Genomic DNA, 72089 nt, shown 5'->3' with positions numbered 1-72089 from the left:
TGATCAGGATGAAGAGTGATTGAATACCAAGAACAGACGAACAATTTGCACTCTGATGGGATAATAATTAACAACGCTTGTCAGCATCGACGAAGAAGCAATCTTTGAAAGAAATCCGCCTGGTACGGAGAAAACCGGCCTGATCACTGAAACAGCAACGTCGATCTGGATACCAAAATAAATGGTAACGCAGGGATAACTATGGCCTGAACACCACTCATCCGCTCGGGATTATTATTCCTTTCTTTTTTTCTTTTCTTGAACCCCGAAATTTTCTCTTGCTTCGCTTTTTTTCATTTTCTTGAACCCCGAAATTTTCTTTCTTTGTGATAACTCCGCTGGCAATCGTCGGAAATAACACCAATCACCACTCTGATGGCGACATATCAAAGGGTGCATCTTCAACCAGACACTGACTGATGACCGGGAAGAAACTCGATGTTTACTGGACATCGAACGATGATGTTTTACAGGACACCAAAGAAAACTCGACCCAACATTAAACAATGACTGGGAGAAAACTCGATGTTTACAGGCATCGGACAATGATGTTTACAGGCATCAAACAATGATGTTGACAGGACATCAAACAATGATGTTGACAGGACATCGAACTATGATGTTTACAGGCATCAAACAATGATGTTTACAGGACATCTAACAATGATGTTTACAGGCATCTAACAATGATGTTTACAGGCATCAAACAATGATGTTTACAGGCATCAAACAATGATGTTTACAGGCATCACACAATGATGTTTACAGGCATCAAACAATGATGTTTACAGGCATCACACAATGATGTTTACAGGCATCAAACAATGATGTTGACAGGACATCGAACTATGATGTTTACAGGCATCAAACAATGATGTTTACAGGCATCAAACAATGATGTTTACAGGCATCAAACAATGATGTTTACAGGCATCACACAATGATGTTTACAGGCATCAAACAATGATGTTTACAGGCATCACACAATGATGTTTACAGGCATCACACAATGATCGACCAGACATTAAACAATGACTGGGAAACAACTTGACGTTGACTGGACATCGAACGATGATGTTTTACAGGACATCAAAGAAAACTCAACCAGACACTGACTGATGACTGGGAAATACTGCTGCTCACAATGCTGAACTCCTCGGAGTATCGTCTTCACTATCCGGCAAAACCAAATCCCAAGCGGTAACCACGACTTGAATCGCGCTGATCGCGTAACGTCCTTTGATGTTATTTCCATCTCTGTCCGACGGAAACATTTCCTCCAATATCGCACTACTGGGGAACATTGCTGATCTGACGTCATGATGCTAAACTCCACAGAGTAAAATCTTCGCTTTCTGGCACAACCACCTCTCAAACGGTAACCACGGCTTGAGACTAGCTCTATGCTTGCAACAATGATGCATGATCTTTTTCTGCGTAATGCTCCATAATTATGGAAATGCTACGCGATTTATTATTTTTTCTATGCAATATGCTATGCTTATTTACATGATGAATGTATAAAAAGGCATCCCCCTCAAGGGACTCTGCTGAGGAGCACGAGACACTCTGCTGAGGAACTCGTCATTGCTCCAACTCCACCCTGCTGGGGAATAACACTGCGGCTGGGAAAAGGCAACCCTTGCTGGGAAGACACCTCCTTTGCACCCAATCCGCTCGAGGAAATTGCTGGGGATAAGCACCAACACTCTGTGGGGATACAACAGTCTTCGACTTGCTGAGGATATCAATCCCGAACCTGCTTTGGGGAAACCTCACAGATACCTGACGACTTCACTGGGGAAATGCTCACAGATACTCCGCTGGGAAGCAGCCACCTCCAGGATTGTCTACTGGGGAAGCATCAATCTATCACCTGCTGGGGATAACCATCCCGACCCTGCTAGGGAAACGAATACTACTCCGCTGGGGACAACCCATGCAATCCATAGGTAGAATCAACTCAGCTGAGGATGCAAAAGTTCGTCCGCTACGGGAACTTGTCCAATCCACTGGTAGGATGAACACTGCTGGAGATATATTTCATTGAAACCCGCTCCACTCGGGGAATAGCAACCTTCTGGCCTGGCTGCTGAGGAAACACCGTTTTAAACCCGCCGGGGATAACCATCCTGACTCGGCTGGGAACCACAGACCTTGAATCTGCTGGAAGGTTTGGTCCTCTAATTCTGCTTGGGGACCTAGCCGGGAAATGAGAAAAGTTGGTACAAAACACCCGTCGACTCGTCGAACCATGGTATCCAACTCCCAATCTCGTATCAGCTTTCCACCTTTGAGAACTCCCAGACTCGTCTGGACCTTTTCTGCTCCATCATCTTGTATTCCCAATCGCTCCGCGCTCGACGGAAACGTACTCCTGGGATTTACACAGACTTTTCAATTTTCCGACTTTGAAGAGTCTTCTTGATTAATTCCAAAGGTCGTCGTACGCCTCGACGTCGTCTCTTCGTCATCCCTTCACATTCATTCGTCCCAGATCAGACTCTATGGGGAATTTCTACAGACTTTCTAATCTTCCGATTTTGAAGAGTCTTCTTGATATCATCAAGGATCATCGTACGTCTCAACGTCTTCTCTGTCATCCCTTCATACATTCGTCCCTGAGCGAACTCTCTGGGGATTTACTTTTGACAACAGCTTCCACATCACAACCTGCAAGTGAGTGAAGAATATCTAACAGTTCCTGCAAAACAGATCGTTAGATAAAACCATGCCCCAGGCGTGTCAAGATTTCAACACTTGGGTCACTCAACCTTCCAAATAAGATTTCAAGCTTTCAATCTTATAAACATGCATTGGAAGGGACCTGTATGTCTTAAAATGCAAGATTCTTTATCAAAAATATCTGGATGTTTTTGCAATCAAAGCGGTAATGAAAAACAAAAACAAAACTATTTGACTGAATATGCATTTTATTGATTGAAAAGTGTGGCTCAAATGAGCAATACAAAAGGAAGCAATTCCTGAAAAGAGGTAATTGCGCACAAAAGGAAAAATCTATCCTAATGGCAAATGTGAAACCCGTGATCTCATCGAGTTCCAACTCGGTTACACCCCATATGTCCTCAGACTCTCCGTGCTTTCTGCCTTCTGAACAAGACGTTTCTGATTGATCCCCACCGGGTATTATCCATGATGCTTTAACCAAAGCGCAAACGATCATGCGGGACGCAGTTGTTCGTTTCAATCCCTCTTTTGCCTGGACCGCCCTTCCGGGTTTTCAGTCCACCGGGATACCCATTTTTGCCCAAGTCGCCTTTTCAGGTTTTCGACTTGTCGGGTGTACATTTTTCATTTTTATCCCTAATTTTTGCCCGAACCTTTCTTTCTGTTTTTGGTTCGCCGGGATGCCCATTTTTGCCTGGACTATTTTGTTCTTTTCGTCCAGCGGGTCTCTTTATACGAAGTATTTTTTAACTGCGTCCGCATTCACAGGGGATGGAAAATCCTCGCCATCCATGGTCGTTAGCAACAAGGCTCCACCAGAGAAAACCTTCTTGACCACGAACGGACCTTCATAATTCGGTGTCCATTTGCCCCTACGATCGTTCTGAGGAGGAAGGATCCTTTTCAGCACCATATCACCTACGTGATATACCCGAGGTCGCACCTTTCTGTCAAAAGCACGCTTCATCCTTTGCTGGTACAACTGCCCATGACAGATGGCTGCTAGCCTCTTTTCTTCGATCAGGCTCAATTCTTCGTACCGGGTCCTTACCCATTCAGCCTCTTGCACCTTTACGTCCATCAGGACTCTCAAAGAGGGAATTGGAACCTCAACAGGTAATACAGCCTCCATTCCCTACACCAACGAGAAAGGAGTTGCCCCAGTAGATGTGCGCACCGAGGTTCGATACCCGGGATACAAAACTTCGTACTCAATCACCATCGCGGGTGCACTCAACTGTCATCTAGGCAACAAAAGCTTATCCACCTTAACCTCCCCATCAGACATCAGAATCCGTTCGGATTCAGGGTCAGGCCCCTCCTCCGGGATCGGTTACTCTCAATCTTTCGATCAGAGCACCTCGAGATGTCCTCATCAGGGAATTCAAACTTCCTCGGTTGATAATCCTCAATGGGTTGCGGAGCGATGTAATCAGACAATACACTCCCCTTGATTGTTTTCTGAGAGGTATATCGAATATCGTATTCAAACAAAATCATTGACCCCTTCGCAACCCGTCCGGTCATTGCTGGCTTTTCAGATATGTACTTGATCAGATCCATCTTGGAAATCCATAAAGTGGTATGAACCAGCATAAACTGTCTCAGTCGGCGAGCAGCCTATGCCAAAGTACATCAAGTTTTCCCGAGCAGTGAATGTATTGTTTCACAATCGGTAAACTTTTTGCTAAGGTAAATTGCATGCTCTTTTCGACAAGACTCGTCATGCTGACCCACTTCACCTCGTAGACCCCTCGAAGGCCGTCAAAATACAGATTAACAATTGTTCCTTCCACAGGAGACATCGGAATCAGAGGTTCCTGCAACTTATCCTTTTATTTTTTCAATGCCCCTTGGCAATCATTATTCCACCTGACCGTTTGATCTTTTTTTTCAACATCTTGAATATAGGTTCGCACGTGGCTGTTAGATAAGATGCGAACCATGACAGGTAGTTCCATCTACCTAGGAAACCACGAACCTCTTTCTTTACTTTTTCTCGGTTCAGGCATTTTTTTTTTTTTTAAGCAGGATGAACCTCGATTCCTCCCTTACAATGAACCCCAACAGCTTACCGGATCGCACTCTGATAGTGCACTTATTCGAATTCAACCTCAGTTTGAATTATCTCAACCAGTCAACCGACTTGCCCCGGTCAGCCAGATGCCCCTCTCCTGTTTGGGACTTTGCTATCATGTCATAGCATAGCATTCAATTTCATGATGAATCATATCATGAAACAAAGTCACCATGGCTCTCTGATACAGGCACTGGCGTTCTGCTTCTTTAGAGGACAGTCTCCTTTCCATGGTAGCTTGTGCACAACGACATTGGTATCCGACCCTGGCATATCCTGACATGACCAGGCGAAGGTATCCACCTGCTCTTTCAACAGGGCTACCATTCTGCTCTCGACTCGCCTCTGAAGAGGCCTCATTTTCCTATTTCCTTCCTGACCTCGGCGGTGCTGGGAATAACAATCTCAACTCGCTCCTCAAGCGGCTGAATCACCTTCTCCTCTTGTTTCAACAACCTGGCTAATTCCAGCAGATCACAATCTTCTTCGTCTTCTTCTTCAACAAGATAGATTAGATTGTCGAAGTCATATGAGGTGTAACCAAATTGTTATCAACGAGATCCGGAGAATTATTTTTTTTGCATTCGGAACGAGACAAATCAAAAAAAGGAGAAAAAATGAAAACAAACATTGCCATTTTTATTTGTTTTTAAACTGCAAAAATAAATGAAAAACAGGGAACACCGTTTTTTGACTGAAAAACATCCATTTATTAATGATGCAGAAAATGCAAATTTAAACATGAGGTGGCCCTTACAATGAACCAATACGTGTCGGGCAACACATATGGCTTTCATGCAGATAAACTGAAAACAAGAAATATTACTCTTCCGGACGAGTGTCAGTGATGATCTGTTAAGCCTTCCAGCTTCCTGGTACGCACAGCTTTATCCAACCATCAAACTCGCAGTCACTGTCAGTTTCTTTACCCACTGTATAGGCGTGATCTGAATCTAGCATTCCAGCACTGACAAAGGTGAACGACGGACGACGTCCTCTGTTCTGCTCAGACGAGTCTTGACCTGGATGATAACCAATCCCAAACATATCCGCCTTTACCACAATGCCTACGATCTGTCCCCAGCCTGGGATCCCTCCATTTCTCACCACTTCCAATGCCTGCTTATAAGAAGAAATGGATGGCTTTTTCTCTTTCTCAACACCAATGGCATTGTCCACCTTGATGGTTTCAACTGCCAGACTGAGTGCTTTACACCTTGCATCGTCCATTTCTGCTTTCACCATTCTCTGGACCGATTCCCCAATTACTACACACCCCTTTGTAGCGATGGATGCACAACAATCATCAACACGAGGGAAAGCTCCATTTTTCGTCAGGCGTTTTGGGACCACAGACATTGGCATTTTTAACTGATCCCTCTCAGTCACCTCTATCCCTTTCTTGTCCTTCAACATCATTTTCGCTTTTACAGGACCATGCCTTGGCACGGGGTTAACACTATCATCTGCCATCGGTGCAAAGCTGATTGTCTTAGAATCCACCAAGTCCTGGACCACATGCTTAAAAGCTTTGCAATCCTCAACATGATGTCCGGGTGCCCCAGCATGGAACTCACACCTGACATTCTCATCATAACTGGCAGGCCTCTGATCAGGTTTCAACAGAGTCAACACCCTCGGCTGCACCAACCCAATATCCTTCAACCTTTTAAATAGAACAGCGTAAGTCACAGGCGGCTTATTGAAATGACGATCTGTCGTCCTCCTTCTCACTTGGCCCGCAACTCTCTGTGTCCTCTGTTGAGGTGGTGATTGCCGCTGTTGTGCAGATGAATCACCAACAGGAATGGTTACGGTGGCAGCATAAGGGTGGTAACGATCCTTACCGCATTCTCTTTTAGTCTGTGCACCACCTGATTCAACCTTCTTCTTGGGCTGACCACGGTCAAGGGATTTCTTCACTACAGAGCCAGAGGGATTTGTTACTTCGGATGACAGAGCCTTTCCCTGAACTTTCTCCTTGATCATCCAGCCCTCAATCCTTTCCAATCTCTCGGCCATGGCTTTCTGCCCCAAGGCCAGCCCTTGCACAACACTGAACAAATCCCTCACCATCTCTTTCAGTTCGAGGATGTCGACGTTGGGAGGATCCATCAGTTTCGGATTTGTTGCCCCTAGCAGGATATCTGAGCAAACAAGCTATGCGCACCGGTTGACACCTACAAAACAGCAAATGGGTTAATATGCATGAATGCACCGTCTGTCCATATGAGGAAGATTCTGTCCTTTGATCTTGGTTTCATCGAGACAGATACTATTTCACCAATAACATTTTGACATCCAGATGTCTCTCAACCAGATTCTCAATCAATAATATTCCCCATATGGCTAAACGTGGTTTAAGTGCCGATGAATGCAAAATGAGACTGATGAAGATGTATGCAATGCGTTGCCATCCTCCAAGTCATCTGATCATCTGTTGCTCTGAATCACAGCCCTGATTTCTGAACCGATCACAACCATCTGAGGAAACTGTAACCACAAATCTGACCCACGGGTTCCGAAATAAACGAAAGAAAGATACATCATCATCATCACCATCACCAATCTCTGAGCAAATACCCATCATCATCTGAATCGGCCCGGGGAATCCTGAAATAAACGGATCCCCACTGATAAATAACTCGGCCCGGGGAATCCTGAAATAAACGGATCCCCACTGATAAATCTCGGACAGCACTCCGGCGTCTCGGCAATAAATGGCCATAAATCCGACTTATAAATAAGACTCTGATCCACGGAACAATTAGTCACCATCAAAGTCACCATCTGAACATGCATCTGAAAGAATCACCTTCCCCTCACAGGTAAATTCTAAACAGGTCATCCTAAGGCGGATAATAGTCTCAACAATCGGGCAGAGATACTCAATGGGTTTGCCCTTTCGGGTGTGCCATTGTAGCTCTCCTGAGATCGTCTAAACCAAAGATCCGGGAAATGATCGGTCACCAGAGTCAACGGCTCAAAAAAGATAACCCAACCAAAGTGGAAAACCCCACTGGAAGAGCACTTCTCAGATGAACCTCGTCCGGCTTGTGGTATGTCACGTCGCAACATCATGCCCAACCGACATATGAGCGACACGAGACCACGCTAATCCTAGGTGTATACTCGGGCCTGGGTTTTAGCCCCACTCAGAACACCCACCCCAAAACAGAGGGAACCACCTGTACAGAGGACGGCAACAACATGATAGTATGATGCATGCAGACATTAATGCAAATATATACACTGTTAGAATAATAAATGCAATAAATCAAACATCACAAGCAACCTAAACTACCCTAGAACGCTAGGAAGGACTCGCTCAAGGGAAGATGGACCAGCACAGGTCTACATTCGTGTCCCCAACAGAGTCGCCAGCTGTCGCATCCGCGAAAAACAACCGGCGAAGCTCAAATAAAAACACAACACAGAGCCGCCACTGCGCGTTATTTATCCCAAGATAGGGAAAGGAAACGCTCAGAGAAACCTGGAAAGGAAATGGTCTCGCGACCAAAGAGAAAGGGTAAGGGAGTCGGTTACGCAAGGGGAAGGTATTAGCACCCCTCACGTCCGTCGTACTCGACGGGATCCACGTTCTAGAATAAAGAGTAGGTTGCTAAAACATCACACACACACACACAGGGGAACGCAGGTGGGGTTAAGAGAAGGGAGCTCGATAGGACATCGCGTCCTATGCCTACATATCTCATCTGGACATGAGAATCAGAGCCACTGTAGTTCGGCTTACGCACGCCAAACAACACAAAACGCACAAATAGATGGCAAACATGGAGCCTGACAACCACTCGATGGAATTACGCCAGCATCCGAACCAAAACCACTCAAAACGGCAAACGTGGAGCCCGACAGCCAATCACTGGGCTTACGTCGGCATCCGAACCAAACACGCAATCAGATAACAAGTAAACACACACAAAAAAGAAAAAGGTTGCCCGGAGTGGTCTCGCACGACCACCTGCCTACATACCTCGTCTGGAACAAGGATCAGGGCGATGTAGTTCCCCTGAAAGGGACTGAATTACTAGCCAGAAACCAGGGGAAGACACACTACTAGGGAGCTGGACTCGAGCCTAGTGTTGTCATGCATCGTTACCCTAAGTTCAGTTTTCTATCCTACTTGCATAAGCAAACTACTCCTATCCAGGAAAGAAGCAAGCATACAAGCATACAAAATAATTCAAGCATACATCAAATGAGAACAAGCATCTCAAACAGATATCCACATAGCACGCGCTATAACCAAACAAGTGGGCTCACACAATAGGTTTGACTGCCTCAGCAAGTCATCTGTACAGGCTGTGTTTGCTCTTAACCTTGCCATTACGAGGCTAAGGTGAAGCTGATGAAAGGTGAAGTGAGGATCAGACCTCACAGCTCTTATCCCTGACCAGGGAGAGCTTCTGACAAATGAGCATGGGTCCAGAATGGGGGAACCCTTCTATACTCAGAGACTCTGACACAATGTGCACTGCACAAGATCTTGGGCTTGTGATCTCAATGCTACAACCATGTAATGGGAGCAAGGAGAAGACTCAACTGAATAGTGGGGGATAGATTGCATATCCCTACCTTCCACCAATTGCCTTGATTAAGGACTTTACCTGCTTAGGCACAATATTAAACAATCACAAACATTGCCTCTTAAGGAGGACTTCAGACAGTTTGCCCGGTCAAATAACAGACCGGGTCTCCAGACTACATGAAGTTAGGAAGTTATACCTCAATGCAAGTTGCTTAAGCAAAGCAAAGCAAAAGTTCACAAGGAACTGAGCAACTAAAAGTACCTGGAAACAGTCAAACACAGTTAGTACTCAGACAGACAAAAATAAACAGCAAATATTAATCAGTCAGACTATACAAACTAATGCACAACAAAGGCAAGCTATGAGCTCAAGCCCAAACTTCACAACCTACAAAACAAAGTTATGTTAGTGTACAAACATCAAACAACATCAATTGAATTGACTTGGATCATTCTCCATAAACATTGCACCTTTTCATCCTGAAAACTCAATCAAATGTTAGAAACTAGACCACTAGGCCAAGCCTAGGGTCCAAAGGCAAGAAAAATTCCTAAACAGCAAGGGATATCCAACCAAAGTCAAATTAATGTCAAACAAGAGCCAACACAGTTAGTCCCATGTTTATATCATCCACCATATTCATTTTATGCACAAAACAATCCAAACTAGTTCAAATGGAACACCAAACATCCAAACAGAACTATTGCATTCAAATCCATATCAAAACAATTCTAAAAATCCTCAAATAAATTACACCTAAACAGGACATATCCTAGGTCTAGCATGTCAAATTTTAGCTTAATTGGACAAAGGAAACCATGTCAATGAAAATCAACAAAAACAGACACAATTACATGCTCCAAATCACAACATCAACACATGCATTCACTTCAAAAATTCATAAGTCCATGAAAACAATAAAGAAATGAGTGGGACCAAAACAGGGATGTCACAACATGTGTCTACAACTATCATACCAAATTTCATGATCATTCAATACCATATGAGCATTTCACATTAAATCTACCAACCTATGTCACACAAGCTTGCACATTTGACCAACAGAGATGAAAAATACCAATCAATTTGAAAATGCCACATAAAATTCCACAAAAATTCACATAGCATCTTAACATGTTGATGAACATCCATGCAAAATTTCATTCCATTCTAACAAGCCTAGATCATTCAGATAAATCCAGCAAGTTGACATAATGAGGTGTGACACAAATTGTCACACCTAGGTTCCAAAATTCATAACTCAAACACCAGGAATCCAAAATTCATGAAATTTACATGTAAATCACCATTAGCCAGTCCACAATCATCACAAAAATTTTCAAGCATTTCTTTGTAACCATGAGCGTTTCACAATCAAAATGGCACAATGTATCAAAATGGCACACATGTGAAACAACCCTAGGTCAAACTAAATATTCACCATGCACAACTTCAATCAATAGGTCAATAAAATTCTACAGTCAAAAAGGAAGTCAACACAAAAATCCCCATATTTTTATGATTTTTTATGAATTTTTGGTGAATTTTCTAAAGTGATTATGATTTTTTAAGAATTTTTATGAATTAATATAATTAAGTGAATTTTACAGTGGCATAGTCGTAATTAACATGAACAGTAATAATGGCGCGGTAAACAGCTTTCAAATTTCACAGCCAGCGAAAACAGATCAAACTCCACATATTTTCCAGAATTGCTTCATCATTTTCCCAGGACTCAAGAACGCGAAGAACATTAAATCTCCACCAAAACTAACAAATCAATACTCGTTGGAAAGGTCTCAGAACAAGGAATGCGAATATGTCCACGATTTCACCTAAATGTTCCTAAATTCTTCGAATCGATGGAGTTAGGGTTTGGTGTTCTATCTTCTAATCACAATAACATGAGCTACAGTTCACTATTTTACAAACCAATAGCACCAATGGATTCTACATTCAATGTTCTATCAAACGCATATAAGCAATCAAGCAATGGCGAAATTCGATTTCTAACCTTACTTCGAAGGCAGCGATGGATTCGATGACCTTTGCGCTTGTAGCGTCAAAACAGATGGAGCATGATGATGTGTGAGGTGAGTGAAGTGCTCAAGTTCCGTTGCAATCGCTCCTAGTGCATGAAAACCTCAATTCACCATTGATGCCTCCAAAATGAACAGTCACGAATGAAGCTCCTCTTGATCCAAACTTCCAAAACAGATGAAGTAGAGGATGAGTGGAGTTTGCAGCAAGAAGAATTTCGAAAATTGATCAAGAAATGAGAGAGTTCTTGTCAATTGAAGTTCTATGTGTTCTTGAGAATTTGAGAGAATGTGATGAATTTGAGATCTGATTTTGGGAATGGTGCAATTCTGTTGTGATTAGATGATGATTATGAATATATATGATTGCTTAATCACCACTTAACCATGTTTAATTAACCAAATGGAATGTGTTAGTGAAATGGTTAATTTTCAAGCAAGGGCAAAAATGTAACTTCCCATGCCAGCTCATTGCCACCTCATGGACAGCTCACACACTCTCAAAATGACATGTGTGAGCTGTTGCAATTTGTTTCACTCTCATTGGATGAGTATTTTGGAAATTCCACATGTGATGGCTTATTGTCCAATTTTCCAATTTCATTTCAAAAGCTATTTTCCAAACCATGAAGCTTTGACATGTTATGATGATTCCAACAAGTTTCAAATACCATTTATGAGGTGTTGCAAAAATCCCCACTCAAAAATTCCAATTATTTCACAAGTTGGACAATTTTGCCCCTGGTTCATTTAACTGTCCAGTTGAAATTTGACTTTTTGCATTGACCACTTTTGAAGAAATCCAATTATGCACCATGAAAGTACATGTCAAATGGAGTTTGTGCATATAAAGAACTTCCAATTTGGATGCTCCATGTGGAAATTATGGCCTCCTGATTATGGGTCATTTTTGAAATTCACTGGACCATAACTTGACAACCATACATGGGATTTTCAAGTTCTTGGACTTTTTGAAAAGGTGAGAACAAGATCTACAACTTTCATGTTGAGCAAATTTTCATTTGAAGCTTCCTTGGACACGTGGTCTTGAGGTCAAAAACTTTCCATTTTTGGAAACTTCTATTACAAGTCACTTTCTATTTTTGGCAGTTTTTGTCCTGACTTGATTTTCTTCATTTTTAAGCTTTGAAAAGTCAAATAACACTTGTTCCAACATGAATGAAGTGTATCCCACTCGTTTCCACCTCCAATTCCATCAAACCATGTACAGTTGACCACAGTTGACTTTTTCATCTGATAGATGAATCTGGCAATGCATAGATCAATCTGAGCTCCAATCTTCAACTGAAATGGCTCAAGGGTGAAACCCTAGCCTCAATAAGCTCAAAATAACCATATTATGAACCCCATAACCATCATAGACCCCATCTCCTGATCATGCCCTGATTGGCCCAATGCAACTGATTAGGGTTGACCAGTGGTCAAAACGCTAATCTCAAGGAATCTGCTTCAATCACTTGATGAAATCCAACCCTGATGATGATGATGTATCACTTCAATCAAGAGGAAGACCAATATCCTTGGAGAACCATAAAACCCTAATTCACAGCCCAATCCTCAGATGGCCAATGATCAGTCAATAAACCTTAGGCTTGCACTTTGACTTTCTCATCTTTCAACAAAGACTTGGGAAGATAGCTTGCACAATGTAACCACATGATATGCAATATGCAATGCCTAATGACCTAAAAATGTATGCAATATGTTAAGCTAGTCCCAAGAGAGGAGGGCAAATTTTGAGGTGTTACAGTCCCATGTGATGTCACATCACCTCTGTCTAAGAAGAAGCCAACCACTAGCAAGTTGGCTGCTAGTGTCCCAGAGGTACCTATTGACAATGTGTCAATTCATTTTGCCTCTAGTGTGAACAGGTGGAAGTATGTCTATCACAAGAGGTTGGCCTTGGAGAGGGAACTAGCTCAGAATGCCTTGGAGTGTAAGGAGATTGTGGACCTTATTAAAGAGACAGGACTAATGAGAACTGTGACTCAACTCCCAAAGTGCTATGAGACCTTGGTGAAGGAGTTCATTGTCAATGTGTCTGAGGAATGTGCATATGGGAAGTCCAGAGAATTCAGAAAGCTCTATGTGCGTGGCAAGTGTGTGACCTTTTCTCCCTCAGTAATCAATCTGTATTTGGGAAGAGCTGATGTAGTGCAACCAGAGCTTGAAGTGACTGACAACAGAATCTGTCAAGTCATCACTGCAAATCAAGTTCGGAAGTGGCCTCTTAAAGGGAAGCTGGTGGCCAGCCAACTCAGTGTGAAGTATGCCATGCTACACAAAGTTGGAGTTGCAAACTGGGTGCCCACAAATCACAAGTCAACTGTGTCTGTGATGCTTGGAAAGTTCATCTATGCTGTTGGAACCAAGGCAAAGTTTGACTATGGTACCTACATCTTTGATCAGACCATGAAACACGCTGGGAGTTTCAGTGTGAAGGGACCTATAGCATTTCCTTCTCTCATATGTGGCATTGTGCTGAATCAATTCCCAAACATCTTGACTGACAATGACTTTGTAAAAAGAAGAGAGAGTCCATTGGCCTTCAACTACAAACTGTTTCTGGGTAAGCATGTCCCTGACATTATCATGACATCGGGAGAAACATCCAATGTTGGCAACCAACCAGATAAAGCTGCTGTCATTGCTGTGCTCAGAGAGACTTGCAAAGAGCTGGAGGTTAGGAAGCTCGCCCTGGAAAAGCTGATTTGTCAATTGGAGATGTCTGCTGAGGATACAGATGGAGCTGCAAGGCAAAGCTCAGAGGGTGAGGAGGAGACCAATTCTGATGAGGAGGCTGAGGCATAAATCATTTTCTGTAATTCTGTCATTTGTGTGTAATTCTGTTTTTTTTCTGTGGTCTATAATTTAAAGTGTTGCTTTGGCAACATTTTTGACAAAAAGGGGGAGTAACAGGTGATACCCCAGGACAACAGATTATTGTGTTAAAACAGATATTCATGACAGATTCAAGATTCCCTCCCCTGCAGCTGATGTGTGGTGAAGTTTGTATTTAACTTCCATGTGTGTGAGTGTGCTGTCACTCTGAGTGTATTAGCTAGGTCCATTTCCTACTAGATGTGTGATTTCTGCTGCTATGAACTCTGTTTTGGGATCAAAGGGTTTTAGCCAAAAATTTGCCAAAGGGGGAGTTTGTAGGTGTTTAATTGGCTGCATTGTATGGTAAAACACTAGCTGGATTCTAATGTCTTGACTGATGTCATGACATGTTTGTGTAACTGCATTGTAGGTTAGAATATCTAACTGTACTCTGATGTCTTGACTAATGTCATGACATACTTGAGTAGCTTACTGCAGGATTAGCTAATACAGGATTTATTGAATGTCAAATTGGATGTGGTGACATTCATCCCTGTCAGCAGATACTGAGGAATAGAACAGTTGGTGTTCTGTTAAAGCTCAGTACTCATTTCCAGTCTGGTTATCAAGGAAATACCAGACCTGGCATAAGGCCTACTATCTGAATGTCAAACTGGATGTTATGACATTCATCATTGACAGCATATACTGAACAATAGACAGAGTGGTGTTCTGCTACACTTCAGTATGTTTCTCAGTCTGTTCTTCAAAAGGATAACAGAACTGTCTTAAGGCTAAATGTGTAAATGTCAAATTGGATGCTTTGACATGTATTAATGTAAGCTGCTACTGTAGAATGGACAGTTTGGTCCTGTACAGTTCAGCAAACGTGTACAGTCTGTTTTCAGGAAAAACAGACTTAGCATATGGTCCTTGATGTCAAGTTGAATGTTGTGACATTCATTCCTGACAGCATATGCTAGATTGTAGGTTGTTTAGTTTTTCTGTTTCAGCTTTTTCTCAGGCTATTCTTCAGGGATTCAACAGCTGAGAGAAAATCCAGGAAATCAACAACCAAGCTACATTTAATGAACCTAACAAATAGCCTATTTGTTAGTAACCTAGATGTGGAATTTAAGGGAACTCGCGTGACCTTAAATTTAGGAGAATACAAGTGCAAAGCCCAAGTACTGCAATATAAAAGGAAGTCGTTCCTTCATTCAGAACTGGGGATTTTGAGGCGTGAAGTTTTAGTGTGTCCATCATACTTCACTGTTGTATTTTTGTGAGTCTTGTATTAGACATATCTTGTAAACCAAGTTGTTATCTCGTAGATGATTTCTTTGGTGTAGGGTGTTCATTGAGTTGTAAGTGTTGTGTCACTCTAAGCTTTTAAGCGTGAGTGCTGTGTGAAATTCTGGCGTAGTCAGTATTCAGATGTTCTACTCCAAGTCATGACATCTGATCTAACATTGTACTTATTACAGCAAGACAGTTATTATACTCTGTACTAATGAGCACCTTTTCAGAGTGTCACGACCTCTCCTTCTATGTCATCCTAGGAAGGAGGAACACTTAGTTATGTGCACCATAACCTTCTCTTCTGTTGTTTTCCTACACAGATATCAGCACAATGTCTCAATCCTGTTTTGAACATCATCTGTTACATTGTTCCAGTTTGTTGGTCATGTACTTGTATTTCCTAAATTAAAGGTTGTAACAAGTTAAACTAATCTCCACTTATTAAGGAGCTAACAAATAGATTATTTGCCAGGTTCATTAATTGTAGCTTAGTTGTTAGTTTCCTAGATTTTAGATCAGCTGGTGGATTCCTGAGGAATAGCCTGAGAAAAATCCTGAAACAGAAAAACTAACCATCCAACAATTTAGCCTATGCTGTCAGGAGTGAATGTCACAACATTCCGTTTGACATCCAAGTCCAGAACCATATGCTAAGTCTGTTTGGTTCCTGAAAACAGACTGTGCTAAATTAGCTGTACTGTAAAAGACCAACCAGTCTTTACTTCAGTATCAGCTTACTGGACGAACTGTCAAGACACCCAGTTTGACAGTTTCACAATGATCTTTTGGCCAGGTCTGTGATGATTTTGAAATCCAGACTTCACTACATACTGAACTGAGATCCTCGGCTTATTATACAGTATGTGCAGTTGTTGATGAATGTCAAAACATTCTGCTTGACATTCCAACAGAAGGCTATGTATCAGGTCTGCTATTATCTTGCTGAACAGACTGAATTACATGCTCAGTTTGGCAGACATGATTATATCATACAGAAGGAAAATAAACACAGGAAATTGTTAACCCAGTTCAGTCCAACATGACCTACATCTGGGGGCTACCAAGCCAGGAAGAAGATCCACTATTAGTAGTATCAATTCAGAGTTAAACTCCCCCGTTTACAACTCATCACTTAATCCCTACCCAATGCAATCTATACCTAGGAACTCCTAGATAGAAACCTCCAGTTTCCATTCCTATCACTACAAATACAATGTAATGTGCAAACACCTTGAACTTGCTTCACAGCTTCATTCAAGAACATAATTACTCTTGCCTACAGGCTTTGAGTAACAAACACTCTCAGGTTTACCACTGAGAAACACATGGTAACCTTCCCACAGATTGGGAGGTTTACCTTACACACACCCCTAAAAATTCATTCTAAGAGGCTTACAAAAACTAGATTACAATCAGCTATTTATAACCTAATCACCCAACTGGATTTGGGCCTTCAGAAAGTTGCAGCAGACTTGTTCTTTGCTGTTGCAACTTCAGCAGAAAAATTCTGCTACAAACAAGGTCTTCAAGTTCCTAAACTCTCTCCATATATATCTCCATATTTTGAGCCTATATATCTTCTGATTTAGTCTTCAAGACCTCCACCTGGGAGTTAGGATATTCACCAGATATCCTTGCTGATCCCAGAACATATACTGAATTAATTAATTCAGTTTCCTACACATGTGCGATGTCACAGACCTGACGTCGTGACATCGTACATGACATGTTGGTCCAGATGTTGAATTTCTTCAACCCAACATATTAAAACAACAGAGGTGATTACATTATTTGTTTTCTAAAATTAATGCCAATCCTGAGGTATTAACAATCTCCCCCTTTGGCAAATTTTAGCTAAAACAAATAATCCTCTGTTATTATCTCCCCACCATGAACACCAATGTTGGTGTACATGAGGAAGAAGAGGGACAATACTCAGTTGTACCAGAACCCTTCCCCTCAACCGGAGAGCTTCCAGAAGAATATGTAATGTTGAGTACATAGACAATGTAACTCAGATCACAAGGCACAACTGTCTTCTTAACTCAGATCACAAGACACAAGTGGAAACCCCAGTTGGTGGATTTTGTGCCTGATGCCAACTTCTGTTTGCTGCCACATCCACAGTTGGCTTTCTTCTGGTACATTCTCATCCCCAGGATATTTCTCTCCCCCTTTTTAGCTAAACATTTGTAAAGGAACCCTTCACAAAACCAGATCCAGGCGCAGCTTGCCCAAACCTTAACATACCCCATGATTCTGAGAATGGAGTGTTTTTCTTGTGAGAGGAAGAGGGCTATTGCATCCTTTAAATAGTCCAGCCCGTGCCTAGGAATTTCCGGTAGAAATAAATGCTTGGTCAAGATGCATTTATTTTTGCTGAGAAATAGTCAGAGAATCACCAACAAAATCTCAGACTATCTTTGAATACCTTTTATAGCTCTTGACTGTTTCTTTTCCAAAACAGCCGTTCCAGTGTATGGAGACCATTCCATATATGCAGTCAGACACGTTGCACGCGATGTCTTAACATTCCTGCATTCAGCCAGTATTCAACAAGACCTCTGTCATACCTCCAGTGGAGACTTGACACCTAGCACTGCTACAGCCAACTTTTCACACTTCAGTTGATGGTTACTCCCCCTGTACCACACAGCTGTAGCCATCAGGCTTATTCTGGTTTATCAGACTTAGCCACATCACCCTCATAATTCCTAATGACTTTAAGATTCAGAAGGAATTGACAGCAATGTCCAGGGCAATGTCATGACATCCGGTCAGACATTCTTCTGCTCACTCAGTCTTGACATACATCACAGCATCCTGATAACTATCTAGTCATCTGAGAGCACATAGACCACAAGCTTGGTGATTGCTTGCAGCACAAAGGCACAACTCCCCCTGTCATGGGCAACCTACTCTCTTGGAGGTCACACATGATCATATCCAACACCCCAAGGTTGGACCTTCACATACTTCCTGATTCAAAAAGATTCCAGACCACTTGATGAAAGGAAAACATAAGACGCATCTTCATGTCTTCAAGAGCGCACCCTCTGTCCAACCCTCTTGGCTGAACACATCCACACTCTGTGTCAATTTCTCTTCTAACCAGAACAGAAGATCACTTCAGAAGATGTTTTAACATCAGCTGAGACTTCCTTCACAGCATCACAAGGAGCACTATCTGATAGACTTCAGATATTACTGAGTCCTCAGCTTGGGCCAGAGGAACCCAGACATACATTGGGATATATACACTCTCATCCCACTACCAGAGACAGTCTTCCATAGATAGCTCAGAACTTCTACCACAAGCTCCAAGAGATGAATAGAGAACACCTCCTTTTGTCTTCAACTTAATACTTTTCTGTTCAAAAGTAATTTGTCTCAGACTTTCCTCAAGACTAATCAGCTGCCTTATGTTGATTACCTTGATTCTTCGAACTCACTTCTGAGATAGACCAAATGCCACTGGTTGATTACCTCCTTCATGAATTCTCATATGAACAGGTCAAATGCTGCTTTTTGACCTCTCCACGTGTATCAGACTTCTCCCAAAGATATTCTGACCTTCCAGGTGAAATTTGAACTTCAAGCTTTTTGAAGTGTCCAATCTACAACCCTGCAGACCCTTCTATCTTAAGTTGATGTGCCACTTCATCAACTAAGAATCTGATGTTGAACCAAATGTCACAACATTGTGTTTTGACATCCAGCTGTTGAATTCATCTCCTTCTTCTGCCACTTGAAAGAACTTCCTCCCTTCACAGAACAAGAGTTCAATGTTCTCATAGACTTGATTGTGGAACCAAGTTTGAGTAAACAACCTCCATCCTGCAAGTTTGCAGTTAAGTCATCCAAGCTCACACCTTGATGAATCCCTGCTTCTTCTCCAAAGACATCAGACACTCTGATGTATGAGTCTTCAGAAGGACCAGTTAGACACTAACCCTTCAGCTTTACCAAGGATTCCACATCCTAAGGCAAGGCTGTTTCCATGATGTCAAGACTGCTGCCACTTGTTCTTGACTTCACAGTGTGCATAAGCTAATGCACTTCCTTACCTAGATCAGAAATAAACTGATCCAAGTAACCACCATCAAGACTATGATGTCTTCTTCTTCTTGTACATACCAAGGCTGAACATGTTTCTTGCCAGGAAACCTTTTCAGAGATCATATGCTTTTGCTGCCACCAAAGAGATAGATCATAAGCCAATGTACTGTCCTTCCTGTGATTCTGCACAGGGTCTTGAATAAGTGATGTTCCAACATCTTTAAGAACATCAGTTATCTTGAGCTCCAAGGATAATCAATTAAACACTTGCACTTGGCACAAGTAGACATTGATCTTAAATCCTTTCCCAATCATCCCTTCAGATACTTCCACCATAAGAATACTTTGAAAATACTCTTCTTGTGTCAACATCTTCTGCTTGCAAGCACCTAGACAATTTTGAAAGTCTTCCCAGATTAAATTCACTCTTAGGAATGAGAGAGATGAATTCTTCCTTGCAAATGTGACACACAACCACCAGAACCCATGTGACACAGGTCAACAGCCAACCAGACCCTAGGCTGACCAGACTTGAGGAGGTTAACCAAGACTCCCCCTCAACTTAACAATCATGGATACTCCACACCAATATCCATGCATTGTACACATATGTCTCAACATGACATACACTATCCCTACCAGTGGCAACTAACTCCTCCAATCAGACCAATCAGACTTCAGCTGACCATAAGTACTAGTGAGACAAACAACACCAGTCAATGGTAGATATGCATTGCCAGAGCATATTACCTCAACCAACCTATGAATCTTCATATTCTCACTCCTAGTAAGAACTGCCACTTCTGAACGTGGTGTTTGAATAACAAGATTCATGGTTCCAATCCTCATAGATGATACAACACTCAGGTTACCCCATTATTGACTACTAACATCCAGGGGACTTGTCTTCCAACACACCATAGTACTTCAGGGAACAACTATCCAATCCTGATCAGACTGCAGGAGTATGCCAAACAGCAGGAGATTGCACAATGTCACATCTCAACCAGCTCAACTTCTAGGGATGACCTTCTTGAGCACACACCCGGTTGACCCTGCTCTTGTCAACTTAGCACACACAGATGTCTCCTCTTCCAGGTCAGGAGTAGGTTCCAAACAGAATTATCCCATTGTTTGGACCCTAAAAACATCTGCTCTTCAACCAGTAGTTGCATACTTGTTGAACAACATGTTCTAACATCACATAGAACATTGGCTCCACCTCCTTAGAACAAACCTTCCTTGAAGGTCTTCAAGGTCTTCATATACACTACTCAAGAGAGTAAGAGAATCAGTGATTAAGTGACTCTTACCATCCTGAAGTGAGAACGTCATGATGAGTGGACTTGAGGGGACTCAAGTATCTTTGACATCTTCAGTAGATTATGATGAGATCTTGAACACAGGAGCCTTTCATCCACATGAGGGGAAACTACATCAGAGTTTGAGTTTTGCCATGTATTATGCAGCGGAAATCATAATACAACTCAACCTATGAACACACACTTCACCAGATTGGCCTCCAAGACCATACCAGGTTTGAATGTGTTTTAGTACTGGCACAGCTGTCCCACACACAGGCCAATAGCCAACCTCCAGAGACAGGTACACACCATTCCTGTCATGAACAGTCCATCCACCTACTTCAAGGGACCATTCAGGGAATTACAGAACCTTACACAGGTTCCAGCATCAGTACTAACATAACTCCTTGCCAGCTACCAGAAAGTATCACCCATGGATCTCATCCAGAGACAGAACAGGATGCCTGCTCTGATACCAATTGAAATTCTGGCGTAGTCAGTATTCAGATGTTCTACTCCAAGTCATGACATCTGATCTAACATTGTACTTATTACAGCAAGACAGTTATTACACTCTGTACTAATGAGCACCTTTTCACAGTGTCACGACCTCTCCTTCTATGTCATCCTAGGAAGGAGGAACACTTAGTTATGTGAACCATAACCTTCTCTTCTGTTGTTTTCCTACACAGATATCAGCACGATGTCTCAATCCTGTTTTGAACATCATCTGTTACATTGTTCCAGTTTGTTGGTCATGTACTTGTATTTCCTAAATTAAAGGTTGTAACAAGTTAAACTAATCTCCACTTATTAAGGAGCTAACAAATAGATTATTTGCCAGGTTCATTAATTGTAGCTTAGTTGTTAGTTTCCTAGATTTTAGATCAGCTGGTGGATTCCTGAGGAATAGCCTGAGAAAAATCCTGAAATAGAAAAACTAACCATCCAACAATTTAGCCTATGCTGTCAGGAGTGAATGTCACAACATTCCGTTTGACATCCAAGTCCAGAACCATATGCTAAGTCTGTTTGGTTCCTGAAAACAGACTGTGCTAAATTAGCTGTACTGTAAAAGACCAACCAGTCTTTACTTCAGTATCAGCTTACTGGACGAACTGTCAAGACACCCAGTTTGACAGTTTCACAATGATCTTTTGGCCAGGTCTGTGATGATTTTGAAATCCAGACTTCACTACATACTGAACTGAGATCCTCAGCTTATTATACAGTATGTGCAGTTGTTGATGAATGTCAAAACATTCTGCTTGACATTCCAACAGAAGGCTATGTATCAGGTCTGCTATTATCTTGCTGAACAGACTGAATTACATGCTCAGTTTGGCAGACATGATTATATCATACAGAAGGAAAACAAACACAGGAAATTGTTAACCCAGTTCAGTCCAACATGACCTACATCTAGGGGCTACCAAGCCAGGAAGAAGATCCACTATTAGTAGTATCAATTCAGAGTTAAACTCCCCCGTTTACAACTCATCACTTAATCCCTACCCAATGCAATCTATACCTAGGAACTCCTAGATAGAAACCTCCAGTTTCCATTCCTATCACTACAAATACAATGTAATGTGCAAACACCTTGAACTTGCTTCACAGCTTCATTCAAGAACATAATTACTCTTGCCTACAGGCTTTGAGTAACAAACACTCTCAGGTTTACCACTGAGAAACACATGGTAACCTTCCCACAGATTGGGAGGTTTACCTTACACACACCCCTAAAAATTCATTCTAAGAGGCTTACAAAAACTAGATTACAATCAGCTATTTATAACCTAATCACCCAACTGGATTTGGGCCTTCAGAAAGTTGTAGCAGACTTGTTCTTTGCTGTTGCAACTTCAGCAGAAAAATTCTGCTACAAACAAGGTCTTCAAGTTCCTAAACTCTCTCCATATATATCTCCATATTTTGAGCCTATATATCTTCTGATTTAGTCTTCAAGACCTCCACCTGGGAGTTAGGATATTCACCAGATATCCTTGCTGATCCCAGAACATATACTGAATTAATTAATTCAGTTTCCTACACATGTGCGATGTCACAGACCTGACGTCGTGACATCGTACATGACATGTTGGTCCAGATGTTGAATTTCTTCAACCCAACATATTAAAACAACAGAGGTGATTACATTATTTGTTTTCTAAAATTAATGCCAATCCTGAGGTATTAACACTGTGTATCTTGATTAAAGCTGTTAAGCACAATCAAGAATTGTTTGAAGTGTGACTTCAAAATTGTCTTTAGTATTGATTAAAGGTAGTAATCACTGAGGTGATTGAGGGGGGAGTGAGTAGGAACTCTGATCTTAGTGTAAGATTGAAATTGCATTGGGTAGGGATTAAGTGAAGAGTTGTAAACGGGTGAGTTTAGCTTTGAATTAATACTACTGATAGTGGATTTCCTCCCTGGCTTGGTAGCCCCCAGACGTAGGTCATGTTGGACTGAACTGGGTAAACAATTACGTGTGTTATTTACTGCACTTACTTTTAAGTTCTGCATAATTCTTATCTGTGCAGAATTGGATGTCATAACAACCCGTGTGACATCGAAAGTCTGATAACTAGAATTTCAATATATTTATAATATCTTGATATCTTATCCCTCTTTGATAAATAACAAAAATAGAGAAAAGAAAGAGAACAAGCACATGCCAAAACAATTGAATCAAGATAGCGTAAAAACCAAAATTAAAATGTCATAATAGTGAACTAAGCATACGCCAATCAAACTGCATATGATACCAATTATCATACTAAACATCGCAAACACGCAATTTTAACAAGAGATCAAAAAAAAAATAACATATAACAAAATCACATAAATATCATACAAACGTGGCTAAAAAAGTTGTCACACGGTACATACCCCAAAAAACAGTCAAAGATAACAAAATAACCAGTAAACCAAAATGGAATAAATATCCATATAATGATAATGGTATGCTATGCATGAAAAGATAAAACTAAAATGAAATCATGGAATGGCATCTACATCATCAGAAGGTGGTGCAGTAGCTGAGACATTTAGTTTTGGATTAACATCAGGAGAACCAATATTAAGGATGAAGTTAGATCTACACAGGAAATCAATGACAACTCTCACAGAATCCACTTCAATATGTCATGATCCTTTCTTCAATAATATGGTTGTCAGCTAAAATCTTCCCAACCATCTCATCAAGATAGGATTTCAAATCAGTAGATAGAAAGCTATAAGAAGATCCACTTGGCTCATCAGAGGGGTCCTTAACTGGCTCCAAAATCTTGTCATCATATACTTTCCTACTAGATTCCTTAAGATAGTAGTACTCACCATTAGTGTCTGTGTAGTATCCCATCTTATAAACTCCACAATGATCCATAAATTTATGAGTTTCAACTAGATCTTCTTCTTTGGACTTAATACCAATAACCTCAAGGACCAACTGCATAAAAGAAGAGAAAAATAGAGGTCTCTTCGGATTATCCCTACAATGAAGCATCCTTTCAATAATGAAGGTTACCCAATCAAATCTATATAAATAATCCACCACATCAGGTACAAATCAAAATCGTCAACCCTGGCCCAATTATTAGGTTTTCTGTAGAACACCTTAAAAACTATTGTAACACCCTAAACCCCGAAACTTATATTAAAAGAATAATGCAACATATTGAGATGATACCCTCAAATAATGTGCACATTTCACATTTAAATCAAAATACTCGCGCAAAATTTCAAATTAATGTTCATAAAATTCAAATATATAAATAATTCTAAATTCTAAATCAAAATATCATCATCCAATGATTAACTTAACAAAAAAATAAAATAAGATGCCTTATTCCCGATGTTACAGATCAGAGCATTTAACTGACTAAAAACGATAAAGAATAAAGTAAATGAAAATGAGCTTCAAGGCCATCTTCCAACTCACAGTAGCAAGTACTTTTGTTCCTAAGTATATGTACACATTGTACATCAACACACGGAGGAAACAACAAAGGGGTGAGAATACACTCAAATATGTTAGCGGTGCAAAAGATCAGAAAGGGTAGCATAAATAACATCAACAACAATCATCAACAAGTAATATATTCACACGACAATCATCAATTCACAAATGCAAACTTGTATGCAATATGATAACACCTCGACTCTATATGCATGTGGTACCAACTCGACAATGGTTCTTCATACGAATGGGGTTCCAACATCTAAATCTCGAGCCCTCATATCTTAGTTCCAGACAAATCACTTGTCCCCTCATCCGAACTCGAGAGTCGCCTCTTTCACAACAACGACAACATATGATGTATGGAATACTATAATGTAACGACAACGACACAATAATGATTATAGCCTTACATTTATCTGTAAACAATCGTGCATTTAAACACATCAACATTAGTTCTCACTACGAACTACGCATCTCAACGATCATCAGCAAGTATTTACAACACTTAACATGATTATACTTGCACTCTATAACATATATTCACGCATAGAATAAACATCAACATAGCACTCAATCATATCAATTCATCTTATCATCGCTTCATTATTCATTCATTCGTTCATTTATAACAATTAATCATTCGTTCTTTACCATCAACTGTTACGTAATAAGTAAAAGAATTAAATTTCACATATTATAGTATCCATCTAGCCTCTTAATAAGTCATTATGGGATATGCATATGCGTAAACTTTCCAACGCTTCAGACAGCTCCTCAAATGGATTCACGAAACTCAAGTTATGATAAACATCATATTTTGAACAAAATATGCCTTCATGATTTGAATAATGTATAATATGTGATTCGAATCAAATCAAGCAGAGGCCAACAAGAGGTAATGATTTGAATCAAATTTCACAGTGAAATCCCAATATTCAAATTAAATCAGTCTGCATCGTTTTTCTGCTAATTTTTAACCATTTGAGACCTACTGGACATCTGTCTTCAATTCCATAAAAAGTCAAACGCTCTGAATAATTCATACATCAATTATATCATGTTAAAATTTTTAATTTCCGATCGACTAACATATAAATTCACCAATTATTAATGATTCAAAATTATTCTCCTGAAATCAACAAAACCTCTATAAAACCAAACAACATATGAATTTCACATTCATTCGTCGTGTATAAATTCAGCATAACACGGTACACAAATTTCATGTAAAAACTATCAATCATAATAGATTCATCATAATTTCATTATCAAGAACATCACACACATCAACCATAATCAAAAGGAGAAAAACCTAGAGGAGGGTAAGTATCTTTCTCTATCATTCATACAATATACACCCATAGTAGACTAATCTCCTTCCTTACTTAATTTTCTAGCAATCTCTAAGTTTTGTCTATGGTGATTTCCTTTCTAAAACCCTTGTTCTTGCTCTTTTTCACTTTTCTTCTTGCCTCTCAATTTCCAAAGTGTTTTCACGTACGGTAAAAGGTTCCAACTCTCACACTTTCTATTTAATTCAAATCATAACTCCCTTTAATTGTGTTAATCCTCCTTTACACCTAACTTAATATTATAATCCCTATATTACCCTTACTCCTTTTACTAACTCTGATTTATTTTATTTTAATTTTTAATTCTAATAACTAAATTTTCCAAGAAATTCTATTATTTCTCTTATTTTTCCACAACTATCTTATTTTTATTTTAAATCTAAATTTCCTCCCAATAACATTATTTTTAATCATTCCTCTCAAATTAAATTAATTAAAAATTAATCCAATTAATTTCTACCATTCCCTTTACTCTCCCCAATACCCACAGAGATACATATATTCATCAATCATTCAAGTAAAAGCATATGAATTAATTTAAATGATTTAATAGAACAAAACTAAATTCAAATAAATAATTTGACTGAATTCAGGGTGTTGTAACGCTCCCCTGCTTATAGAATTTTCTCCCTTGAAAGTTACCTGGACGAAACAACTTCGAATATGACTCTCTCATCTGATTCTTCAGTTCCCACATCATGCTTCCATCGGCAGATTATCCCCAAAAAACCTTCACCAAGACGATCTCTTTACCTCTCGGTTTTCTCACTTCTCAGTCATTGATTCGAACTGGTGATGCCTCCATAATCAAGTTATCTCTCACTTGCACATCATCCATTTGAACCACATGATACGTATCCAAAACATACTTCCGAAGTTGAGACATATGAAACATATTGTGAATATTTAAAAGAGATGGTGGTAGAGCAAATATGTAGGCTACTTCTCCTACTCGCTTCATAATCTGATAATGACCAATGAAACACGACATGAGCTTTCGATATTTCAAAGCACGACTAACACTTGTCACCAGAGTGACTCGCATGAATATAGGATCTCCCTCTTAGAACTCAAGTGTTTTCATATTCTGGCCGGTGGCACTGAGTGGCCATACGCGTATGAGACCCCTCATACGCGTATGGGTAGAAGATGCTCAACATCTTCTCTTTTTCTCCTGCTCATGCATTTTTGTCTGGATTGTTATCTGGTCAACTTCCTCTTGACTCTTCAGACCTGTAAACACATGAAACACTACCTCAAGTGCATAAAATATTCCATAATCAATAAAACCTAAGCAGATCAAGACACGATAAAAACATAGTAAAATAGGCTTAAATTACTACCCAAAATCACATCAATTCACCTGTTTTTGACATTCAAACGAGAATAAAACTAAGATAAATCGTGACTAATCACAACCTCAAACTTAGCTTATTACTTTCCCTCAAGCAACTTTTAGCATAAAAACATCATGTCACCAAACATCAACAAAACAAAGACTATAAACACATACCTCTGAGATTTCCATGATTCTCATTTGTTTCTACTTTCTGTTTGACCTGATCATCGAGGTCAAATGATCTATGACACCAACACTTGATAGAACTGTTTCTCCTATCAGCCATACTCACACTCTCATTAGTTCTCTTGGGTGTTAATATATATACACTCAAAGTTCACAGTACGCATTACCATATGATAAGCATTCTTAAACTCACTCTCAATTACCAGATACACAATACACACAATTTTTAAGGTCTTTCAGGTTCTAATGGGGCTAAGGCTAGTCCTGGGATATTATATGGATAAGTAGGTTAATGGTTCAAAGTAATTGTGATCATTCTTTTCACCATGTTCATTCTAAAGTGTCATTGCTGGAATCTCTATAGACTCTGCTTTTTCTTTGGTTAGTTGGCTTCGACTACTCAGTTACTTTTTTTTTCTTTCAATTAAGCTAATTTTTTCAAGGTTTCTTTTTTTTTTCTTCAGTTGCACTCACATTATCAATGTTGCTTAGCTATCCCAAACTTAAAGGTTGTTATTCCAACAGCAACCCCAAACTTAGAATGAAACACAAATCCAAAAATAATATAAAAAACTCTGAACATAATAGGGAAGTGTTTGGGACAAGGGCTAATGATGTGGTGAAAATACAAACAATAGAAGTACAAGCTCAAACTACGTTAACAAAGGATATAATAATATATGGGATGGCTTGAAAGTCTTAGGGCTACAACAAATAACGTGCTCAGAGTGTGTAATCAGGTAATGGATATCAGAAAAGAGTAGATGCAAGTTCTAGATGATAAAAACATACCTTAATGCTCTATTATTTGATGAATATTGTGTTTGGATATTTTTGTTCTCCCCATGTTGATAAGAGCCAACAATGTCCACAATGCCTCTTGTTTAATGCAACTTCTCACTTATTTATAATGATTCGGCCTCCGTTCTAGTAGAACTTCCAGAAAAACACATTGAATCATTTCAGGGATATTATGATTGATTGGTACTGACATGGATAGGACATCAAAACTTTATCTGGGTGATTTGAGTCAACCACTCATTCTAGAAACCATCACTTAAATAACATAAACATAAAATGAATTAACTGAAATAAAATTTCAATAATATTCAAATCAAAGTTTTGGGCAGTACATCATAATAACCAAACAAAATAAAAAAACCTTAAACTAAACTAAAAATAAAACCTAAATGAAGAAAGAAATAAAAATAAATAAAACTAATCCACATCAGTGGCTTTGTCTCTATTTGTCATATGCGTGTCATAATTGATCATGGTTGTCAGGTCACCATGATGCAGAAAGGCGGAAAAAAGGGGATATCTATCCCTGGTGGTCTTTCTTCTCTAGACTCCTAAAGGGATTGTAGTACTGCGGGGGATTAGGCTGAGAGAAGGAAGACTGATGGTGTTGTTGTTGCTGCTATATAGGTCCTCTGAGCTGAATCGAGGTCTCCATCCCGGGATACTGATTGTGTCCATAGAACGGTGTTGGAGGGTCACCTGACATTATGTCTCAAAAGCGACGAGCAACTGCCCACGTATCCACCTGATGGGTGAGATAGCGCTCTAGAAGTCCAATGTGCGTAGAGAAGTTCTGCATGAAACAAAACATACTCACCATGTCCCTGTCTGCTTGAGAGTCCTTGTTAGCAAGAGTAACTCCCCCAGGTGCATGATAGGGCTGATTTCAGCAGGGTCCGACAGTCTCTGCTGGATGCTCCTCTATAGTTGGTACCTCCTCAGCTCGTGTTACCCTCCTGGGGTGCTTAGGAATCCACCTAGCATCCAATGCCCGTATCGGGTTCATAATGCGGCCATATGTAAATTTTTCCATCCCGACTTTCCTGCACAATAATAGAATGACAAAAGCATGACCCAGAGACTTCTTAGTCGCACTCTAGGCCATCTCATGCATGTCAGCATAAATAATATGTCAGACATTCACTAGACGTCATGTCAACAACAAATACAAAGCCAAAGCTTTAATAGTAATGAACTTTGACCCACTCCTGTTAGTATCCAGAGTGAGGCGCAAGAAGTACATCCACTCCTTCGGGACGACATCCAAATCCACAATAATAATCTTCCTGGGAATAGGGGTAGATACTAGCTTCCAATCTCTCCGCTCGAGTTCCAAACGATCCAATATCACTTGGTATGGTCATCCAGTCCTAGAGGCAGTCTGCATTAGATACTCATAATTTGGTTCCCTGAACTTCATCTTCAATAAGATGTTCATCGTTTTCTAGTCAAACTGGATATGTTTTCCTTTGACCCAAGAAATCAACTCGGGCTCTACAAAAACATCCTTAGGAGGGGGTCTATAGGAATTAGCATAACACTCCAACACCAACTCCTTAGCCACTTGCTGGATCTGACTGTTCAGATAAATCAATTTATGCTTCTTTATGACAACATGTATGTCAGGGTGTTCATATAGGTGCAGTTCGAAGGCTCTTTTCTCTATAATCTTTCTATCCAGCAAAGAAAAATACCTCTCTTGGTGCCCAGTCGAGGTAAACCTGATAGAATCATCACCTATAACCTTCTAAAGATGAACCCTCATACTCTTAGGATGATAACTTTTATCCTAACTGATTGCATGGTATTTATTTTCGTTATCGATCTCACCCCAAATAAACTTCCTCAGCATCCTCGTGATCTCACAATACAAGTTCATGGAAGAATTAAAGTCATAATGGGATATATTAGAATAGCTTCCAAAACACTTTTGGCCAACATTACTCTCCCAGCAAAAAATACAAGTTCATTGTCATCCACATCGTAAGCTTAAAACTTACTTTCTCAATAATACAATTATAATCCCCTCTCCTTGGTTCCTTTCTTGTTAAATTGACACCTAGGTATCTCCCAAGTGAAAACCTAAGAGTTAGATCAATCTCTCTTTTTGAGCACTCTCCACATTTTTTTAAAAGAAAATGATCATCTTCTCCTGGTTGACTTGTCACCTTGGCATGATACAAAATAACTCAAGAAGTCTAGTGACACGGTTAACTTGCCTCACCGAGGCTTCCCTAAAAAGAAGAAAATCACCAGAAACCATAAAATCGGATACTAACAGACCATTTTTACTAGCACGCAACATTTTCCACTCATCATCCAGTATTGCCTGCATTGTAAGATACAATAACTTATCCATTTAAACACAAACAAATAAGGAGATATTGGATCCCTTTGCCTTATACATCTTTGAGGCCTGAAAAACTCAGCTCTAGCGCCATTCCATTTGACATTCGTTTCAACACTAGTAAATGAATGAATAATAACATTGTTCATGTTATCGGGAAACTTTATTTCCACTAGCATCCTCCAAATGAACTCCTAACTATGCTTATCATAAGCTTTGGATAATTCCACTTTAATAGAAAAAAAACCTTTCTTACCTTTCATTTTTATTCATATAGTTAACCATCTCTTACGATACCACAATGTTTTGATGAATATTCCTCCCTAGTACAAACCCGATTGAGAAAGGAGACACAATCAAAGGAATACAATACTTTAATCGTTCAACAATCACCTTGTTCACAACCTTGTAAATGGAATTTCATAAATAGATATGCCTAAATTGATTAACAAACTCTGGCTATGCCACCTTGGGAATCAAACAACATCCTCATATTTTTGATAAAAATCGGAAGGGAAACCGTTTGACCCCAATGCCTTCCAAGGACTCATACTTAACACTTATCTTTTGAATTCTTCATCATCAATATTATCATTCAATAAATCAACAATACCTTCTTCCAATAATGGATATGTCATCACTATTTAAGACAACTCTATATTATTTTTATTAAGCTTAAAGAGATCTTTATAGTAAGATATGACCATATCATCCAATTGGTCAAAATCACCACTGTTGGAATTTCGGTCGTGGTAAGAGGCGCCACTTTTCACCACTACTGAAATTCCAATTGTGGTAAAGAGTGGGTCAAAAATAAATAAAAATCCAAAAGTGCAGGTGCTAGGATTCGAATCCATTACCATGCGCTGTTTTTCACCACGGTTGGAAATCCAACTGTGGTAAAAAGTGGCTAGGTGCCACTTTTCACCATGGTTGTAATTTCAACTGTGGTAAAAGTGGCTTAAAATGAAAATAAGAAGAATGTGCTTAATTGAGTAGATTCTACCATGGTGGATTATTTGGGTATGCTAATAGTTTGTTATAAAAAGATATATTTTGTAGTAGTGACTCTATCAAGTCGTTCAAAAATATGTTATCCTCCACAGAAAATTGGACACCTCCACGTAGATCTGGAACCCGTTGCACCTAAATCAATTAAATGGAATGCATCAATTCTATCATTTGAATTTTTGGCACCTTCTCAAGGATACAACTGCACCTCCCTTCTTTTCATTGGAACACATAATATCATTAAAATCATAAGCTAGCATCCATAGCTCATGCATATTAAATGATTTTTTTTTCAAATCATCCCATAGAACTTTCCGATTATCTTCTTTGAGACTAGCATAAATTGGTGTAAAAAACCACATACTACCATTTCCTAAATGTACTTGCAATACATATAATAAAAAATTTCAACAAAATCATTATCATACAATTTTTCTTCCACATGGCAATAACTCCTCCAGCATAACCATTTTCCTTCGACGCAAGAAAACAATCATATCCTAGAAAATTGTAAATTCTTTTTAACTTAATAGAGTCACAAATAGTTTCACAAATGACTTCCATAACATGCTTGTGAACCTTAACATACTGCTTACAATATTGATAGAACGAAGTGTTGGTTTCCCCCGACAATCCCATGCTAGAATTTTATTTGTAGAATCATCATCATAACAAAAATAATTAAATAACACAATAAAACCAAGTACAATATTTCTAACTACTTTGTGTCTCTACTATAGTTTTCATCTCCGAGTCATATGTCCTTATTAATCCATTATCATAAGCATCCATGAATCTTTGTTAGCTACCTTTTCAAAATCCCGCTATTATCTTCCACAATAACATGTTGCTCTTCTTTATTACTCTCATCCTTTTCCATATTAATGTATTCTAAGTTTGGCATATTTTCATTTAATGTTATGAAATGGGACCCCATAATTTTTTTCCCTGCATTAAATTTCGCCAAAGCCATTCCTCCTCCACCATTCACCGTATCAATCTTTTTTCCTCTCTTAATTCTTCTAGGTTTTTGCACCACCATCCAAGGGCCATCAAAGGGCCATCAATATTTACACCAGTTTTTGCATGCCTGTTAGATGGTATTTTTTATAAGGTAAAATACCTCAGCAAACATGTCAAAGTTAGGGACATGTTGACTTTTTATAACGTGTACACATTTTGGAGTCTCAAGCGAAGAGAAATTGGGATTTAGTATTTTTTGAGATTGTTGTGGAAATGTTTCGACAACAAAGTTCTCGACAGCACCAAGTGCGTCGAAGAAGCGGTTATTTGGGTGCACATATATCACTTTCAAATATAGATAACCACTTTGAAGTTACATCCTGAAGGATACATGGAGGAAATGCAAGGTGAAAGGCATGCAGGTTTCTACATGGCGAAAGATGAAGATGTGGACGTTGAAAGCAGTTATTTCTTACTAGTATATACAGGAATCTCATTTGTAGAATTCGAGGTGTTCATTTCATTACAAAATCTCATTTATACTCGAAGTACCAGCGCAGAGAAAAAAACGTCTTCATTGAGAGAATGCATGAACCATGAAATACAAATCTTTACTTTAATGCAAAAGTCTTTCAATTCAATTTACTTTCTTTGTCCAATTACTTTCATCCATACATCTTTTTAGTACTTTCTTTTTAATTTTGTTTTACTACAACATTTCACTTTATCATTATCGATATTACATATTTATGCTTTCATTGCAACTGTTTCGACCCAGTCGGAATTGAGTCTTGTTTCCAAAGAAAACAACAAGTTAAGTACATAAGCACGATGTCCTAGGATTCACTAGTCGATCCTTCTAGTAACCTTTAATTAATAAACTAGTGGTTGTTTACGAAATTCCAATGTAAAAAAATTGGCGCACCTGGTTGGACATGTGCTAAACCTTCTAGTTTGTAGATATTCATAGTTTTTCGTATAAAACTTATTTTGCATTCATGAGCATATATGGGTTGTTTGCATGAATTTAAGAAGTGAAAATTCTTTACCGAAAATGACACATCGTTCTGTAGACAACACTAGTTCACAAAACAATCCCCAGAATATGGTAGAACAACCAGTCAGATCGACGGTTGAAGACATGGTTGTATCAACACCTGTTAGGACAACTGCTTCGCTTGTGTCATCCACGACAGTTGTACTGGTACCATGAAAAGGGGTAACTACCCTACCGCAGTCAGGAAATTCCCTATTTAACCCTACAGTCGCAAGGCCTTTGTTCATATTTTATATGCCAATGAACAATAGGGATTACCCTTATGGCATGCCAACGTCGATGATGGTTGACCTGCATACTAACATGTCCATGTATAGTGACAATGCAGTGGAAACGACACCATTGTATAACCCTCAAAACTCCTATGTATCGACCATTAATAATATGGGTCGACCAAGAGGGATATGTTATATCCCCCACAGAACACCGTCGTTGAATACTACTTTTATGATGGTTATGAGGCAACAAATGGACAAGAGTAATCTGGAATTAGTAAACACTTTCACCCAATAAATGGGTACTATTTTCAACCCATTGATTACAAACACAAACCAAAATTATGAGTTACTGACAAACCAAATGGGGAGAATATCTGATTTATTTGGCACACCACAGATCCCTCATCGACCAACTCCCTAAATATTGAATGTGGGGCAGGTAGAAACGCATGAAAATGAATTGGTCCAGGAAAATGTAGGCCAAACCAATTCGTGGCTCAGGCAAAATAGGGAAGATGTGGAATACGTGGCAGGCCAATCCCATACCCCTGATGGTTCACAGGAACCAGGATGCAGATCAAGTCCTTCAAAAAATCAGCAGAATAATTTTGTTAGGCATAATAACATAGCAAGTGTAGTCGAATATATCTTGGCCCAGAGTGGTCTCAATGTGGGCCTCCACATTCCTAACTTCCTTTCTCCTTTGTCACAATATCTTCGATAAATAGAGTTACCCAAGGGTTGGAAAGTACCCAAGTTCATTAAGTTCATTGGCGACACGAGTGAGTCGACGGTCGAACATGTCGCCAGGTATCAGATTGAAGTGGGTAGCATAGAAAATAATGAGAATTTGAAAATAAAGTATTTTCCAAATTCTCTTACAAAAAACACCTTCATCTGGTTCACTACATTGCCTCCACACTTTATCCAAACATGGAGTCAGTTTTAGAGGTTGTTCCATGATCAGTTTTACATGGGTCAGTCAAAAATAAGTCTGAAAGAATTGGCTAGTGTTAGGCGAAAAATCCTTGAATCCATTGATAACTATCTCAACAGGTTTATACTTTTTAAAGAAAGGTGCTTTACTTAAGTCCCTGAACACAAACTGGTCAAAATGGCAGCTGGACGCCTAGACTACTCAATTAGGAAAAAGTTAGACACTAAGTACCTTAGGGATATGGCGCAATTGACAGAACAAATAAGTATCATAAAAAGGAGAAATCTGAATATGTTGAGGCAGACTATTATGTGTCTGACATAGGCGACGAATTTGTCGAAGAGAGCGAGGTTGATGTAGCTGAACTTAAGCCAAAACCTCCCTATGTATGCAAATTTCTGAAGTCGTCGAATGGGAAAAATCATGTTGAGCCCAGCAAGAACGAAAAATTTGTTGCTAAAACATATACTTTCGACATAACAAAATGAGAAGAAATATTTAATTTTTAAGTTACAGACGGAAAAATCATAGTGCCTCAAGGCTTAAAAACTCTTCCAATAGAACAAATAAAAAAGAGAGGTTTTTGTGAGTATCATAATTTTATGGGTCATAAAACTTCTCAATGTGTTCTTTTCAGGGATTTGGTTCATAAAGGTTTAAATGACAGAAGGCTACAATTTGGCGAAAAGCCAAAGTCAGCAATAAGGGTGGACTCTGACCTTATGCAGACCGAAGACGCTCATTATGCTGAGCCCCTGAAGATCCTGATGGTCGAAGCCACTGAATGCTTCAATATGGAAGTTGACAAGGGTGACAAGTTTATTGCTAATTCTGAAATGCATATGGTTTACCCCCAGGTTGAAGAGGTATTGATCGACTTTTTGGAGCGTTGAAAGCTCAACGACTCCAAAATGATGATGTGCCCAAGGTGCAATTCCATTTTTGACGAAGAACCGACAAAGAATTTGAAGGATACTAGGAGGTACGATCCTGTAAGAGGCAGAGGCAAAATCCAAGTTGCAAGGTTCACCTCACTCCGAGGATATTCAAACAGCCTTACCAGAGGACATTTCACCCACTAGCAAATGTGTCTGAGAACAAGTGGGTGAAACCCCTCAATCAGAAGGGGGAGGAGTAACCCAAATTGAAAGAGATCGATCCCAAGGTGGCGGTACAAAACCAGGGCAACCACAAAGTCCAAAAGGGAAAGTCTCACATTCCCCCAACTTATAAAGGTAATAACCCCATGACACGTACTCAGTGGAGGCGTCATCAGAGGGAGAAAAGACAGAACGGGAGGCCTTTGCCAACCAAAAACGAGTCCCTGAGGCGAAACGCCCTGCAACTGTGTCGAAGTATTAGGGGAAGCCTTACACAAATGAACCAATTGAGAAGGATAGGAGGGAAGACAACAAAAGGTCGTCTATAAAGGTGGCACAACGCGCCAAGGACGGCTACAAGCCTAGGGCGAAAACACCTGAGTACTCGCTTCAAGCAGAGGATGAGGCACCAGATTACACTCCTCATCCAAAGGAGGAAACACTCCAATACACACCTTAGCCGGAAGAAAAGAGCCGAAGTACACACCACAATCTGAAAATGATATGGTCGACAATAACTTCGACAACGAGTCTGAAGATGATTTGTAGATCAATTGTGGCATAGTTTCAATTGTGCCTGCAGAATATGATAGAGTCTCAGAAGTGTCAGAGGCTAAGAAGGATTATGTGCAGGATGAGGCATCTAATCAGAAGCCTTTTAGATATTACGTCATGAACAACGGTGTCGTCAAGGAACAACAGGCTATCTTTGAAAGGCCTAACCCTGGAATTATGTATCATTTAAAACCACTATTCATCAGCGCCCAGGTAGATGGCATGTCCGTTAATAAAGTGTTTGTTGATGGCGGCGCGACAGTCAACTTGATGTCGCACTCATTATTTTATAATATCGGTAAGACCTATGAAGAGCTTAGACCCCACAACATGGTTTTGTCCAATTATGAGGGAAAAACCAGCCACATAGTAGGTGTAATTCAAGTGGACCTATCAATTTTCTCTATATATCCCGGAAAAATAGTTTGACCAACCGAGGTATAACATCGACAAAGCCTATTTGTGTACATGAATTCTCTGAAGTCGAGTTGGTGATAGCCGAGTATGATGAGGCTAATAGGTCGGATATCCGTGTTATCATCTACTAATCGAAATCCAGTTAGGGTATCAAATTAAGCAAGATGGAGTCGACCACATGTAAGTCGGGAATGATCTAGTTCGTACTAGTCGGATCCGATGACAAGGTTACAATGACATTTGAAAGGTCGTATGAATTTGTTACAAAATGATACATTAAAAAAGGGTAGTCATAATTATTGAAGAGTCAGACGTTACATATCAATTATAAGGGCAACAAACGTTATTGGCAGATGTATTTATGAGGAATATGGTGAGTAAAATGGGGAAGAGAAAAGGATGTTCAGACTTATAAATAGAAGGATTCTTTGAGGGTAAAGGACAATAAAAAAATGAGATAAGAAATAAATAACAAACACTCCAACCAATAATTTTAGGCTCTCCTTGACTGAAAATAAGGAAGTCAACCTTTTAGTGTTTTTTAGCAAGAACGTTTAGCGCCCACCGTGGGACCTTAGTAAAACTTGCCTAAGCCATACAAAACCATAATTAAAATCGTTAATACTTCAGTTGGACGATGTGGGGATCATCTCCCAGCCAAAGTCATCCATCTTCGCCACCGGATATAGCTCAATTACTCACGGTGGTGGAAGCCCTTCGTCAGCAAAATGAAACCTTGCATGATAGTGTCCAGGTTTTGCAAACACAAAGTCTTCAGGAAGGGGATGCATAGGAGGAACATCTGGATTCTCAACCTTTATCTGAAGCTATATGGGATGATCAAGTCCCAGAGAACTTCAAACCATCGTTGCTAGTATCTTTCAATGGTAAAACTTATCCACATGAGCATATTATTGCCATGAGTAACCAAATGGCAATAGTAAGGGTTTCTGATTCACTCAAATGTAAGCTCATGGTCAGGACCTTTAAAGAGGGTGCTCTACGATGGTTCATGAATTTACCCAGATGCTCAGTTATCAGCTACAAAGATTTTACTAAGAAAATGGTACAACATTTTTCAGCAAGTAAACATACGAAAGTGTCGACTAACAATTTGTTTAATGTCCGACAAGGATACTCGAATCCCTTAGAGAGTATCTAGCAAGGCTCAATGAAGAAACCATTAAAGTGTCACATCCAAATCAAGAAATGTTTGTGGGAGTATTCCAACATGGTCTTAAAGTAGGGAAGTTCAATGAATCCCTAACTCAAAAACCAACATCTAGCATGGATGAAGTTATTACCATAGAAGAATTCTACATAAAGGGTGAGGAAGTTAACATGGAAACAATATCCCGAAAAGCCAAAGAAAACGTGCGAGCAAAGGAAGATGGATTCGGGCATATGAACGATTATCCTACTTTGGACTCTGAGATTGGTCAATGATGAGGTATGCCCGACATCAAAGAAACAAAGAAGCTGAGTACACACCTCTAAATTCCATACGAGAAGATATTCTAAAAGAAGTTTGCCATCTCAAGTTACTCCCCATACCTGAACGCCCAAAAAGGGTCTATGTTGTGATGGGAAAAGATGGCAATGCATGATGAGCATACCACAAAATCTAAGTACACCATACAGAGAATTTTCATCAGCTAAAAAAAAAGAAATTGATGCCTTAATTAAGAGGGATCAATTATTGTCATATGTTAAAGATGTCGGGGGACAGTCAGGAAAAAGGAGTCCTCCCCGAGAAGTCATCAACTCAGGCAACCCTATACAAAAGAAGGGGAAGAACATAGATGAAGTACACATGACCCGTCATACATTAAACACCATTTTTGGAGGATTTGCAGGAGGAGGAGAAACCAGTTTGGCTAGAAAAAGATATGCTCGGACAGTGATGCACGTTAGGCATAAGTCGCCTTCAAAAGAGAGAGAGGGAGAGAGAAACAATCAGGCCATAATCACCTTTTCTAAAAAGATGCTAAATGAGTATTACTTCACGAAGATGACCCGATGGTGATCAAAATGTAAATTTGGAACTGGAACGTAAAACATGTTCTAATCGACCCGGGAAGTTCGACGAATGTTTTGTATTGGGAAATATTCAAGTGATTGAACTTTGATATCACTGAGTTGTTTCCCTTTAAAGGTTCTTTAGTAGGATTCTCGGGAGAACCGATACAAGTTCTAGGACACTTTCCCATGATGACTACTTTTGGTAATGGGGAAACACAAAAAGTGTTCTAATGATGTACTTAATTATCAATGATGCATCTCCCTACAATATTATTGTGGGCAGAACCTCATTCAATGCTCTAGAAGCAGTGATTTCCACTTTATACCTCACATTAAAATACCCTCTAAAAGATGACCGAGTAGGAATAATAAAGGGTGATCAAGGGATAACAAGGAAATGTTATAAAGATAGTTTTAAGCTTAAGAAGAAAAGTCACCCCGAAGATCCAGTCAAAGACGATATGGTAAAAGTGAACTTAGTTGACATCGACCCAAGGGGAGATCCAATAGAGGGTGGTCTTACACCTATTGAGGATGTAAAGACAGTACAAATTGGTGCTCAATGGTCGCAAACAACTCAGATCGGATCTAGTTTATCCCCTAAGAAAGAAGTCGAGATAATCATAATATTAAGGGAGAACGTAGACCTGTTCACATGGAAACCGGATGATATGCCAGGTATTTACCCCAACATAGTTTGTCACCATCTAGCACTGGATCCTACCATTAAAGCAATAACACGGAGAAAACGGAAGGAGGGTGAAGAAAAGAGAAAGGTTGTAGAAGACGAAGTTAGAAAGTTCATGAAGGTCGGCTTTATTAAGAAGATCAGGTACCCGACTTGGTTAGCTGACATATTTATGGTGAAGAAGAAGTCAGGAAAATGGCGAATGTGTGTAGACTTCACCGACTTGAATAAAGTGTCCAAAAGATCCCTACACGCTTCCTCACATTGATCGACTCATCGACGAGGCCTTCGGTTTTCATCTTCTTATTTTTTTTAGATGCCTACTCAGGATACAACCAGATTCGAATGAATCCATTAGATGCCCATAATTATGACCAACAAAAATAATTACTATTACAAGGTGATGCCCTTTGGGCTAAAAACGCAGGGGGCTACCTACCAGAGACTGATGGATATGATGTTCGCTTCACAGATAGGACGAAATTTGGAGGTGTGCGTGGATGATATGGTGGTAAAACCCCCAGAATATAGGAAACATGATGATGACTTAGAAGAAACATTTGCATAAATTCAAGGTTATAATATGAGGTTAAACCCGGACAAATGTACGTTTGGAGTACAAGAAGGGAAATTCCTTGGATTTATGTTAACCAACCGAGGAATATAAGCGAACCTAGATAAATGACATGCAATCATTAACATGAAGAGTCCATCGATAGTAAAAGAGGTACAACAGTTAACAAGGCATTTGTTTACTTTCCTTGTCTAATTACTTTCTTCCATACATCATTTTAGTACTTTCTTTTTACTACAACATTTCACTTTATCTCTGTCGAGATTACACATTTACGCTTTCATTACAACTGCTTCGACCCATTCATAGAATTCACTAGTCGGTCCTACATGTAACCTTTAATTAAGAGACTAACATTTATTTATGAAGTTCCAATGTAAACAATGTCTCCCCTCAATTCTCACCCCATCCCCTACAACTTCCTTCTTATCATCTTGAGCACATGTTTTGTTTTTATCCAGACACCCGTCTTTATAGTGCCCAAGTATGCCACGTGTAACACACAACAAATGAAACCCTTTATACTCCATATTATATTTCTTCCATTTAATCGTAAACATAGCCAACAAAGGTTTTGTCAAATGTACCTCTATATAGAGGCAATCATAATTTCCTCATTCTTGCATCAATGTGTTCTTGTCAAACTCCACCATTTTATCAATTATATTGCCAATAAATTTCAGGACTCTAGCATCATAATATTTTATCGGTATACCGAAAATTCGTACCCATACTGCCATGTTCTCTATTGTGTCTGATCCAGGATAAAATTCTGGATTCCACTCCTTCACCGTCAAGTAATGATCATATATAATTTATGGCCCATCCATAAGAGCACCATATTTATCATCTTCATGAGAGAAAGTAACCAAAAAATAGTCATTGCTTAATCTATTATGTAGATTACTCCCTTTCTCACCCACACCCGTTTCATCAGTTTGCTTTTTAAAGCTTTGTAACCAATCCTTCATCCCAGTAGCTTCAAAATCACCCCCCTCTTCCATAGTCAATGCATCCTCTTCGTTTCCAACTTAGAGAAAACGAATGTTGGACATTCGTAATCCCCTATCCCCACCTCTTCAACTTTCACCCCTTCATCCTCACTATCCTTTTCCTTTTCTTCCTCAACCCCACTATCTTTTTATGCCTCTCTCTCTCACTCTCTCAACATTCCCCATCACTATATCTTTATATTTATCTCATATTCAGAGTATTTTCCTTACTCCACACCTTCCACAATATCACTATAATCTTTTAGCAAGGAGGAGTGAATGGTAAAAACTTGGTCTCCATTCTTGAACTTTTTTATGCTTCTTTCTTTCAAGTCTTCTTCATCCCAATTTGCCATGTTTACCGTTTTTCTTGCTATAACAAAGCACTTCATTGTGTTTTCATTTTTATGGCTCCTCCATAGTGAGGTGAGAATAATCTCAACGCACCATATTTGTGTTTATAAGGAGAATATATTGTGGCTATACGTAGGTATAAAGTTTGTTTAACATCGATATTTCTCTTTATTAAACCTACTCTTTTCGATTAAATTTATTTCTCTTTTATAAAACTTGTATTTCTAGATTTTGCTCATTTGTAACTAAATATTGACTCTTATATTATTTCAGCTCTATGCAAAAAAAACTCTTAATTTTGACATTAAGAGTGTCAAAGTAATTTTTTATTTAAATTACTTGTCAATTACAAGTAGTGTCACCGTGTGGGGCTGAAAATCTACAATGGGCATACCATAATTGTCGTTTTAGATTTACAAACTGTGTGTTTCTGATACATCAATCACCATTGGTGTGGGAAGAAAGACCGTGGGTCCTAAATGGTAGGCCACAGAGGACGAAAGATACTAATCAAATCCAACGGTCTCTATCACTCGACCGTTCTGATAGTATCATCATTGGTCACGTCATAACGGCGGACCTTCACAGTGACGGATGATTAACGGAGAACAGGACAGTTGTCACCGTAGGTTTTCTATTCTTAATTCTTTGTTGTTTGTACGATAATTTAACGGTTTGTTTCGTTTGCCTAGTTCTCGCAAAATAATTTCATTCCTGTTTAAAGATATTGGTAATTGGGAATAATAAAGAAGGAAACTTGAGACCATAACGATTATTGTACATGTTCTGCCTTTTAATTACACTGCTCACTATTTATATGTTTGTCAGATCTTTCATGTATTTGATTATAGTTTTTCATGGGTTCATTCCTTCACAAATTAAACTACCCATGTTTCGTTATCAGTATTTATATGTAATTTGAGTGTGTAAACTTCGTCTGCTAGATATATATATATATATATATATATATATATATATATATATATATATATATATATATATATATATATATATATATATATATATATATATATATATATATATATATATATATATATATATATATATATATATATATATATATATATATATATATATATATATATTTTTGTATGAAACAATCTCACACTTAGGCATGACATCATAACCCGTACCCGCGGGTACCCACCCGAACCCGCCCCGAAGTTGACGAGAAAAACCCGCTTTGACTGGGTTGGATTTGGATTCGGGTATGAGTTTTCCCCGATAATAAAATATGGGAATGAGTCGGGTAATGGGGACACTAGTACCCACCCCGTTTATTTCATAATTTACATTATTATTTATTTTTGATAATTTAGAATATTAAATATGTTGTCAATGTTTTAATATTTTAACTTGAATGTATTATCTAAAATATTTGAAATGTATGAATGAGATTTTTTTTAGATTATTTTATTTTATTATTTGTAATGTAATTTTATTTTGGAAAAAATAAATATTTCTATTAAAAAATTGATTTCACTAAATGAATGGTGGCGGGGCGGGGATACCACAACCCAACCCGAACCCGTTTGGGACGGGTTTGGATTTTGATTCTCCATCCCCGTTTAGGTTTGGGGCGGGGAACAGGGATTGTTTGGAGATTCGGGTTTGGGTTTGGAGGAGGTAAAGACAGTGCCCGACCCGCCCCATTACCATGCCTACTCACACTTTGATCTCACAATGATATTAAGATAGAGTAAACTGGCAAATTAATCTCTAACTATGTAGAGGATTTTTTTAATAGGTCATTGATGTACTAGTCCTTAATATAAAAAAAAATTACTTTTTAAACAATTGAAAAATCAATGTATTTAGATAATATTTAATTTAGATATATTAATTCTTTAATAAATTTAAAAAGTATTATTTTTTATATTAAGGACTATGACTACTAAACTATTAATATGTCAGAAAGATTTATGTTTTTATAAAGTATTAAGTTAATTATTGTGTTTAACCATTTTATTAATTGTAAAATCTTTTTTTTTAATAAATGAATTTAATACTGTTAAAATGGGATTTTTTTATCTAGTAGGAAAAATCAAATGAATGTCGCGTTAGCGAAATGCTAAGTGTTGCATTTGATGGACATGAGTCGACAATAGTGATACGTCGATTAGAATTTCCAGACTAATATTATGGGATGTAGTTTGGAAGAATCTTAAGGGTAAATCTTGAGCTCTGGTTTGAGGAGTCTTAGGGAAAGACATGAGTAACCACTCACGCCATGTCGAGAACGAGTCTTTCGACAGACTCCTAAAGACTTAGAAAATTGAGGAAATCAAAGACAAAAGAGACTTAGCACCTTCCATAACTACCTTCGACGAGTGGCCAATTATTAGTAGCTAAGAGCAGTTAAAGAACGTGGGATAGTGATTTAAGCAGTTTCAAAGTCCTAAGGATGTGGCAATGAGTTGGAAGAAGAGTTGCATGCATTCGAAGACGTGTCAATTCTTTAGTTGTAAACTGTCGAAGGAAGTTATTCTTAGTTTAGTATATATATATATATATATATATATATATATATATATATATATATGTATAACAGATTCATATGTACAATCAAGGTCGCAAATCTCATATATTTTCTCTATAGAACTAGAGTACTCAAGTCAAAGAGTGAAATAGTTTGTGAGCGATACGTGAGTTTGCGTCCTTTTTTCTTTGTACCTTTTATGTTTCGTTAATTGAAACATCATTTTATTTTATCTATTACTGCATTGATTTAATGTTGTTCATTTTAAACTTTTTGCACTAATACGCTGTCGAGCGCGGGTCAAAACAAGTGTTTTTCAAAAGCGTAGTACGACGACAATTTTAACTCGGATATCGTTCTCACAAGGATTTTTGATTATTATTATCCAAAAGTAAATCGAATTAGGGGGGGTTGTTTGGTTTGGTGCTCGATTAAGAAAAAATGATTATTAAAAGCAATTCTTGAAATAAGCTGTTATGAAATAAGTGATTATGAAATAATTCAATCTACCGATTTAGTTCCTACTATCATCGATTAATATAATTTTAATACCCTAAGCGGATTGTCTGTTCCTATTTGGATACAAACTCAATGACAAGCGCGGTGAAGTTTGTGAGGTGTATGATCCTATTGTCCGAATTAAGCAAACGAGATAAGTTTTCATGGATTAAGCAAAAATGATTGATCAGACGCAAAAATGAATTAAGCAAACGTGACATGCCTATGTTAGGATCATACAATCAACCAAATTGAATCAATATATTTCATGCAATCGAATTAAGCATACAAGAACATAAAATATCATTGAAAGGAATTAAACTAAAATTAACATTATAATAATCTCAAGTTTTGAAACCTGAATTACGGCAGATCGAATCAGAGGGATTAGTTCTCCATGGAATTCGTACAGGCTTTCAAATTTTCATAAATAGTGATATCGTGTACTGTTTTCGACTGCTTAGGTTATAGGAAAAGTAGAATAAACCTAATTTGGTCAAAACATAACCCAGACCCAAACTAAATAACCCAACACAAAATATAAATCTAGTGCTAAAGGCTTCAACGGATTTTTCAACCATACTACAATCCTAATTAGCTTCTGATTTCTTCATGAAATTCGTAGCTCTTTCTCTTAGCTTTCCAACAACTGGTAGCACGCCTCGATCCGATACTCCTAGCTCCAGTTATGAATTTATTCGTGCAGACTGCTAATGCTGAATATAAACTGCGAAAAACAAATAAGTGTAAAAATAAGATAAATTCTAAAAACACATTAAAAGGGAAAAATAACCAAACTAAAACATGGAAATGCATAGTATAAATATAGAAGAATGTGCATCAAAATGCACTGATCAAATTCCCCCACACTTGAACTATTGCACTCCGAGCAAAATTTAAAATAAAACAAAGAAAACACAAACACATCATTAGTTACTCATCCTAGGCTACAAGTCTTATTCAGTTAAGTTTGCATCGATATGTACTAATCTTGCACACTAAGGATATCGTAGGAACACTAATCCACAATTGTGCAGTCATAAACCTCCTGAATACACAAATCAACTCGAATCATGTTATTATGTTAAAGCCTAACTTACTCATCCTTTTTTTTGCTCTTTTTCATTCAGGCACAATCACATTAAGCCCGTTATCTCCACACACCCATAGCAAGGCGACCGGTTAGTGACTCTGATCCTTTTTGCACGAGATTCTAGTACTTATGTGGCATAACCCTTTGCTTACTCAGTTGTAGTTGCGGGGGATCAGACCGTAATCCGCCCTACCAAGTTCAGCACCAGAAACCGCTGAACCAACTGACAACGAGTCTTATTTTCAATTTTTTTAAGGTTCTACATCCGTTGGGTTAAGTGACCGGGTGAGGGTCACCAAACTTAGAAGGTGTATTCCCTTTTCTTTCTCTTTTTTTTTCTTTTTCGGAACACTCACTTATATTCATCGGCTTCCCTGCGTAGAGTGTGTGTGAGATGGTGATGACTGCTGAAATAAACTACTCAAGAGCACTCAGAGAATGAGAATTTAAGGCTAAAACATAATAAGAATTCGAATCAAATTCCATATGCAGGAGACTTACGGTGTTAATACGATACCGATCTTGTGAATTTTTCCCAAGTCTCCGCAAACTAATCTCAAATTAGTCAGTCTATAGCCTAAAACTTTCAAGAAGATGCATTTTTTTTTATTTTTTTATGACTGAAAACAAACAAAACACTAACAAAAACAAGGAAAACAAACGATTTCCCTCCCCCACACATAAAATAAGCATTTCCCTTAATGAAAAGACATTACTAATAAAGTAGAGAGAAAGAAAGAAAGACTCCTTGATCAAGTTGCAGGGTAGTTAGGTGCTTCCAAAGAAAGCTCCTCTATGCTGACATCTTCAGTCATTTAACTTTCATAGAATAGCTTCAAGCGCTGCCCATTGACTTTGAAAGTCTTGTTAGTACCTGCACTTTTTATTTCTACTGCACCATAAGGGAAAACATTAGTAATAACAAAAGGGCCAATCCATTTGGATCGAAGCTTCCCAGCCATAAGCTTAAGGCGGGAGTTAAACAGTAAAACCTGTTGGCCTACAGAAAATTCCTTCCTAGAAATCATTTTATCATGGAAGTGCTTAGTTTTCTCTTTATAAATGCTAGAGCTTTCATAAGCCTTTAGTCTAAGCTCTTCCAGCTGTTGTAATTGGAGTTTTCTTTCAATACCTGCTTATTGCATCTCCAAATTACAACTTTTCACCACCCAATAAGCACAGTGTTCTATATCAACATGAAGATGACATGCCTTACCAAAAACAAGTTGATAAGGAGACATCCCAATGGGTGTCTTGAAAGCTATTCTTTGGGCCCAAAGTGCGTCTTCTAGATGATGGCTCCAGTCCTTCCTGTTTGGCTGCACCATTTTCTCTAAAACCTATTTGATCTCGCTGTTTGAGATCTCAGCTTGCCCATTAGTTTGTGGGTGATATGCAGTAGAGACTCTGTGCACAACTCCATACTTCCGGAGCAAAGCTTCCATGGTGCGGTTACAGAAATGAGTGCCTTGGTCACTTATGATAGCTCGTGGTATTCCAAACCTGAAAAAGATATTAGACCTGACAAAATCTGCAACAACTCTAGAATCATTAGTCCTAGTGGGGATAGCTTCCACCCACTTTGAAACATAATCAATAACAAGCAAAATGTAAAGGAAACCAAATGATACAGGAAAGGGACCCATGAAATCGATTCCCCATACATCAAATACCTCACAGAAAAGCATAGGCTGCTGAGGCATTTCACTCTTACGAGTCATGTTTGTACCTGCTATCTGGCACTCTTTACAAGTGTGGTAAGTCTCATAATCATCCTTAAAACCAGTTGGCCAATAGAAACTTGAGTCAAGGACTTTTCTTGCAGTCCTTTGCGGACCAAAGTGTCCGCCGACTTAAGATGCATGAGAAAATTTCAAAATGGATTCAATCTCATAGTCGGGGACACATCTTCTAATTACCTGATCACTACCAAACTTACAAAGATATGGATCATCCCAAACATAATATTTGGCATCACTCTTGAGTTTGTGAATCTGTGATCTAGATGCACCTGTAGGAAAACACCAGCAACAAGAAAATTAACAATGTCAGCAAACCAAGGTGTAATCCCATGCAAAAGAAAAAGCTGCTCATCAGGAAAGTCATCCTGAATAGGAAAAGGATCTGCATCTCTCTCTATCCTGCTCAAGTGGTCATCCACTAAGTTCTCAGCTCCACTTTTGTCTTTAATCTCTACATTAAATTCTTGGAGCAACAACATCCACCGAGTCAATCTTAGTTTTGCATCTGACTTCTTCAACAAGTACTTTAATGCTGCATGGTTAGTAAAAACAACAACCTTGGAACCTAGCAAATATGATATGAATTTATCAAGAGCAAAAATAATAGCTAGCAGTTCTTTTTCAGTGGTAGTGTAATTTGACTGTGCAAAATCTAAAGTTCTAGAAGCATAGTAAACAACATGGGCAGCCCTGTCAACCCTTTGTGCAAAGACAACCCCAACAACATAATTAGACGCATCACATATAATCTCAAAAGGGAGGGTCCAGTCCGGTGGCTGGATTACGGGAGCGGAGGTCAATGCTTTCTTTAAGAAGTCAAACGCTTGTTTGCATTTGTCATCAAAGTTGAAAGTGACATCATTCTTCAACAAGTTTGATAGCGGAAGAGCTATCTTGATGAAATCCTTGATGAAACGCCTGTAAAAACCTGCATGACCAAGAAAAGAACGAATCTCGCGAACGCAAGAAGGGTAAGGCAATGTAGAAATCACATCTATTTTAGCAGGGTCAACAGAAATTCCTTTTTCTGAAATTATGTGACCCAATACAATTCCCTAATCAACCATAAAGTGGCATTTTTCATAATTTAAAATGAGATCAGTTTCGATGCATCTTTCTAAAATCAAGCTTAAACTGCTCAAGCATGCATCAAAAGAGGAACCATAGACAGTGAAATCGTCCATAAAGACTTCCATGCAATTTTCAATGAAATCAGAAAAAAATGCTAACCATGCATCGCTGGAAAGTGCCAGGAGCATTGCAAAGACCAAAAGGCATCCTCCTGTAAGCAAAAGTACCGAAGGGACAAGTAAAAGTGGTCTTCTCTTGATCTTCCGGGGCAATATGAGTCTGAAAGTAACTTGAAAAACCATCAAGAAAACAATAATGTGATTTACCAGCAAGTCGTTCAAGCATTTGGTCAATGAATGGTAAAGGAAAGTGATCCTTTCTCGTAGCCTGGTTCAATCTCCTGTAATCAATACAAACTCTCCAGCTGTTCTGAACTCTAGTGGGAACAAGTTCATTCTTTTCATTTTTTACTAATGTGAGTCCTGATTTCTTAGGTACAACCTGCACCGGGTGTAGCACCTCAAATTTGCACCTATCATTGTACATACATTCTCATATTAGGTCATAGCATAACATGGTCCACTGCATATCATTGCATTGTCCCATTTGCCCAAGTGCAAGATCATCAGGAGAAATTAGGTCAAACTGGTCAGAAGATCAGTCAGTCAAGCAAGCAAGCACAATTCTCAAGGAGCCAAGGCCCTAGGGTTGGTCCAACATGTTCACATGACTTGGGGATCCATTTGAAGTGTTTAGGTCAAAGATTGGAGGCTCAGAGGTCATCAGTCAATGCACAATCAGTCAGAAACCCTAGAAAGTCAAGCTTGGTCAACTGTGGTTGATTTTATGGTTTTGATGGATGGATTTGGTTTGGGAGAGCTTATTCATGTCCCAATAGGCCTCATGTATCATGGCAAACAACATCATTGAAGAATTTGAAGCCAAACAGAAAATTTCCAAAAATAGAAACTGGACCTATAATTTTAACTGCCAAAAATGGAAAACTTCTTGATCCCAAACTTACATCCTGATACAAGCTTCAAATGAATTTTTGCCCAACATGAAAGTTGAAGATCTTGTTCTCCCATTTTCAAAAAGTCCAAGAACTCTCAATTCCCATGTATGGTTGTTAAGATATGATCAAATCATTTTCACAAAATCTTGAACTTCAAAAGGCCATATCTCTCAAACCATTTGGCCAAAATTGGTGAGGTTTTTTCCAACAAACCACATTTAACCTCCTTTTTCCAAAAATATAAATTTCATGTGCCAAAACATTGCCAATCAAAATAGCCCTTTTTGAACTATCATGTTTAAATTCAAGTGAAGTGAAAATTTGAAGTTTTGATTTAAGCAATTTCTATCAAAGTGGCCAATTGGGATTGACTTGAGACATCATTTCTGACTTGCCAAAGGCCCAAAATCGTGCAGCATACACCCTCCTTGTGCACTTAGTTGAAAATTAGCAAATTGGCAATTTGGTTCATGAGAGATAATGTTGATTAGCACCTCATTAGCAAAGCCTAAACAGATGAATATAAACACTTTTCTGAGCATTTTCCAACCCTAGCAGCTGCCTCAAACTCAGAATTACTCACTCTCTCTCAAAATCGATTTTCATCATTTTTCCAAAATCTGTCAAGAAATTCCAAAGGCCACGACCTTACCATTGTTGTTCCATCATTCAAACAACATTGTGAGCTCTTTGCAACCACATTTCCACATCTGTAAGCAGCCTTGGTTCAACTGGTTTTTCAAAGCAACTTCCATGGCAGATCTGGATTGAGGTATTTCCAAGCTTCATTGAGCCAAAGTAACTTCACCATTCACCTTGTAGAGGCTAAATCTTCATCTGTTCGAGCTCATACTAGCCAAATAGCAACTGAATCCCAACTTTCTTCAAAAACAAGTAAGAAATCGATCTCTCTATTTCTCAAATCCATGCCATGCTTAGTGTAGATCTTTTGTTCCTGAGCATTTTGATCTTTGAATCGCATGAAATAGTTGAGTAATGGTTGAGATATTTTGAAATGAAGTTTGATGTTGTTTTTGATTCTTGCTCGATTCATGATGTGTGCTGTGTTTTATTGAAAATCATTGCTGGATTCATGTTATTGGTTGTTTGCTGAGCATTTGTGTGTATTCAATTTTGGTTTCTGGGAAAATTTTGCTGAAACACGATTTGAAGATGATGAGTATTCATGCTGTTCATGTTAGCAAACCCTAGTTTCCATTAGCCTTGCCCAGAAATCTGTTTTATACGTCGCATGGTTACTGTTGGCCCATGAGCCAATCAAAACATTTCCCTGGCCGCGCCTAAACGGCATCGTTTGATTAAGTGAGTTCCAATATTACAGCTTTGCCATCCGGTCCATTAATAAATCCATTTTAATTCATTTAATTTCATATTTTACTTCATTTGGCATGGCTCACTTGCAAAAATCATAACTTATCCATTTCAAATCCAAATTTCACGGGAAATTTTGCATCATCTTCATCATGATCCCTAGTTTTTTATCATAATTTTTGCTGATTTTTTGGATGAGTAAATTTTAAATGGCATTAGGGTTTGTAGAATGTGACCGAATTTTGTACATCTTGCCAAATCTCTTGTGAAATTGTGATGCATTATCCATTTGATCTGAAATTTTTTGTGCTTAATCTACACTCATTCATGTTTATTTTGATGTAACGATCATGAATTTATCTTATGTGGTTTGAGAGTTGTGAATTTTTGAAGTAGGGTGTGACAACTTGTGTCACACCATGGATGTGCAACTTCCTGATTTTTGTATCCATGCTTCTTGACCTCCAAATGAATTGATTTTTTGCATGAACCTTCTATTGTATGTCTAGTTTGCACATGATTTTTCTTGGAATTGTTGGTGCCAGTTTCCTAATTGTTTGAGATTTTGTTCCCCTGTCTAGTCAAATGTTGACTTTGTGTGATGCACTTTGCCATTTGTTTTGTGAAATGCTCATACTTTATTAGATGGACATGAAATTTTACATGAGATAACTAGACATCCTCAGCTTTGCCATGGTTTTAGTCCCATTCATTTATCATACACCATCTCTGACTTATGATTTTTCTAAGTTGATGTATGTTTGGTTGACTTCTTTGAGCATGTTCAAAATTGCTTTGACTTTCTGATTTTCATTGACTGCCTTCCACTTTCCCAAATGAGATGAAATTTGACATGCTTACCATGCTATGTGCTAGGTTTGATCATGATTTATTTAGTGATTTTTGGAAATGTTTGAGTTGACTTTTGATGCAAGTCTTTCTGTTGACTTCTATGAGCTCTCATTTGCCATGCTTTGACTTCTTTTGCTTATGAAATGATGATGATGCATGATATGAACATGAAACCAATTGGGTTTGCTTCCTAAATGTTTGAATTTGATTTTGATTGGACATTGCTTGCTGTTTTGGTTTTTTCATTCCTTTTTGACCCTAGGCTTGCCCTAGTGGTCCTGTTACTCACCTTTGAGTTCATGTTTTCAGGTTGACCAACAAATGACCAATGAGACCAATTCTTTTTGATTGAGCTTGCTTGAATATCATTGACTAACATGTTTTGTTTTGTAGGTGGCTTGGCTCACATGCCTTAAGCCTTGTGCCTTGCACATTCATTTGCTTCTGATTAACTGTTGATGTCTGTTTCTTTTTGCTTTGTCTGAAGTTGTATACTAATGTCTGTTTGACTATTTCAGGTGCTTTTAGTTGCTCAGTTCCTTGTGAACTTTTGCTTTGCTTTGCTTGTATAAGCAATTTGCATTGAGGTATATTTCTCATCTTCATGTAGTCTGGAAGACCTGGCCTGTTACTTGGCCAGGCAACTGTCTGAAGTCCTCCTTAAGAGGCAATGTTTGTGGATGTTTAAATCTTGTCCTTGTACATAGTCAAAGACCTCCTAAGTGAAGAGGCAATTGGCAGAACCCAAGGGATAAGCAACCTATCCCCTGCTATTCTGTGTGTCATCTGCTTTGCTCACACCACTGTGTTGATGCATTGCAGATACAAACCCAAGATCTTGTACAATTGTACAGTTGAGTCAGTTTCAAATGTGTAGAAGGGTTCCCACTTTCTAAACCCACACATTCTTGTCAGATGCTCTCCCTGGCCAGGGATAAGAGCAATGAGGCACACCCCTCATCTCCTTTCATCTGCTTCACCTTAGCCCCTCAATGGCAAGGTTAAGAGCTAACACTACCCAATTCCAGAGGTTTGTTTGTTGAGGTTGATATGACCCCTCGACTAAAACCTAGCCTTGATGTTTGAGCCCCCTTGTTGGTGTGTTTATCTTATGCTGTATGTGCTTGTATGTGTTTGTGTGGTGTGATTGTATCCCCTAGGTTTGTTAGACTCCGCGTAGTCTCGTTTGCATGTCAATTAAGGTAGCACGGTTCCTTCGTATAGGACTTCCTTTCTTGCTTGAGCTTTCTTAAAACACAAACAAACATTATCCCCTCTTAAGGATACGTTAACTCCTTCTACTACAGATGAGTAAGTCTCCAAAGGTCGAGCATCAGGTAGATTGTGCAGTGACGTTGTCCACTTAAAAAACACAAACCAACAGGAATAGTTTAGCCGAACTACGGCAACTCTGATTCTCATGTCCAGATGAGATACATAGGCACGAGATGCGATGTCTTGTCGAGTTTGACTAACAACTAACGCTAATCCTTTTCTCTCGCCCTCGTTGCGATTGAGACCTCCCCTTTCTCTTGCCCTAGTTGCAATCGAGACCCTTGCTTCCTGTGCAAGTTAGGTTTGGTGTGGCTTGCTTCCTGTGCAAGCCATGCTTAGGATAGGTTGGCCCTCGTGCCATTTAGCTAGAAACCTTAACTTAGGGTTGACTTTGCATGACAACATCTAGGCTCGAGTCGTAGTCTCCCTAGTGTTGTTTCTCCCTCTGTTATCTGGTTAGGCTAGTCCTTTTTCCCTGCGTAGGGGAACTACGTCGCCCTGATCCTCATACCAGATGAGGTACGTAGGCAGGAGATGAGCTGATCTCTCCGGGCGCCCTTTTTGCTTTTTGTGTGTGCTTGACAGTTATAGGCTCGAGTCCCCGACTCCCTATTAACTTGTTGTGTTGTTGTGTGCTTGGAAGCTGATGTAAGACCATCGAGTGGCATTCGGGTTCCAGTGTGGGTGTCTTTTGGTTCGGATGCTGATGTAAGTCCAGTGATTGGCATTCAGGCTCCATGTTTGCCTTTGCCTGTGTTTGTTTGTGTGCGTGTCAGCCGAGCTACGAATGCTCTGATTCTCCTTCGTCCAAGGAGATACGTATGCATAGGATGCGATATCCTAGCGAGCATGTGTCGTTTCCCCAGTCCGAACTACTTCGACTCTGATGTCTATGCCTGATAGACTAAGTAGGCCCAGGATACGATGTCCTGCCGAGTCGGTTTCAGTCAGTTTCTTTTGTCTCTTTTCAGCCAGTGTGTGTGAGTTTGAGCAGTGTTTAGCAACCATTTTTCCTTCCTATTGTGCGTGGATCCCGTCGAGTACGACGGATGCGTAGGGGTGCTAATACCTTCCCTTCGCATAACCGACTCCCGAACCCATCCTCTTTGGTCGCGAGACCATGTCTTTTCCTAGGTTTACTCTGAGCGTTTCCTTTCCCTCTTTTGGGATAAATAACGCACGGTGGCGGCTCTGTTGTTTCTTCTTTTCCCGCCGGTTTTTCGCGTAATGCGACAGCTGGCGACTCTGCTGGGGATGACAGAGAAGTTGACCTATGCTAGTCCATCTTCCCTGAGCGAGTCTCTCCTAGCGCTCTCTAGGTTAGGGTTTTTGGTTGCTTTGTGCTGCTTTATTTATTGCATTCATTTGTATATATTTGCATTTACTGTTTGCATCTATGTTTGCATTCATTCATTATCATCTGCTGTGATGTCTGTGTTTCTCTGTTTGGGGGTGGGAGTCACTTGAGGTAAAAGGCCCAATACCCCGGCTATGAGTGAAATCTAGGATACCTAGGAATAGAGTGATTCATGGGAAGCGGGTGGTATTGCGCCACTCAGCGGAACATTGATATCACGAACAGTTCAGACCCTGGTGGGATATTGTCGTTGCATACTTCAGGTGTGTATATGATGATATTCTGCGAAAGGTTATTTATGCTGTGTTTCTCTCGACCTTACCCTGGCCTAGACTACACCTGTGAGTGGGGAAGGGTTGACCATTTTAACAGGTACAGTTGGTGACTCCTGGTATTGATGGTGACTACGAGTTATGGACATTTATTTCTGGACGCCGGAGGTTTGACCCTGGTTTTGATCAGAGGGTTCCGTTTATTTCGGATCCCTGGGCTGAATTTGAGGGTACTCGCTCAGATGGTGACTCGGTTCTCCAGACATGGGTTTAGATGACAGCTCTTCAGATGACTTTGGGTTTCAGATGAGTTGTGGTTCAGAATTCAAGCCGAAGCTTTGACCCTGTGCCTTGAGACGCACAGCCTGACCAGTCATGTTCACATCATTTGCATCATAGCATATTTATTTTCAAAAAAATAATAATGCATGAAAAAAGTTAACTCGCATACGCATATCCTTTATCAGGATCATTCATGATAAAATAGCATCCGCATCCGCGTCATGCATATCATGCACATATCTTGCATTACAGACATGTTTGGAAAGACTCCTCAGTTTGGTTCCTGACTGAGACAGGATAGCTGATCGAAGACCGCATCGGTACTCAACCAGACCCAATCGTCAGAGGATTATGGATCAGGTTCAAGCAGAATTGGCCGAGATGAGGGCAAACATGGCCCAGTTTATGACAATGATGCAAGGAGTTGTTCAGGGGCAAGAGGAGCTGCGTGCCTTAGCCCAGAGACTGGAAGCCGTGATTCCACCAGTCCACCGTGCTTCACCAGTGGGTGTACCCGTTCATTAGAATGCTGCTGTCACTATTCTCGTCAATGATCATGCTGTGGGCGATGAATTGAAGGGGATCAGAATCAGTGAACAGCCTCTTGCTGTAGAGACTGTTAATGTCAGAGCAACCCGCGCTCCGGTTCGCCATCCTGGCTCTTCAAGTTCTTCCGGTTCTAAGAAGCCATCCTCTGGGGCACCCAAAAGGGGAGAAAGTGAAACAAATGCTGTGCACCGTCGGAGGAGTGTGAACAAAGGACAGTATCGTCAGGCTGCTGCTGTGACTATTCCAGCAACTCAACCTCAACAACAGCAGAGAAGGCCCACTCAGCAATATCAGCATCAACAACATCGTCCTCAGCAGCAGGCTTCCCAGCCTCACAATGGTAATCAAGCCAATACGAGTAATGAGAGGAAGAAGATCATTTTTGATCCAATCCCCACGTCCTACGCCGAACTGTATCCCTCTATGTTAGAGCGGAACTTGATCACTCCCAGAGACCCGCCGCCCATACCCGTCAACCCTCGGTGGTGGTATAGGCCTGAACAGCATTGTGTGTATCATTCGGGTGCTCCTGGTCATGATGTGGACAGTTGTTTCCAGCTGAAGATGAAGGTTCAAGACCTTGTGAGGTCAGGTATTCTGATCTTGGAAGACTTGGGTCCCCGTGTTAATCAAGCCTGAAGATAACAAGTCCTGGGTTGGCGTCGACTTTTTCTTCAGAAGGGTTGTTCAGAAAACAGAAGCTGCTGATGCAAGAGATACTGACAGTTGTCATCCCCGGTGGGATCTATCACAATTGGGTCACTGTGGGCGTTCCTACAGTTGTTCATAAGTCTTTGTAATAATCACTTTGTTTAAAAAACCCTTCTCCCATGCCAAAAGGAGAAGTGATGGCATTGTTGGCAACATTTTGTGCAATGATATTTTCATTCAAATAAATTCATGTTAAACATTTGTTTTTCCATTTGTTTTCTCTTTTCGCTATTTACATGAAATTGGTGATCACAAAAAACCTTAAAAACAAGAATAAAAGCAATCTTTTCATCTGCATAACGATTGTCTTGTTTGATTTTCAAAGAGCTTTTCATATCAAAATCTTTATGCAGGTTGTTTCTCAAACCCATTGAACATAATGATCGGACGTCATCTCCCAATTTTGAATTCCCTGTATTCGAAGCGGACGAAGATGATGTTGAAGGGATTCCTGACGAGATTTCCCGACTTCTTGAGCAAGAAAAGAAGATCACTCAGCTGTATCTCGAGAATCAGCAGAACAGCCAACTGGGGCATTAATAAAAAAAAAAAACAAAGAAAGAGAGGGTGCAAAATCCAAGAAAAAAAAATCAAATAAAAACCAAAAGAAATCAAAAGCAAAATCAAAAGAAAAGAAAAAAGAAAATAGCACCCTCAAAGTCCCAAGTTGACTGATGCTTGAATTCGATCGAAAAGAAGAGATCAACTGCCATGTGTCATGGACAGTCATATCAGCAGAGAGTGAAAAAGCATTCAACAAGAAGGTCAAGCCTCGTGTGTTCCGAGGGACCTTGTGCTCAAGAAAGTCTTGCCTTTCGTGCCCAAGTCCGGGGGCAAGTGGACTCCAAGCTATGAACGTCCAACCTTTTCAGGCAATGTTTTGACATTTATAACAATGGATGGAGAAGTTCACTCGCCCTGTGAATCCTGATGCAGTCAAGAAATACTTCGCCCAAAAAAAAAAAAAAAAAAACAGAATAGCTCGCTAAGTCGAACACCCCAAAGGGCGACTTAGGCAAAAAGGAGCGTCTCGGTGGATTGAAAACCCGAAAGGGCGATCCAGGCAAAAGTTAGAGACATTGAAAAAAGAATTTGCATCCCGCTAGATTGATCACCTCACACTGGGGCAATCTAGGCAAAAATTAGGGATTTGGCAAGTAACTGCATCTTGACAAGACTGTGCTCTATATCTGTCATCCGTCAGGGATTCTCGATTCATCGTCGACTGAAGCTTTGAATACATCGAAAATTCAGAATGGTAGAGGAAAGGTCATTATGTTCAATGTAGCCCTCTCCAATATATATCACCGATTTCAAACTTGTACAGATCTATGGAGTCTCGCCCTTTGCAGACTACCATCCCATCACATTAATTTGAGCTTTTATCCAATTATTTGCACTCCTTTTTGTTTCAACTCAACAAATGTTTTGCATGCTTTAATTGATAAAGTATCATTGTTTTTCAAAATAAACAAATTTTTCAAAAAAATGTTCTTAAACAAAGTGAACATTCACGATGATGGAAGGATACTTAGGAGATCCGCAAGTGCTCTCCCGAGGGTGGTATGATTACCAACAGGTAAGACATTTTGTTCGTATCTCGAGCATAACTTTATCTTTCTCCTGTCGAACCTCTTTTGGTTTCTCTTCAGCAAGGTTGCTCAGTGCAGTGTTGGTCGAAGTTGTTTATCTTCATGTTCCCGGCAGTACAACATTCTTCCTCCAAGTCCCTGTTGGCCCTATCGTGGGGCATTTCCAGTAGAGGTTTGTTTGAGCCCTACCGAGGGGCATTCCTAACAAGGTTGCTGTTGAAATACTATTGTGGGGCAGTTCCCCTAGCAGAGCGTTTACCGAAGACTTCAACTTTCGCCTCTCCAGCAGAGCATTCTTCTCCTCTCCACCAGCATGGGTGCCTTTCTTTGGAAGATTCGGTATTTTATGGATTGACATCCCAGTGCTCCATCATGTCCTCAGATAGATCCCCGAGCGGAGTTGTTGGCATGATGAGCTTTCTCAATGCCTATCTATCCTCATCAGAGATCTGGTTGCTTCTTGGTATCCCTGATTTCCAGCACAAGTTGTTGTGGCGCATCCGCCTGTATGTTGAACTCTTTTCTCCGGTTGTGACCGACGGTCCCTCCGGAAACCTCTGGTGGTCTTTCTCCCCTGCAGGATGATGATTGTTCCCTATTGTCCCAGCCTCCAGTGGATTTTCTTGGCTCTATGGTGACTTTGGTTTTCTCTCCGGACGGTTGATTCCCGGACCTGCGTGTTGAGCATGTCTGTTTGTCAGCATTCATCATACATTTTAGGTAGAAAGCATACATGCATAATCATAGCATTTGGATACTCATGTTGCAGCTGTTGCCATGTATCTGTTGATTGTTGCCTCCTGCTGTTTGTTGATACAGATCTCTCCAGTAGATTTTCCTCAAGCAGATGTGGGTGTGTCTGATCTCTCCATGTAGAGCCAACCCCTTAAGCAGAAAGTGTCTATCCTTTCCTGCCATTTCCCCACTGAGATACATCCTCGTGGATGACGGTTGCTTCCGTTCTCTCCCTACACGGGATGGGTTTTCCCTATTGAGTTTTTTCCTCATTAGGATGAGTCTTGTTTCGGTCTGCCTTTTTGGATCGATCCTAAATTGGCTTACTGTTGGCTGTCTCCTGTACTTCCCTGGGGCATAAATGAATAGTCGCTCACTAACCGGCACTCATTCATCTTATCCTCAGCGGAATTTGGTGGCCTCTACCTACGAACCGGTAGCTGTAAGTCCTTTCTTTACGGTCTTCTACCCACTACTCGGTAGTTGTAATTTTTTTTTTCTCACTCTGTCTCTCAGCAGATCGTTTGGTGGCCTCTACCTACGAACCGGTAGTGGTAAGTCCTATCTTGGTGGTTTTCTACCTACTAGCTGGTAGTTGTAAAATCCCACTTTCCTCCCCTTGTTGGAGTTAACCCTGTGTACTCATCCTATCGATGACTGGTTACTTTTCCGTGGTTTTCTGCCTACAAACCGGTAGATGTAATCCCCTCTTTGTGGTATTGATACTCTTTTCCCCTTTGGATACTTGCCTTGATCAAGCAGTATTGTCCCCATTGGGTCTTCCCCTTCTTTTTGGATATTTGCTTCGAGTTAGCAACTTTATCCTCTTTTGATTGGTCATCTTTTGCATACCTAGCCTGGTACCCTGATGCCTTTCTTTTCGGTCGTTTATCCATTTAACAACCTGCAACCCGGTTATGGATAATCTTCCATGCGAGTGTATTATCTACGTTTTTTGCACTCTTTGGTCAATCTTTCGATTGTTTTTCTCCAGCAGAGTTCATCCTACCAATGGATTGGACGAATTCCCGTAGCAGGTCGATACCTGCATCCCCAGCTGAGTTGTTTCTACTTGTGAATTATGTGGGTCGTCCCCGGCGGAGTAACAGTTATTCCCCCAAAGCAGAGTTTATCGTTGTATGAGCCTTATCCCCCAGAAAGTTACCTGGTTTATCTTCCCCAGCAGAGCATTTATTTCCCTAGGCGGAATCTTTGTGGATTGATTAGGATATCTCCAGCAACTTACTTTTGTCTGTATCAAGTGGTTTGCTTACTCCCCAGCGAGTTGCCTTGTCCTCCCCTAGCGGAGTTGTATTGATTGGTTCCCCGACAGTTGCCTTGTTCTTCCCCCAGCGGAGTTGTATTGAAGTTTTCTCAGCACAGTCGTCCTGTGTATTCCCCAGCGGAGTTTTCATCATTTTGCATCTTACATATAGTAATCATCGCATCCTCAAAACTGCGTAGCATTTCCATTCCATATGGAGCATTACGCCATAGAAAAATTCAAACATATGCATTCATGTGTTCGACCCCCCATCAGGCAGTATCCCCGGCAGAGGCGGATCATCTTTATTCAACATCAGCACAACACGTCTGCTACAGTTGCTTCGACAGCATTCAAAATTGATATCCCCACAGAGGTTTATTTCCTCACCCGATGGTGACAGAAAGTTTGTTTCTCCCTAGTGAGACCCCCAGCAAGTGATCAGCCTTGCCTTGACATATCTAAGATGTCGTTCCTGTGATACCAGTAAGTGTCGTGTCAACACCCGCGTGTGTTTTCTTTTTTTGGTGTCGGTAAACACCATTGTTTCGGTGTCGGTAAACATCGAGTCTCACCCAGTCATCGGTAAATGTCTGGTCCTTTTTGGTGTCGGTAAACACCATTGTTCCGGTGTCGGTAAACATCGAGTCTCACCCCAGTCATCGGTAAATGTCTGGTCATTTTTTGATGTCGGTAAACATCATCTTTCGATGTCGGTAAACATCGAGTCTTTCCCTCAGTCATCGGTAAATGTCTGATAACTCCCCAGCTAGAAATTCCCAGTAGAGTCATCGGTAAATGTCCTACCTGGTTTCCGGTTGCGAATATTCGTTTGTCTCTCCCTAATAAATTTCTCATCCCCAGTCATCGGTAAATGTCTGGTCATTTTTTGGATGTTGGTAAACATCATCTTTCGATGTCGGTAAACATCGAGTCTCATCCCAGTCATCGGTAAATGTCTGGTCAATAAAATCAAGACCCCCAGAAGTCGTCGGTAAACGTCTTGTCTGGTTCCACCACAAAGATTTTTGTTCCTCTCCAAGCAGAGATGCCATCGGTAAATGGCCCAGTCTTCTTCGATATCGGTAAATATCGAATTCCCAGTTGTAGCAGCCATCGGTAAATGGTCTTGCTAAGGTTGACATCGGTAAATGTCAAGTTTCTTTGAAGCCACCATCGGTAAATGGTCTTGCTTCCTTTCTACATCAAATTATTTCCCAGCAACCATCGGTAAATGGTCTTGCTGAAGTTGATATCGGTAAATATCAAGTTTTTAACCATCGGTAAATGGTTTTGTTTTTCTCAAGTTATTTCCCAGCAGCCATCGGTAAATGGTCTTGCTGAAGTTGATATCGGTAAATATCAAATTTTTTTAACCATCGGTAAATGGTTTTCGCTTTTCAGAAGTTGTTTTCCCGGCAGCCATCGGTAAATGGTCTTGCTGAAGTGATTTACCAGCAAGTCATTCAAGCATTTGGTCAATGAATGGTAAAGGAAAGTGATCCTTTCTCGTAGCCTGGTTCAATCTCCTGTAATCAATACAAACTCTCCAGCTGTTCTGAACTCTAGTGGGAACAAGTTCATTCTTTTCATTTTTTACTAATGTGAGTCCTGATTTCTTAGGTACAACCTGCACCGGGTGTAGCACCTCAAATTTGCACCTATCATTGTACATACATTCTCATATTAGGTCATAGCATAACATGGTCCACTGCATAGCATTGCATTGTCCCATTTGCCCAAGTGCAAGATCATCAGGAGAAATTAGGTCAAACTGGTCAGAAGATCAGTCAGTCAAGCAAGCAAGCACAATTCTCAAGGAGCCAAGGCCCTAGGGTTGGTCCAACATGTTCACATGACTTGGGGATCCATTTGAAGTGTTTAGGTCAAAGATTGGAGGCTCAGAGGTCATCAGTCAATGCACAATCAGTCAGAAACCCTAGAAAGTCAAGCTTGGTCAACTGTGGTTGATTTTATGGTTTTGATGGATGGATTTGGTTTGAGAGAGCTTATTCATGTCCCAATAGGCCTCATGTATCATGGCAAACAACATCATTGAAGAATTTGAAGCCAAACAGAAAATTTCCAAAAATAGAAACTGGACCTGTAATTTTAACTGCCAAAAATGGAAAACTTCTTGATCCCAAACTTACATCCTGATACAAGCTTCAAATGAATTTTTGCCCAACATGAAAGTTGAAGATCTTGTTCTCCCATTTTCAAAAAGTCCAAGAACTCTCAATTCCCATGTATGGTTGTTAAGATATGATCAAATCATTTTCACAAAATCTTGAACTTCAAAAGGCCATATCTCTCAAACCATTTGGCCAAAATTGGTGAGGTTTTTTCCAACAAACCACATTTAACCTCCTTTTTCCAAAAATATAAATTTCATGTGCCAAAACATTGCCAATCAAAATAGCCCTTTTTGAACTATCATGTTTAAATTCAAGTGAAGTGAAAATTTGAAGTTTTGATTTAAGCAATTTCTATCAAAGTGGCCAATTGGGATTGACTTGAGACATCATTTCTGACTTGCCAAAGGCCCAAAATCGTGCAGCATACACCCTCCTTGTGCACTTAGTTGAAAATTAGCAAATTGGCAATTTGGTTCATGAGAGATAATGTTGATTAGCACCTCATTAACAAAGCCTAAACAGATGAATATAAACACTTTTCTGAGCATTTTCCAACCCTAGCAGCTGCCTCAAACTCAGAATTACTCACTCTCTCTCAAAATCGATTTTCATCATTTTTCCAAAATCTGTCAAGAAATTCCAAAGGCCACGACCTTACCATTGTTGTTCCATCATTCAAACAACATTGTGAGCTCTTTGCAACCACATTTCCACATCTGTAAGCAGCCTTGGTTCAACTGGTTTTTCAAAGCAACTTCCATGGCAGATCTGGATTGAGGTATTTCCAAGCTTCATTGAGCCAAAGTAACTTCACCATTCACCTTGTAGAGGCTAAATCTTCATCTGTTCGAGCTCATACTAGCCAAATAGCAACTGAATCCCAACTTTCTTCAAAAACAAGTAAGAAATCGATCTCTCTATTTCTCAAATCCATGCCATGCTTAGTGTAGATCTTTTGTTCCTGAGCATTTTGATCTTTGAATCGCATGAAATAGTTGAGTAATGGTTGAGATATTTTGAAATGAAGTTTGATGTTGTTTTTGATTCTTGCTCGATTCATGATGTGTGCTGTGTTTTATTGAAAATCATTGCTGGATTCATGTTATTGGTTGTTTGCTGAGCATTTGTGTGTATTCAATTTTGGTTTCTGGGAAAATTTTGCTGAAACACGATTTGAAGATGATGAGTATTCATGCTGTTCATGTTAGTAAACCCTAGTTTCCATTAGCCTTGCCCAGAAATCTGTTTTATACGTCGCATGGTTACTGTTGGCCCATGAGCCAATAAAAACATTTCCCTGGCCGCGCCTAAACGACATCGTTTGATTAAGTGAGTTCCAATATTACAGCTTTGCCATCCGGTCCATTAATAAATCCATTTTAATTCATTTAATTTCATATTTTACTTCATTTGGCATGGCTCACTTGCAAAAATCATAACTTATCCATTTCAAATCCAAATTTCACGGGAATTTTTGCATCATCTTCATCATGATCCCTAGTTTTTTATCATAATTTTTGCTGATTTTTTGGATGAGTAAATTTTAAATGGCATTAGGGTTTGTAGAATGTGACCGAATTTTGTACATCTTGCCAAATCTCTTGTGAAATTGTGATGCATTATCCATTTGATCTGAAAGTTTTTGTGCTTAATCTACACTCATTCATGTTTATTTTGATGTAACGATCATGAATTTATCTTATGTGGTTTGAGAGTTGTGAATTTTTGAAGTAGGGTGTGACAACTTGTGTCACACCATGGATGTGCAACTTCCTGATTTTTGTATCCATGCTTCTTGACCTCCAAATGAATTGATTTTTTGCATGAACCTTCTATTGTATGTCTAGTTTGCACATGATTTTTCTTAGAATTGTTGGTGCCATTTTCCTAATTGTTTGAGATTTTGTTCCCCTGTCTAGTCAAATGTTGACTTTGTGTGATGCACTTTGCCATTTGTTTTGTGAAATGCTCATACTTTATTAGATGGACATGAAATTTTACATGAGATAACTAGACATCCTCAGCTTTGCCATGGTTTTAGTCCCATTCATTTATCATACACCATCTCTGACTTATGATTTTTCTAAGTTGATGCATGTTTGGTTGACTTCTTTGAGCATGTTCAAAATTGCTTTGACTTTCTGATTTTCGTTGACTGCCTTCCACTTGCCCAAATGAGATGAAATTTGACATGCTTACCATGCTATGTGCTAGGTTTGATAATGATTTATTTGGTGATTTTTGGAAATGTTTGAGTTGACTTTTGATGCAAGTCTTTCTGTTGACTTCTATGAGCTCTCATTTGCCATGCTTTGACTTCTTTTGCTTATGAAATGATGATGATGCATGATATGAACATGAAACCAATTGGGTTTGCTTCCTAAATGTTTGAATTTGATTTTTATTGGACATTGCTTGCTGTTTTGGTTTTTTCATTCCTTTTTGACCCTAGGCTTGCCCTAGTGGTCCTGTTACTCACCTTTGAGTTCATGTTTTCAGGTTGACCAACAAATGACCAATGAGACCAATTCTTTTTGATTGAGCTTGCTTGAATATCATTGACTAACATGTTTTGTTTTGTAGGTGGCTTGGCTCACATGCCTTAAGCCTTGTGCCTTGCACATTCATTTGCTTCTGATTAACTGTTGATGTCTGTTTCTTTTTGCTTTGTCTGAAGTTGTATACTAATGTCTGTTTGACTATTTCAGGTGCTTTTAGTTGCTCAGTTCCTTGTGAACTTTTGCTTTGCTTTGCTTGTATAAGCAATTTGCATTGAGGTATATTTCTCATCTTCATGTAGTCTGGAAGACCTGGCCTGTTACTTGGCCAGGCAACTGTCTGAAGTCCTCCTTAAGAGGCAATGTTTGTGGATGTTTAAATCTTGTCCTTGTACATAGTCAAAGACCTCCTAAGTGAAGAGGCAATTGGCAGAACCCAAGGGATAAGCAACCTATCCCCTGCTATTCTGTGTGTCATCTGCTTTGCTCACACCACTGTGTTGATGCATTGCAGATACAAACCCAAGATCTTGTACAATTGTACAGTTGAGTCAGTTTCAAATGTGTAGAAGGGTTCCCACTTTCTAAACCCACACATTCTTGTCAGATGCTCTCCCTGGCCAGGGATAAGAGCAATGAGGCACACCCCTCATCTCCTTTCATCTGCTTCACCTTAGCCCCTCAATGGCAAGGTTAAGAGCTAACACTACCCAATTCCAGAGGTTTGTTTGTTGAGGTTGATATGACCCCTCGACTAAAACCTAGCCTTGATGTTTGAGCCCCCTTGTTGGTGTGTTTATCTTATGCTGTATGTGCTTGTATGTGTTTGTGTGGTGTGATTGTATCCCCTAGGTTTGTTAGACTCCGCGTAGTCTCGTTTGCATGTCAATTAAGGTAGCACGGTTCCTTCGTATAGGACTTCCTTTCTTGCTTGAGCTTTCTTAAAACACAAACAAACATTATCCCCTCTTAAGGATACGTTAACTCCTTCTACTACAGATGAGTAAGTCTCCAAAGGTCGAGCATCAGGTAGATTGTGCAGTGACGTTGTCCACTTAAAAAACACAAACCAACAGGAATAGTTTAGCCGAACTACGGCAACTCTGATTCTCATGTCCAGATGAGATATGTAGGCACGAGATGCGATGTCTTGTCGAGTTTGACTAACAACTAACGCTAATCCTTTTCTCTCGCCCTCGTTGCGATTGAGACCTCCCCTTTCTCTTGCCCTAGTTGCAATCGAGACCCTTGCTTCCTGTGCAAGTTAGGTTTGGTGTGGCTTGCTTCCTGTGCAAGCCATGCTTAGGATAGGTTGGCCCTCGTGCCATTTAGCTAGAAACCTTAACTTAGGGTTGACTTTGCATGACAACATCTAGGCTCGAGTCGTAGTCTCCCTAGTGTTGTTTCTCTCTCTGTTATCTGGTTAGGCTAGTCCTTTTTCCCTGCGTAGGGGAACTACGTCGCCCTGATCCTCATACCAGATGAGGTACGTAGGCAGGAGATGAGCTGATCTCTCCGGGCGCCCTTTTTGCTTTTTGTGTGTGCTTGACAATTATAGGCTCGAGTCCCCGACTCCCTATTAACTTGTTGTGTTGTTGTGTGCTTGGAAGCTGATGTAAGACCATCGAGTGGCATTCGGGTTCCAGTGTGGGTGTCTTTTGGTTCGGATGCTGATGTAAGTCCAGTGATTGGCATTCAGGCTCCATGTTTGCCTTTGCCTGTGTTTGTTTGTGTGCGTGTCAGCCGAGCTACGAATGCTCTGATTCTCCTTCGTCCAAGGAGATACGTATGCATAGGATGCGATATCCTAGCGAGCATGTGTCGTTTCCCCAGTCCGAACTACTTCGACTCTGATGTCTATGCCTGATAGACTAAGTAGGCCCAGGATACGATGTCCTGCCGAGTCGGTTTCAGTCAGTTTCTTTTGTCTCTTTTCAGCCAGTGTGTGTGAGTTTGAGCAGTGTTTAGCAACCATTTTTCCTTCCTATTGTGCGTGGATCCCGTCGAGTACGACGGATGCGTAGGGGTGCTAATACCTTCCCTTCGCATAACCGACTCCCGAACCCATCCTCTTTGGTCGCGAGACCATGTCTTTTCCTAGGTTTACTCTGAGCGTTTCCTTTCCCTCTTTTGGGATAAATAACGCACGGTGGAGGCTCTGTTGTTTCTTCTTTTCCCGCCGGTTTTTCGCGTAATGCGACACCGGGCTTACCCATTTACTGTCAGAGATAAGATAAATGACACCTGCTTGCAAGAGTTTGGTTACCTCCTTCTTCACATCATCAAGAATCAAAGGATTAAGCCTCCTTTGGGGCTGCCTTACTGTTTTCGCTCCGTCCTCAAGTAATATCCTGTGCATGCACATCGACTGACTAATACCTGGGAGGTCGGCTAATGTCCACCCGATTGCCTTCTTGTGCTTCTTTAAAACCTGCAAAAGCTTGTCTTCCTGATCAAAATCAAGGTTAGAAGAAATAATAACAGTGAGTTTTTCATTAGTGTCCAAATAAGCGTATTTCAGGTTTTCAGGGAGCTGTTTCAGCTCTAAAGACGGGGGTTGCTCGATGGATGGAATGCTTGGGGCAGCCGGGATGTCAAGAGCATCAACTGCAAAAACAACTTCATTGGCAACAACTTCACCTGTAGGAAATGTATCAGGCTGCAAGGCAGCATCAATCTCAGCACACACAACACAAAGGTTAGTGTCAGTACAATCAACACATGAGTAAATATCATCGAAACTAGATAAAGATGGAAAATCAAGTGAAAATAAATTAGAACAGGTGTCCTTAACCAGCTCAGATATCAATTCCATATGAAAAACGGAATTCTCTTCCAAGGGGTGTTTCATGGCATCGAAAATGTTAAATTTTGCGACAATGTCACCAAATTCCATGGACATGGTTCCATCGTCAACATCAAATTTTGCCTTCGCCGTTTTCATGAACAGGTCTGCCTAAAATGATGGGAGCTCTGCTTGTCTTAGTCTCTCCTTCCATGTCCAGAATGTAAAAATTTGCAGGAAAAATTAAATCGTTACCTTGGACAAGGACATCTTCCACTACGCCAGTCGGGCGTGCATTGCTCCTGTTTTCCAGTTGGACAATCAAACCTGTATGCTGCAAAGGACCAAGATTAAGGTTATTATAAATAGAAGTAGGTATAACATTAATGCCCGCTCCCAAATCAAACATGCAATGCTCTAATTTACTATCCCTGATGGTATAAGGGACAGTAAAAGTTCCCGGATCCTTCTGCTTTTGTGGCAAGAGCTGAGTGATGGCTGAAACATTTTTCTCTCCTGTAACTTTTTCAGATGAAGGCTTAGGCTGAATAAAAGCAAAACTATTTATTCCCAAGTTAACTCTCTCACTTCCTTTAATCCTCCTCTTATTTGTACACAAATCCTTCAGAAACTTTGCATACTTAGGAACCTATTTAATTACATCAAGAAGCGGAATATTTACCGCAACTTTTCTAAAAACATCCAATATCTCTCTTTCCTTGTCTCCCTCCTCAATTCTTTTATTTTTCAGAACTCTATGTGGGAAGGGGACTAGTGGCACATACTCCTTTTCTTAGGGGCTGTTTCTGTAACCTTTCCAAATCTCAACAAAATCACACTCACATTAGCATTAGAATCCTTTAGATTGACAACTGTTTGGGCTGGAAGCTGGTTCGACCCTTGGGCTTGCATGTTATTTATTTGATTAGAAAGTTGTCCCATTTGCGTGTTCAAGATCTGAATGCTAGAATCGGTCCTTTGTTGGAATTGGAGATTGTTGGCGTCCATTTGTTTGGCAAGATCTTCTAAGGATGGTCCGAAAGGTGCAGGGGCGGCCACTTGAGGTGGGTTCTGTTGTGGGTTTCCATATCGAAGGTTGGGATGGTTCCTCCAATTGGGATGATATTTGTTGTTGGACAAGTCAGGAATGTTGTACCCTCTCTGATTGTTGCTTTGGTTGAAAAAGTTAGCTGCATATGCTTGAGGCAACTGAGTGGCTGAATCATCTTGAAGAATATGACATGTGTCAGTTGGATGTTCAGTAGAAGTACAAAAACCACACAACTTTGTTGTTTGAGGTTTACTCACTGCCATTTGTTTCACTAAAGAAGTAAGCTCTTCAATTCTGGTTTCTAAAGCCTTGTTGGAAGAGGAAACCTGAATGTCATTCACACCTTTTGTCTGGACCATAAAATTATTTCTGGTTGTGAATTGTTGGGAGTTGAGTGACATGTTCTCAATCAGGGCTTTAGAAGCAACTTGATTTTTATCGACAAGTGCTCCACCACTAGAAGCATCAAGAATGTTTCTATCCATTGGTAACAATCCCTCATAGAAATACTGAATAAGCAGTTGTTCGGTAATTTGATGTTGAGGGCAGCTAGATATTAAATGTTTGAATCTCTCCCAATACTCAGTCAATTACTCATTTCCCTGCCTAATACCACATATATCTTTTCGGATTGATGCAGCCCTGGAGGCAGGAAAGTATCTCTCTAGGAAGACTCTCTTCAAATCATTCCAAGTAGTGACAAAATTCGGCTCAAGATAATATAACCAATCCTTGGCAGCACCCTGTAATGAAAATGGGAAGGCTCTCAGCTTGATGTGATTTTCGGTGATTCCTTCAGGTCTCAATGGTATAGAGCAAACAACCTGAAATTCCTTAAGATGCTTATGCGGATCCTCACCTGTAAGACCACTAAACCTTGGCAACAAGTGTATTAAACCAGATTTCAACTCAAAAGGAACAGTAACATCAGCATATTCAATACATAAACCATTGTAATTCATATCAGGAGCAACAAGTTCTCTCAGAGTTCTTTGGTCAGCCATGTTAAACTCAATAGAAAAGAAAAAAAATCAACAAACAATAAGAAAACACAACTAATTCAGCAATGCAGCAACAAATAGAAAAATACCGACAATGTCCCTATTAAGTAAAACCAATTGAAATACGAAAAAAGACGATTGAAATAAAATAAAAATATACAAAAACATGAAAATTAATTTAATAACGTCAATTAAGAATTTTGAGAATTTTTTGCCGAATTTTCGGAAACAACCAAAATAGAAAATAAATCATAAAAAATAGAAAAATAGGGAATTTCGATTTTTTAGGGTGCCGTCCACTATTTAGTCCTTAAATAAAGGATTTCGATCCTTGATTTTTTCCTAATAAATCAACAAGTAATCAGAATAATCTGAGATGACTTTCTTAAAAACAAATTTTTTTCCTAAACCGCAAAAACACCAGAACACAAGAAAGTTAGGGAAAAAAAATGTTAAAACACCTATGACTATAATAATATTTAGACTATAATAATGGTTAAAATCTACAAGAATCCCCGGAAATGGCGCCAATTTGATCCGCTGTCGCGCACGGGTCAAAACGAGTATTTTTCAAAAACGTAGTACGACGACAATGTTAACTCGGATATCGTTCTCACAAGGATTCTTGATTATTATTATTCAAAGGCAAATCGAATTAGGGGGGGGGGGGTTGTTTGGTTTGGTGTTCGATTAAGAAAAAGTGATTATTAAAAGCAATTCTTGAAATAAGCTGTTATGAAATAAGTGATTATGAAATAAGTGATTATGAAATAATTCAATCTACCGATTCAGTTTCTACTATCATCGATTAATATAATTTTAATACCCCAAGCGAATTGTCTATTCCTATTTGGATACAAACTCAATGACAAGCACAATGAAGTTTGTTAGGTGTATGATCCTATTGTCCGAATTAAGCAAAGGAGATAAGTTTTCATGGATTAAGCAAACATGATTGATCAGACACAAAAACGAATTAAGCAAACGTGACGTGCCTATGTTAGGATTATACAATCAACCAAATTGAATCAATATATTTCATGCAATCGAATTAAGCATACAAGAGCCCAAAATATCATTGAAAGGAATTAAACTAAAATTAACATTATAATAATCTCAAATTTTGGAACCTGAATTACGGCGGATCGAATTAGAGGGATTAGTTCTCCATGGAATTCGTACAAGCTTTCAAATTTTCATGAATAGTGATACCGTGTACTGTTTTCGGCTGCTTAGGTTATAGGAAATGTAGAATAAACCTAATTTGGTCAAAACATAACCCAGACCCAAACTAAATAACCCAACATAAAATATAAATCTAGTGCTGAAGGCTTCAACGGATTTTTTAACCATGCTACAATCCTAATTAACTTCTGACTTCTTCATGAAAGTCGTAGCTCTTTCTCTTAGCTTTCCAACGACTGACAGCACGCCTCGATCCGATACTCCTAATGCTAAAAATATACTGCGAAAAACAAATAAGTGTAAAAATAAGATAAATTATAAAAACAAATTAAAAGGGAAAAATAACCAAACTAAAACATGGAAATACATAAGTATAAATATAGAAGAATGTGCATCAAAATGCACTGATCACACTTTAGTTTAAACTTTATTGTCCTTAAAGTTTACTTTTGCATTGTCTACATTCATACACTTGTAGTCACATCCTACACTTACGTTCTTGTAAAAAAATTTGCACAAAACTAATCCCGAGATTTTTCGAGTTAATCTCAAAGACTTTCAAACTCGTGATTGCTCGTTAAAAACACATGCGAACAATTTGGCACCCCCAATGGGACTCACGTGTTTTTGTGTGAAAAATTACTTTTCCTTAAGAATTTGTCGTATTATCTACTTTGTTATCATTGAATTATTTTCAATGTCTGTTGACGTATGCCTTTGAGGAGTGGTGAGATTTGAAATGTCTGGGGTCACACTCATTTGAGGAGTGGTAGGATTTTAGCATGAATGGTTAACCTAAAGAACTCTTCTCGTGCCCGAAATTATGTTATAAACTCCGTACCACTAGTTACTATGGCGGTTGGTACAACAGGGACAATGAACACTATCAGAGTCACATGCCCTATTTTTATCCTTAGTACACTCCTTTAGAATGGTTCTTAACCTAATGTAAGACCCTAGTTTTGACCCTAAGATCCCTCATGGCATCATAACATTGCATTTGCATAGCCTTAAGGATCATAAGCACCTTGGTTCCCCTTACCTTTGGGTGGGACCTCTTGTGAGTGGTTTGAGATCACCAAGCATGCTTGAATTGTATATTATTGCTTTTCTCATCTTTGTTTACTAACCAAAAGCACAAAAAATATGTCACTAACATTTCTTGTTTGTAGCTTGAGTAATCACAAGGTCAAGAGCTTCAAGGAGATCCTTTGTGCAGAGATATGGCCAACAGAAGATGATAGCAAGCATGTTAATGGTTCCCTAAGCTCTCATCCATCAAATATGCCTCCCTAGCATCTCAATTCATCAGTTTTGATCAAAGCAAGTCAAAGAGTTTGAGGTTTGTTCCCCAAGGAAACCCTAATTCATCTGATCATCCACAATGCCTTGCTCTTGAAGCAACCTCAGCCCATGATCAAATACAATCAAGGGAAGTTCTTTAATTCATCATTTCATGCATATTTGAACCTATTTGAGTGTCCTCAATCATCAATCCATCAAGATATGAGTCATGGACTTGAGAAGTTGATCAATCAATTCATCTGA

Source organism: Lathyrus oleraceus, chromosome 1 (assembly GCF_024323335.1).
Source record: "Lathyrus oleraceus cultivar Zhongwan6 chromosome 1, CAAS_Psat_ZW6_1.0, whole genome shotgun sequence".
Taxonomy (NCBI): domain Eukaryota; kingdom Viridiplantae; phylum Streptophyta; class Magnoliopsida; order Fabales; family Fabaceae; genus Lathyrus; species Lathyrus oleraceus.
This window is presented reverse-complemented; position numbering follows the sequence as displayed.